Here is a 72,089-nt window from a genome sequence, read left to right as displayed (position 1 = left end):
ATCCTTGAGGTGATATGTTTGTGATGTGATACATTTCATAAAAGCATGTAATTAATGAACTGTTTACTGTTCCTTCTCACTGGGCTGTAGTAGCTCATCCCACTCCCTTAACCCCAGTTTTGCAGGGTCTGAGATAGCTATGGGAAGTCAAAGTCAACAAGAGTACAGAGAACAGTGATGCAGGAATGTATGTTTGTAATAGCATAGTGGACATGATGTAATTAAAAGATTAGTTGTCATGTAATGTATCGATATGTCCTGTCATTTACTGGATAGACTTGTGCTTTCTCTAGTGTCTTTGCCACAGTGTGATGTATGATTAATCCCTTGGTACATGCATCCTGTTTTACGTTTCTTGATGAGAAATATGTGAGTTGGGCTTAACGTATGGCTTTGATGAGATACCAATGGGATGTGTTACAGATTAAAAGGGTTTCAATCCCTTGACCCACAGCAGATAGTAGTCCCTGGTATAGGCCCTGAGGGCCATTTCAGATTGACATATCTGAGTAGCAGCAGTTAAGCCTACAGAGTTTTACAGGATTGTTGAGTCGTTTTGTATCATGTATGGGATTTATCAGGTACACAGAGAGTATAGTTGGCTGACTACGGGTCCCGGCGGCCTTAAGTCGATCTGGATCCTAGTGCCAGTGATGGTTCGGACCGTTACTGAGGGGTACCGGTTTCCGGGTCGTTACAGATTGGTATCAGAGCATAGGGCCTCTAGAGTACGATGTGCTGAGTCAGTATACTCCGGGATCAGAGTTATCTCACATCGGAAAGAGGTTAAGATGTCAGACGTGTAGATCTTCGAGTACGGTGTGTTGAGCGAAGATGCTCAAGGATCAGATTCCCACATCGGAAAGAGGTGTTGTCTTATATAGGAGGGAAAGCACAATAGGTACAATCATGTCCACTAGGATAGGATGTGGAGTCCTGTCTTGCATGATGATGTGAAATGCCATGATGAGTTGCATGTGCATTATTGATATGTTTGATATGTGTTAAGGATTCATGTGTTTTCACATGGATCATTTGATGATATTGTGTGTGATGTTGTGCTTTTCAGAGGCAGGATGAGAGGAACTCGTCGATCTGCTAGATTGACTGGAGCTCCGTCGGAGGATGAGGACATGGATGCTCATCTCCCAGTTCTGCAAAAGGCAACATCAGATAGTTTAAGCAGAGAAGGTACATCAAGGGACCCTAGAAGGGCTAGTGATGAGAGTAGAAGGGGAGTTGTGCAGAGTGGTATGTCAGGGTTTATGAGAGTCGTAGAGGAGGATGTGCAGAGCAGAGATGGTAGCTTTGGCAGGAGCAGGTTAGGAGGAGATATGGGTGAGTCTCAAGGAGGCACTCAGGCCTCGAGATTTGTTCCACCTCAGTATCCACCCTACCAGTGGGGGGCAGAGTACCCGATGAGATGTACATCAGAGTTTCCTAGTTATCCCCCATATCCCACCTTTATGCCCTATCCTTCCTTTTATCCGCCATATCCACCGCCACATCCACAGTATACCATGTTTCCACCCTTCTTTGGTTATCCAAGTTTAGCAAACCCTACCTCAGGGAATGTTGCACCTTCTCCACCACCAATAGAACTAGTAGCCCCAGTTGGCCAAATACCTAAGCCTAGTTCACCTGGAGGAGGAAGTAGGGTACAGATGACAGACTATTTGCGGTTAGATGTTCCCAAGTTTGAGACTGGTGATGACCCTTTTGAGTATCTCAGAATGGTCAAGATGATAACTGATGAGTTGGGAGCCAGTGAGCGTAGAGCCATACAGATGGCAGGGGTCACATTGAAATGTGAAAAGGCAAGGGAATGGTTCAACCAGTATGTGAACCCGAGGGTAGAAAGCTTATCCTGGGAGCAGTTTGCAACAGAGTTTGTTGAAGGGGCTTTTCCAGATAGCACAAGGAAGAGGTTCCATGATATAGTAGATATGGCACAGAAGAGAGAAGCTAGTGCCAAACTTGCAGGGACAAGTGATGTGAATCTCTCCCCTCTGCACGAGGCTGGTATAGAAAGGAAGAAGGGAGGTAGAGGCCTCAGACGATCAAAGAAGAACAAGTTCTGGAAGCAGATCAAGTCTGGTCTGGGAATAGGTGAGGGATCGAGCTCTGGTTTGACAAACTCCAAATGTCCGAGGTGCGGTAGGCCGCACAAGGGAGTCTGTTTAGTAGGGACAACAGCATGTTTCAGGTGCGGACAGGAGGGGCACATAGCACGTGAGTGTTCCACCGCGACTTTGGTAACACAGTCCCAGCAGACAGCCTCAGACAGAGTGATTCAGCCAGGAGCTTTAGCCTTGGCGTTGGGCAGAGGCAGAGGGAGCGAGATCACTCCTTCTTCCACAGGTTCCCCAGGTGAAGGTCCATCAGTACTAGCACGGATCTTCGCTTTGACGCAGCAGGAGGCTGACACATCGGACAGGGCGGTCACAGGTACTTTTCACTTCCATATGTTTTGATGTGTCTACTCTTAGAGACTCTGATGCTTTGTTTTCCTTCGTGCTTGAGGGATTAGACTGTCCTCTTTAGGTCAATAGACCCAAGTGTGATCCATCAGCGGCAGAGGTAGTCTGCCAGTTGAGTTCAGTGCTAGTTCAGTGTTAGTTGTGAGTAGGTGCCTTCCAACTGACCTAGTGGTTCTAGAGTGATTGATTGACATCATTCTAGGGGTGGATGGGCTAGCTACTCATAGTCTTGCTTGAGATAGCAGAGACAGAGTCGTCAGGCTTAGAGATCAGGGTGGCTCACAAGTGGTATGTTGAGGGGACAGTGTAGAGATGCCTGAAATGTAATATCAGCCCTCTAAGCTCGTAAACTGGTTAAGAGAGGTTATCAGAGGTTTCGTGCTTCTGTCAGAGAGTAGAGTAGTTCGTCAGATTAGGAGGGGAACCAGGTTGAGTGCCCGCAGCCATAGAAAAGTTTGAGATGTTGTTCCAAATAAGCCGTCAGGTTTACCACCTGCTAAGAGACTAGAATGGGATATAAGACTGATGTCTAAACCCAGAACCATTCTTCGTCTTCTCTGCAGGATGACACCAGTAGAGTGAGAGAGATAGAAAAAGCCAAACGAGTAAGTAACTAGAGTTAGTACGCCTAGAAAGCTGCTTGAGAGTGTTGCTATGAGACGCTAGGGCCTTGGATTTTATCCAGGTATAGGGAGAATGATCTCTCATCTCCGAGTGCAGCCCTCAAGGATAATCAATAAGTCAGAGAACAAAATAAGAAAGAGAAGAGTAAGAACAGCATAACAGGAAGTGAAAGAGAGCAGATAAAGGAAAAGAGAAGAGTAAGTAAACTAGAAGAGAACAGAAAAAGAAAAGAGGAAGAATAAGTGAGTGCTTTCAGTTTAGTCTGGGATTAGGTAGTAGTTGCGGCAGTTGAGGCAGAGAAAAGAGTCAGTCTTTTCTTCAGTAGATTCCTGAGGGAAGATTCATTAGCTTTAGCTTGGATCTTCATCCTGACTCAGTAGGAGGCTTACACATCGAACACGGTGACGTCAGATACGTGCACTTGAGGGTGTTCAGATGTGTAGGTAATCGTGGACCCTGATGTTTCTTTCCCTGTTGTCCTGAGAGCCGTAGATAGAGGGGGGTTTGATGACTTCTGGGCTTCGAGTGTTTTCTCTGGGTTAGTGGACCCGAGTATGATCCATCTGAGGCAGCGTCAGTCAGTTCAGCTTAGAGTTTGTGGTGAGTAGATGCAATCCAGCTGACCTTATGGTTCTAGAGTTGACTGGTGATGTCACTCTAGGGCGGATTGGCTAACTACTCATGGTACTACCTATGTCTGCAGAGACAAGGTAGGAGAGTTCAGAGTTCAGAGGCTAAGATGGATCAGAGGCAGTCCGTTAGAGAGACAGTATAGGGGTGCCTAGAAGTTATGTCAGCCCATTAGGCTCATCGGGTACACAGGAAAGGTTGTCAAAGGGTTCTAGCTCTTGTGCGCATGTGTAGTAGTCAGGTCAGGGAATCAGTCTCAATGCCCGTTGCTACTGAGTTCTAGATGTTTTTGCCCAGACGAGCTGTCAGGTTTACCATCTGTCAGGGAGTCAGAGTGTGGAATAGAAATAGTGTCTGGACGCGGAACTATTTCTTTCCTTCTACCCTACAGGATGGCACCTGCAGAGAGAGCATAGTCAGAGTCGTATAGAAAAGCTTGGTAGATAAAGGGTCTATCCGACCTAGTACCTCACCCTGAAATGTTCCAGTGGTGGTGTGAGAAACGAAGGATGAAACCTTGAGATTTTGTAACGACTGTAAGCAGTTGAGGCAAAATCACTACCAAGAATAGGTGTTCTCATGTCGAATTGATGATGATAGATCTGAGATTCGGACACTATGTGCTGAGAGGTAGAGAAAAGCAATTGAATAGAGCTGAGATCAGAGTTGTAGTGAAGCGTCTAAAACAGAGGTAAGGGGTAAAACTGCTCAACGACTCTGGGTGAGGCAGAGTAGATGTTAGCTGCACTCAATCAAAAGTCGTTTACCAGTTTAGCTACAAGTCCTTACTTCAGACTGATGATCGGTTGGATCAGCTGGCAGAAACCAGTTGTTTTCCAAGGTAGGTCTGATATCTGAGTGCTAGAATAGTCCAGTGTAGGTAAAAAGGAATCAAAAGAGAGAAAGCCAGGATACAAAAAAAAAAAATAAAAAAGAGAAGACGGGCAAGGATCAGAATGCGCAGCAAAAGCAAATAAATAGAGAAGTATGCCCCTTATCTATGACGTAGTGTAGACTTTATGAGAATACGGCATCGAGGCCAAGTTCTATCAGACGAGTTCGGTTAAAATAGAGAGACAGGTAAAGCTAGAGGCAAGGACAGAAGAGTATGAAGACAGCGAAGAAGAGTCAAAGAGAAAGCAACGTTAACAATCAGTATAAAGTGTGAACACAGATTAAGCAGTTACAGGCCAACAGAGTTAAGAAGTATAGAGAACCCAAGAGGGTTTCCGTCAGTAGTCTCTGTGTCTCTTTGCAGAGGAAGGTGTTAAGTTTTCTTTACTTGCTTATTTGCATGTGTGTTTCTTGTGTGACCATTCGAGGACGAATGTTCTTAAAGGGGGGAAGAATGTAATACCCGGCAGATTCAGACATCGGAATTTCTACCGTCCGGTGGAATGCGAGGATGTCAGAGGTTGCTGAAAGGGTAAGAGAAAGGTTTTCAAAAATATTGTCAAGTATTTTAAAGGTTTAGAGTGAAAATGATTGAGTTTTGAAGAGAAAAGGCCAAGGAGGTAGAATGCAGGTTCGGCCCCCGAAAGTTAAAGTTCGGCCGCCGAAAGTCCCCTAGTTTCGGCCCCCGAAGGCAATGTTTGGCCGCCGAACGTTGCATGGTTTTGCATGCAGGTTTGGCCGCCGAACTTGAGGCGGTTGCTCATCTATAAGGGCACCGAGTGGCAGAAAAAGGGGGAGACTTCTTCTCTCCTTCTGGCCTAGGTAAGTTCTTGATCTCCTTGAAGTGTTTTCATGGTTTTTTCTTCACCTCTTTCAAGGTTTTAATGAGTTTTCCCCTTGTTTTGAAAAGTGGTGAGCTTTAAACAAGGTTTTGGAGTTTGATGCTTTTGAAGCTTGGTTTCTCCATATCTTTGAGTTGGCATCATACCAGCCTTTGTTCTTCAAAGGTAAGTGTTGATCCATGGTTTTTATGATGGTTAGTTTTGTAAAGGGAAAAGGGAGCTAGGCATGAGTTTGCATGAGATGGGCATAATAGGGTGTATGACTCCTTTATGTTTGATGTGTGCCTTGTGAGCTTGTTTTGTTGGAGTTTAAGTTGTTTTAAGCTCCTTTATGCTTGTTCAAGTGTTTATGCATGTTTTAGAGGGGTTAAATGCATGTATTGAGGGCTGAGCAGAAGATGGAGGGACTGGCAGGCGTCCTTGTGCACGACACTGCGTTCTGGATGAACTCAGGTTCGGCCACCGAAAGTCCAAGTTAGGCCGCCGAACATGCCTGACTTTCGTCTCTGGAGGAGACATTCGGCCGCCGAAGGTGCTGCCGAAGGTGCCCTGTCCAGCCTTCCTTTGCTTGTTTTGCATGCATGTTTTGAGGTGTTTTAGAGGGGTTTTGGGAAGTTGTCTAAAAGCTGTTTATCTGTTGACTAGAGTATGTTTGGTACCTCATTTCAGTCCTCCCTTGTAGGATTGGATCTGAGAAAACGAGGTGTTTAGCAGTCTTCAGAGTTAGAGTTGGTCCAGAGCTAATTAGCCCAGAGTTAGCCAAGCAGAGGCTACAGGTGAGTGGAACTAATCTATATATTTTCAATTCAGAAATGACACGCTTCTAGCATGTTCCATGCATCATAAAATGCCATGTTTTATATTAGGTTGTATTGCATTCGTTTCACGAATTTGATGCATTGCATAAGATGATATTTGTATGGATGAATGTTGGAGGATCCTTAGCCCTTGATAGAGCACAGAGTACAGATACAGAGTTATGGCATGAGGGAGCCATACCAGGTCGCTCCTGGATAGTCCAGGTCGCTCCTGGTACTATGAGATAGATAGTTAGACCTGACTCGGATAGAGAAGTCCAGGTGAGGCCTAATCGCCCCTGGCACAGTTGGCCTTGTGATAAAGTCAGGAAAGAGAAGTCCAGGTGAGGCCTAATCGCCCCTGGCAAGTTGGACATATTGTTATATGTATACAGTAAAGGGCTATTGGTGACAAGTTCATCCTTGAGGTGATATGTTTGTGATGTGATACATTTCATCAAAGCATGTAATTAATGAACTGTTTACTGTTCCTTCTCACTGGGCTGTAGTAGCTCATCCCACTCCCTTAACCCCAGTTTTGCAGGGTCTGAGATAGCTATGGGAAGTCAAAGTCAACAAGAGTACAGAGAACAGTGATGCAGGAATGTATGTTTGTAATAGCATAGTGGACATGATGTAATTAAAAGATTAGTTGTCATGTAATGTATCGATATGTCCTGTCATTTACTGGATAGACTTGTGCTTTCTCTAGTGTCTTTGCCATAGTGTGATGTATGATTAATCCCTTGGTACATGCATCCTGTTTTACGTTTCTTGATGAGAAATGTGTGAGTTGGGCTTAACGTATGGCTTTGATGAGATACCAATGGGATGTGTTACAGATTAAAAGGGTTTCAATCCCTTGACCCACAGCAGATAGTAGTCCCTGGTATAGGCCCTGAGGGCCATTTCAGATTGACATATCTGAGTAGCAGCAGTTAAGCCTACAGAGTTTTACAGGATTGTTGAGTCGTTTTGTATCATGTATGGGATTTATCAGGTACACAGAGAGTATAGTTGGCTGACTACGGGTCCCGGCGGCCTTAAGCCGATCTGGATCCTAGTGCCAGTGATGGTTCGGACCGTTACTGAGGGGTACCGGTTTCCGGGTCGTTACAATTACCCACCATATCCCATGTATCCACCCTCCCCTATCCATACAAGTGCAGCACACCCAGAGCCAAATGAACCACCACAACCAGAACCAGTAGCCCCTATTGTTGAAAGACAGCAACCTAGCTCATCTGGAGGTAAGGTGCACATGACAGAGTACTTGAAATTGGATGCTCCTAAATACAACACGGGAGATGATCCATTTGAATACCTCAGATCAGTTAGGATGATAACTAGTGAGTTAGGAGCAGATGATAGTAGAGCCATTGAGATGGCAGGGTTTACACTCAAATGCAAGAAAGCCAGAGAATGGTTCAAGAACTATATAGAGCCCAGGATTGACAGTATGTCGTGGGGAGAGTTCGCCAATGAATTTGCAGGGTGGGCTTTTCCTGACAGTTTTAGGGAGATGAAGGTAATAGAGTTCGAACAGTTGAGACAGACAGACGAAATGAGTGTTGATGACTTCACAGATAAGTTCCTTGATTTGCTTCAGTATGTAGGTCAAGCCTATGATACTGATCAGAAGAAGGCAAGGAGATATAATATGCGACTTCATCCCAGGTATTCTTCCTTGATTCTTCCAGCAGAAAAGGAGAGTTTCCACTCTATAGTGGACGCAGCCAGGAAAATGGAAGCTAGTGCCAATATTCAGAGACAGTCAAAGGCGCAGGCTTCGGGTTCTAAGGCCCCCAGTTCAACAACCTCAGGCAGCAAGAGATGGGATAGAGCAAAAGGGTTAAAGAATAAGTTCTGGAATAAAGCTAAGTCTAGTCTGGGACTAGGTAGTGGCTCAAGCTCTGGCACAGCTTATCCCGTATGCAGAAGATGTGGAAGACCACATGGAGGAGCTTGTCGGTTGGGATCTACAGCTTGTTTTAGATGTAGACAGGAAGGGCATATTGCTCGGGATTGTCCTCAGGTGACTTTTGTGGCACCATCCCAGCAGATGAGTTCAGGCAGTGTGGTACAGCCAGTAGGTCAGCCAGTAGCTCTAGTCATGTCCCAGAGCAGTGGCAGAGGTAGAGGGAGAGGGGCATCCTCTACTTCAGCAGCAGGTTCCCGAGGTGGAAATCCGGTAGCCCCAGCACGGATTTTCACTGTGACACAGGAGGAGGCTAACATGTCGAACACAGTGGTGTCAGGTAATCTCATCATTGGGTGTTCAAATGTGTATGCTTTGATGGACCCCGGTGCTTCTCATTCCTTTATTGCTTCGAGAGCCATAGAGAGATTGGGTTTGATCATTTCTGAGTTAGAGTATCCTCTCTGGGTCAGTGGACCCAAATGTGACCCATCAGTGGCAGTGTCAGTCTGTCGTTTCAGTCCAGTGTTCATAGAGGGTAGATGCCTTCCAGCTGACCTTGTGGTTCTAGATTTGACGGATTTTGATGTCATTCTAGGGATGGATTGGCTATCAGCATATAGTGCTACTTTGGACTGTAGAGACAATGTAGTTAGTCTCAGAGATCAGGATGGGTCAGAGTGTGTCTTTAGAAGCGACAGGAGAGGTACACCCAGAGGTATGATTTCAGCCCTTCAGGCTCGTCGTTTGCTTAGGAGGGGTTGTCAGGGGTTTCTCGCTCATGTGAGAGAGCTAGACAGTCAGGTTAGGGAACCAGCCACAGTACCAGTAGTCCGAGAGTTTCTAGATATGTTCCCAGACGACCTTCAAGGACTACCACCTGGTAGGGAGATAGAGTTTGAAATTGAATTGCTGCCTGGTACCAGACCTATCTCTATTCCTCCCTACAGGATGGCGCCAGTAGAGTTAAAGGACTTAAAAGAGCAGTTACAGGACTTGGTAGATAAGGGTTTCATCTGCCCTAGTACCTCACCTTGGGGTGCTCCAATGCTCTTTGTCAGAAAGAAGGATGGATCCCTCAGACTTTGTATCGACTACAGACAGTTGAACAAGGTCACTACCAAGAATCGATATCCTCTACCTAGGATTGATGATCTATTCGACCAGCTAGCTGGAGCGGGTTGTTTCTCTAAAATAGATCTGAGATCCGGGTATCATCAGTTGAGAGTCAGAGAGGCAGATGTGCCAAAGACAGCTTTCAGGACCAGATATGGGCATTATGAGTTCTTAGTGATGCCGTTCGGGTTGACTAATGCCCCTGCAGTATTCATGGATCTCATGAACAGAGTGTTCAGTGAGTTTCTGGATCACTTTGTTATTGTTTTTATCGATGATATCTTAGTGTATTCCAGAGATGCAGAGGAGCATGCCCAGCATCTGAGGATAGTTCTGCAGACACTGAGAGAGCATGGTTTGTATGCCAAGTTCTCTAAGTGTGAGTTTTGGTTAAGGAGCATTTCCTTTTTGGGTCATGTAGTATCAGCGGAATGGATTGAGGTAGACCCCAAGAAGATAGAGGCTGTAGCGAACTGGCCCAGACCCACTACAGTAACTGAGATTAAAAGCTTTCTGGGACTGGCAGGGTACTACAGGAGGTTCGTTTAGGACTTCTCAAAGATAGCGGCTCCTATGACCAAACTGACTCAGAAGAACCAGAAGTTTATCTGGTCAGACCAGTGTGAAGAGAGCTTTGAGGAGCTCAAGAGGAGATTGACATCAGCACCAGTGCTAGCTCTGCCTGTTAGTAACGAGGATTTCACAGTGTTCTGTGATGCATCTCGAGTGGGATTGGGTTGTGTTTTGATGCAGAGTGATAGGGTGATTGCTTATGCTTCTAGACAGTTGAAGAAGCACGAGTTGAATTACCCCACCCATGACCTTGAGATGGCAGCAATTATTTTTGCACTCAAGATGTGGCGGCATTACCTCTATAGGGTTAAATACGAGATCTTCACTGATCACAAGAGTTTACAGTACATCTTGAGTCAGAGAGAGGTGAATTTGAGGCAGAGAAGATGGGTAGAATTGCTCAGTGATTACGATTGTAAGATCCAGTATCATCCGGGTAAGGCTGTAACGACCCGAAAATCGATACCCCCCTGTAACCGCCCGAACCGCTACCGGCGCTAGGATCCAGATCGGCTTAAGGCCGCCGGGACCCACAGCGAGCCAAACATACCTCCTATCACCTGGTCAAATCCCATACATGATCAAAACTTTAACATAAAAACTGAAACATCTGATGTATATACCGAGCTTGACCTGTATGCAACATAACTGAAAACATAAAGAACCCCCTACTAGAGCCCTCATGAAAACTCTAGCTGGGTCAACATGACATACATCAAGCTGGGATCACATCCAAAGAACTAGAACCTAACCTGTGCATGCATCAAACCACAAACATAAAACCTCCACTAGAGTTCTCATCAAGCTCTAGCGTGGTAAACAACACATGCCACCAGTTTAGTTCCAACACAACTCAACATCCAACATAACATACATCATGTATTAGAAAGGGACTAACCAAGTCTTAGGGCCAAGCACAGTTCTAATCCATAAACATAACTCCACTTAACTTTACATTACATTCTCTTACAAATCATTATATCAATTTATAATACATGTCCACACTAAAAGTACTAAAGCTGTTACATAAGCAAAACCTTAACTCCTATTACAAGACTTTTACCCTTGACGTCTTCCTGGCCTACCTCTGACCTGCAAAATTGGGGTTAGGGGAGAGGGGTGAGCTAAAAAAACCCAGTGAGTAGAAACAAAGAAAACAGTTCATTAATTACATGTTTTCATGAAATGCGTCACATCACAAACATTCCACATAACAGACGGACATGACCACCAAAACTCCCTCTGCATAGTGCCTGGCCCATGAAGGGACTTACCCAGGTCTTTCATACATAACATGGGCTATTGGGGTCGCCTTGGTCAATCCACATCAATAATAATTAATGCAATGCGTCATATTCGTGTAACTAGTGCAATCAACCTATTACATATAAACATGATGCATGAACATGCTTTAGGCATTTGATTTCATAAAATAAAAGATTAAGTTTAGTTCTACTCACCTCTGGTAGACGCTGGACTGACTCTGCAACTGCTAACACTGATGGCCTCCTCGATCCCTCGGGTCCGATCCTACACAGGTGGACTCGAATGAGGTGCCAACACACTCTACATAACTCATAAACAACTCCCCAAAAACCCTCTAAAACATCACTTAAACATGCATAGAAAACAACCTTGAAAAGGCTGGACAGGGCACTTTCGGCGGCACCTTCGGCGGCCGAACCCTCTCTCCAGAGACGAAACTCGGGCACCTTCGGCGGCACCTTCGGCGGCCGAAAGTCCCACTCCAGAGACGAAATTTAGGCACTTTCGGCAGCCGAATCCTTCCTTCGGCGGCCGAAAGTCTGCTTTCAAGCCAAAACTCAACTTTCGGGGGCAAGGTTAGGCAGCCAAACCATGCATCCAAAGGTAGGTTCGGCGGCCGTAACCACCTTCGGCGGCCGAACCTGAGTTCTTCCCAGAAGGGCAGAACTCAGCTTCTCATGCATTCAAGCCTCCCAAACCTTCCAAACACCCCAACACTAGCTCCCAACTTAACCAAAACATGCATAAACCTTAAACTATGCACTAAGGAGCTTAAAACAAGCTTAAACTCCAACAAAGAACATCATAAAGCATACATCAATAGCTTATGACCCACATAAGCCAAAACCATCAAAACTACTCAAAACCTCACTTGCTCTCTCCCAATCATGCATACACTCTCCCACATGCAAAAAGGAGCATAAACTAACATAAACTCCTCAACACAACCATCACATAACATACATTGGGCATAAAATCCACATAAACCCTAACATGCATATCTACCCATACTCAACCACCAAAACATCTTTAAACTTACTTAAAACTTCTTTAAAACGCAAGGAAAGCAAGGATCTACACTTACCTCTTGAAGATCGAGGGTTGCGTGATCTCTAACTCGGAGGTGTGGAGGATCCAAGCTCCAAAAGCCTCCAAGCTCCCAAAACTCCTATTTAAGCTTCAAAACTTCAAAACAAGGGTAGAACTCATGAAAACTTGAGGGATGGGTAGAGAAAGCATGAAAACGACCAAAGGAGAGCATAAACTCACCTGAGCTCGAGAATGGGGAGAAAACTCGCCCATTTCTGATCTGAGGGCCCTTTATAGGTGGCCTGGTCGAAGACCTTCGGCAGCCTAACGTGCCCCCCAAACTCATGCATGTTCGGCGGCCGAACTTGAGGTTCGGCGGCCGAACCTTGGCTCGTTCAAACAAGACTTTCGGAGGCCAAAGGCGCTCCCGAAGCCTTTCCATGTTCGGCGGCCGAACTTCACTTTCGGCGGCCGAACCTGGCAAATGCCTCCTTGGTCTTTTCTTATCAAAACTCTATTCTTTTTTATTTAAAACCATAAAATCAGCAAAAACATTTTAGAAAACACATTTTACCTCTCTAGAAGCCTCTGGCATCTTCAGAATTCCAGATTCCAACGGAGATTCCGCCGGAAGGTAGGGATTCCGATGCCGGAATCTAGCCGGGTATTACATTCTTCCCCCCTTTAAGAACATTCGTCTCCGAATGTTCCACAAACAAACAGGCATAGCATAAAACATAGCATCAATCATACATAAACAAGCAAGCAAACCAGCAAGCAAAACCTAACAATCTCTCTCCTGAAAGAGAGACACAGACACTGCTGGAGTATAAACTCCCAGGTTTCCTAGGCCTTCACTACCAACCAGTGGTGATTTCCAAAAACTTTCCACCATCGGGATTTCCTTGTTCCTCAACTTCTTGACTTATGTGTCCATGATTCGCACTAGCTACTCAACATAGGTGAGATCCCTTGAGATCTCGACCTCTGGTTCCTTAAGAACCTCACTTGGATCTGACACGAGCTTCCATAACACAGGAACCCGGAAATCCGAACGGACTTTCTCCATAGGAAATCACCCTTACCAAAAGAAACACCTTAGCAGTACCCAACCTCCTCCTAAGACTAAACACGCTTCCACTATGCACTCTGATCCTTTCTCTTCTCTCTTCCTCTTTACTAACTGGCTTCTTCTCACTGCTAACCCAAAACTAACTCTAACCCTCACAGGTAGTACCCGGATTTCAGATATATCTTGAAAAACAAACAGCTCCTACTAGTTGTCCCAATAGATCATCCATCCTGCATGGGAAATACCTGTTCTTGGTAGTGACCTTGGTCAACTGCTTACAGTTGTTACAAAGGCTCAAGGATCCATCCTTCGTTTTCCACAACAACACTAGAACACTCCAGGGTGAGGTACTAGGTCGGATAAAACCCTTGTCTACCAAGACTCGCCACTACTCTGACTACTACCTCTCTCTACAACTGGTACTGAGGCTGGTTCCCCGACCCGACTACTAAACTCTCAACAAGAACTTGAATCCTCTGACAACCTCTCCTGTGTACCCTACGAACCTGACAGGCTGACATCAAACCTCTAGGCATCCCTACTGTGTTCCCTCGGAAGAAAACCTCTGACCCATCCTGTCCTCTGAACTTGACTACCTTGTCTCTACAGACCAAGATAGCGCCTCGAGCAGAAAAACCCAGTCCAACCCTAAGCTGACGTCCAGACAGTCAAGTCTAGGACCTCAAAGTCGGGTGGAAGGCATCTACCCTCAACTGTCACAGAACTGAACCGGCAGACTGACTCTACCACAGATGGATCACACGTGAGTCCACTGACCCAAAGAGAACACTCTAGCCCAGAAGCTATTAACTCGACCTCTTGACGGCTCCTAGAGCAACTAAAGAAAGAGAAATATCAGGGTTCACAACAACATACACATCAGAACATTCAAAAGTGAGCGTACCTGGCACCACTGTGTTCGATGTGTCTGCCTCCTGCTGAGCTTGGGTGAAGATCCGAGCTGAAGCTGATGGACCTTCTCCACGGGAACCTTCAGAAGAATAGGCTGACCCTCTTCCACTGCCTCGACCACTAACCTGAACCATGGCTGAAGCTGCTGGCTGAGCTGCTCTACCTGAAGCTGCTTGCTCGGACGGAGCCAACCTGGGCGCAGTGGGACACTCACGTACCATGTGCCCCTCCTGTCCGCACCTGAAATACGCTATAGTCCCCACCCGACAGACTCCTTTGTGTGGTATTCCACACCTCGGACATCTTGAACTGCCTGAGCCAGAGCTTGAGCCACCAAAACCCAGACTAGCCTACAAATTCTTCCAGAACTTCTTCTTCGACCTTCTGAGGCCTCTGCCCCACTTCTTAGTGGTGTTTCCCCACCTTTTATCTCTTGTAGCAGCTGTACTCAGAGTGGAGGGATCAATTCCTCCTGAACCTGAGATTCTGGAATCCTGAGTCTGAGCATCCTCCTAAGAATCTCCCATACCTTCTTCTGGTACTCTGACTCCCAAACTGACATCCCTTCTCTGAACCCCAACTCTACTTCCCTCACACTAGCTGATATCCTTCTTGGAGCCATTCCTTCTCTGCTTACATCAAAAGACCTTTCAGGGTCCCTTGATGTTCCCCATCTGCTGACTCCCCACAACTGCGCTCTTGGCAGAGCAGGGGGAAAGGTGTCCATACCTTCCCTCTCAGATGGAACTCCAGTCGATTCCACAGATCGACGAGTGCCTCGCATTCTGGCTCCTCTGAAGAACAACACACAAGCATACAAACAATCATTAGCAACATACGGTTCATGTGGAAACACATGAACCTGCAACATACATAGCATAACATACATAACATTAATGCACATGCATAAAATCATGGCATTTCACATCATCATCATCATACAAGACAGGACTCCACCTCCTATCCTAGTGGACATGATTCTGCCTATTGTGCTTGCCCTTCTATTACCTATAAACCAACCTCTTTCCGATGTGGAATATCTCAGCACACCGTACTTATGAGGCCCTATGCTCTGATACCACTCTGTAACGACCCGAAAATCGATACCCCCCTGTAACCGCCCGAACCGCTACAGGCGCTAGGATCCAGATCAGCTTAAGGCCGCCGGGACCCGTAGCGAGCCAAACATACCTCCTATCACCTGGTCAAATCCCATACATGATCAAAACTTTAACATAAAAACTGAAACATCTGATGTATATACCGAGCTTGACCTGTATGCAATATAACTGAAAACATAAAGAACCCCCTACTAGAGCCCTCATGAAAACTCTAGCTGGGTCAACATGACATACATCAAGCTGGGATCACATCCAAAGAACTAGAACCTAACCTGTGCATGCATCAAACCACAAACATAAAACCTCCACTAGAGTTCTCATCAAGCTCTAGCGTGGTAAACAACACATGCCACCAGTTTAGTTCCAACACAACTCAACATCCAACATAACATACATCATGTATTAGAAAGGGACTAACCAAGTCTTAGGGCCAAGTACAGTTCTAATCCATAAACATAACTCCACTTAACTTTACATTACATTCTCTTACAAATCATTATATCAATTTATAATACATGTCCACACTAAAAGTGCTAAAGCTGTTACATAAGCAAAACCTTAACTCCTATTACAAGACTTTTACCCTTGACGTCTTCCTGGCCTACCTCTGACCTGCAAAACTGGGGTTAGGGGAGAGGGGTGAGCTAAAAAAACCCAGTGAGTAGAAACAAAGAAAACAGTTCATTAATTACATGTTTTCATGAAATGCGTCACATCACAAACATTCCATATAACAGACGGACATGACCACCAAAACTCCCTCTGCATAGTGCCTGGCCCATGAAGGGACTTACCCAGGTCTTTCATACATAACATGGGCTATTGGGGTCGCCTTGGTCAATCCACATCAACAATAATTAATGCAATGCGTCATATTCGTGTAACTAGTGCAATCAACCTATTACATATAAACATGATGCATGAACATGCTTTAGGCATTTGATTTCATAAAATAAAAGATTAAGTTTAGTTCTACTCACCTCTGGCAGACGCTGGACTGACTCTGCAACTGCTAACACTGATGGCCTCCTCGATCCCTCGGGTCCGATCCTACACAGGTGGACTCGAATGAGGTGCCAACACACTCTACATAACTCATAAACAACTCCCCAAAAACCCTCTAAAACATCACTTAAACATGCATAGAAAACAACCTTGAAAAGGCTGAACAAGGCACTTTCGGCGGCACCTTCGGCGGCCGAACCCTCTCTCCAGAGACGAAACTCGGGCACCTTCGGCGGCACCTTCGGCGCCCAAAAGTCCCACTCCAGAGACGAAATTTAGGCACTTTTGGCGGCCGAATCCTTCCTTCGGCAGCCGAATCCTTCCTTCGGCTGCCGAAAGTCTGCTTTCAAGCCAAAACTCAACTTTCGGGGGCAAGGTTAGGCGGCCAAACCATGCATCCAAAGGCAGGTTCGGCGGCCGAAACCACCTTCGGCGGCCGAACCTGAGTTCTTCCCAGAAGGGCAGAACTCAGCTTCTCATGCATTCAAGCCTCCCAAACCTTCCAAACACCCCAACACTAGCTCCCAACTTAACCAAAACATGCATAAACCTTAAACTATGCACTAAGGAGCTTAAAACAAGCTTAAACTCCAACAAAGAACATCATAAAGCATACATCAATAGCTTATGACCCACATAAGCCAAAACCATCAAAACTACTCAAAACCTCACTTGCTCTCTCCCAATCATGCATACACTCTCCCACATGCAAAAAGGAGCATAAACTAACATAAACTCCTCAACACAACCATCACATAACATACATTGGGCATAAAATCCACATAAACCCTAACATGCATATCTACCCATACTCAACCATCAAAACATCTTTAAACTTACTTAAAACTTCTTTAAAACGCAAGGAAAGCAAGGATCTACACTTACCTCTTGAAGATCGAGGGTTGCGTGATCTCTAACTCGGAGGTGTGGAGGATCCAAGCTCCAAAAGCCTCCAAGCTCCCAAAACTCCTATTTAAGCTTCAAAACTTCAAAACAAGGGTAGAACTCATGAAAACTTGAGGGATGGGTAGAGAAAGCATGAAAACGACCAAAGGAGAGCATAAACTCATCTGAGCTCGAGAATGGGGAGAAAACTCGCCCATTTCTGATCTGAGGGCCCTTTATAGGTGGCCTGGTCGAAGACCTTCGGCAGCCTAACGTGCCCCCCAAACTCATGCATGTTCGGCGGCCGAACTTGAGGTTCGATGGCCGAACCTTGGCTCGTTCAAACAAGACTTTCGGAGGCCAAAGGCGCTCCCGAAGCCTTTCCATGTTCGGCGGCCGAACTTCACTTTCGGCGGCCGAACCTGGCAAATGCCTCCTTGGTCTTTTCTTTTCAAAACTCTATTCTTTTTTATTTAAAACCATAAAATCAGCAAAAACATTTTAGAAAACACATTTTACCCCTCTAGAAGCCTCTGGCATCTTCAGAATTCCAGATTCCAACGGAGATTCCGCCGGAAGGTAGGGATTCCGATGCCGGAATCTAGCCGGGTATTACATTCTTCCCCCCTTTAAGAACATTCGTCTCCGAATGTTCCACAAACAAACAGGCATAGCATAAAACATAGCATCAATCATACATAAACAAGCAAGCAAACCAGCAAGCAAAACCTAACAATCTCTCTCCTGAAAGAGAGACACAGGCACTGCTGGAGTATAAACTCTCGGGTTTCCTAGGCCATCACTACCAACCAGTGGTGATTTCCAAAAACTTTCCACCATCGGGATTTCCTTGTTCCTCAACTTCTTGACTTATGTGTCCATGATCCGCACTAGCTACTCAACATAGGTGAGATCCCTTGAGATCTCGACCTCTGGTTCCTTAAGAACCTCACTTGGATCTGACACGAGCTTCCATAACACAGGAACTCGAAAATCCGAACGGACTTTCTCCATAGGAAATCACCCTTACCAAAAGAAACACCTTAGCAGTACCCAACCTCCTCCTAAGACTAAACACGCTTCCATTACGCACTCTGATCCTTTCTCTTCTCTCTTCCTCTTTACTAACTGGCTTCTTCTCACTGCTAACCCAAAACTAACTCTAACCCTCACAGGTAGTACCCGGATTTCAGATATATCTTGAAAAACAAACAGCTCCTACTAGTTGTCCCAATAGATCATCCATCCTGCATGGGAAATACCTGTTCTTGGTAGTGACCTTGGTCAACTGCTTACAGTTGTTACAAAGGCTCAAGGATCCATCCTTCGTTTTCCACAACAACACTAGAACACTCCAGGGTGAGGTACTAGGTCGGATAAAACCCTTGTCTACCAAGACTCGCCACTACTCTGACTACTACCTCTCTCTACAACTGGTACTGAGGCTGGTTCCCCGACCCGACTACTAAACTCTCAACAAGAACTTGAATCCTCTGACAACCTCTCCTGTGTACCCTACGAACCTGACAGGCTGACATCAAACCTCTAGGCTTCCCTACTGTGTTCCCTCGGAAGAAAACCTCTGACCCATCCTGTCCTCTGAACTTGACTACCTTGTCTCTACAGACCAAGATAGCGCCTCGAGCAGAAAAACCCAGTCCAACCCTAAGCTGACGTCCAGACAGTCAAGTGTAGGACCTCAAAGTCGGGTGGAAGGCATCTACCCTCAACTGTCACAAAACTGAACCGGCAGACTGACTCTGCCACAGATGGATCACACGTGAGTCCACTGACCCAAAGAGAACACTCTAGCCCAGAAGCTATTAACTCGACCTCCCGACGGCTCCTAGAGCAACTAAAGAAAGAGAAATATCAGGGTTCACAACAACATACACATCAGAACATTCAAAAGTGAGCGTACCTGGCACCACTGTGTTCGATGTGTCTGCCTCCTGCTGAGCTTGGGTGAAGATCCGAGCTGAAGCTGATGGACCTTCTCCACGGGAACCTTCAGAAGAAAAGGCTGACCCTCTTCCTCTGCCTCGACCACTAACTTGAACCATGGCTGAAGCTGCTGGCTGAGCTGCTCTACCTGAAGCTGCTTGCTGGGACGGAGCCAACCTGGGCGCAGTGGGACACTCACGTACCATGTGCCCCTCCTGTCCGCACCTGAAATACGCTGTAGTCCCCACCCGACAGACTCCTTTGTGTGGCCTTCCACACCTCGGACATCTTAAACTGCCTGAGCCAGAGCTTGAGCCACCAAAACCCAGACTAGCCTTCAAATTCTTCCAGAACTTCTTCTTCGACCTTCTGAGGCCTCTGCCCCACTTCTTAGTGGTGTTTCCCCACCTTTTATCTCTTGTAGCAGCTGTACTCAGAGTGGAGGGATCAATTCCTCCTGAACCTGAGATTCTGGAATCCTGAGTCTGAGCATCCTCCTAAGAATCTCCCATACCTTCTTCTGGTACTCTGACTCCCAAACTGACATCCCTTCTCTGAACCTCCAACTCTACTTCCCTCACACTAGCTGACATCCTTCTTGGAGCCATTCCTTCTCTGCTTACATCAAAAGACCTTTCAGGGTCCCTTGATGTTCCCCATCTGCTGACTCCCCACGACTGCGCTCTTGGCAGAGCAGGGGGAAAGGTGTCCATACCTTCCCTCTCAGATGGAACTCCAGTCGATTCCACAGATCGACGAGTGCCTCGCATTCTGGCTCCTCTGAAGAACAACACACAAGCATACAAACAATCATTAGCAACATACGGTTCATGTGGAAACACATGAACCTGCAACAAACATAGCATAACATACATAACATTAATGCACATGCATAAAATCATGGCATTTCACATCATCATCATCATACAAGACAGGACTCCACCTCCTATCCTAGTGGACATGATTCTGCCTATTGTGCTTGCCCTTCTATTACCTATAAACCAACCTCTTTCCGATGTGGAATATCTCAGCACACCGTACTTATGAGGCCCTATGCTCTGATACCACTCTGTAACGACCCAGAAATCGATACCCCCCTGTAACCGCCCGAACCGCTACCGGCGCTAGGATCCAGATCGGCTTAAGGCCGCCGGGACCCGTAGCGAGCCAAACATACCTCCTATCACCTGGTCAAATCCCATACATGATCAAAACTTTAACATAAAAACTGAAACATCTGATGTATATACCGAGCTTGACCTGTATGCAACATAACTGAAAACGTAAAGAACCCCCTACTAGAGCCCTCATCAAAACTCTAGCTGGGTCAACATGACATACATCAAGCTGGGATCACATCCAAAGAACTAGAACCTAACCTGTGCATGCATCAAACCACAAACATAAAACCTCCACTAGAGTTCTCATCAAGCTCTAGCGTGGTAAACAACACATGCCACCAGTTTAGTTCCAACACAACTCAACATCCAACATAACATACATCATGTATTACATTCTCTTACAAATCATTATATCAATTTATAATACATGTCCACACTAAAAGTACTAAAGCTGTTACATAAGCAAAACCTTAACTCCTATTACAAGACTTTTACCCTTGACGTCTTCCTGGCCTACCTCTGACTTGCAAAACTGGGGTTAGGGGAGAGGGGTGAGCTAAAAAAACCCAGTGAGTAGAAACAAAGAAAACAGTTCATTAATTACATGTTTTCATTAAATGCGTCACATCATAAACATTCCACATAACAGACGGACATGACCACCAAAACTCCCTCTGCATAGTGCCTGGCCCATGAAGGGACTTACCCAGGTCTTTCATACATAACATGGGCTATTGGGGTCGCCTTGGTCCATCCATATCAACAATAATTAATGCAATGTGTCATATTCGTGTAACTAGTGCAATCAACCTATTACATATAAACATGATGCATGAACATGCTTTAGGCATTTGATTTCATAAAATAAAAGATTAAGTTTAGTTCTACTCACCTCTGGCAGACGCTGGACTGACTCTGCAACTGCTAACACTGATGGCCTCCTCGATCCCTCGGGTCCGATCCTACACAGGTGGACTCGAATGAGGTGCCAACACACTCTACATAACTCATAAACAACTCCCCAAAAACCCTCTAAAACATCACTTAAACATGCATAGAAAACAACCTTGAAAAGGCTGGACAGGGCACTTTCGGCGGCACCTTCGGCGGCCGAACCCTCTCTCCAGAGACGAAACTCGGGCACCTTCGGCGGCACCTTCGGCGGCCGAAAGTCCCACTCCAGAGACGAAAGTCAGGCACTTTCGGCGGCCGAATCCTTCCTTCGGCGGCCGAAAGTCTGCTTTCAAGCCAAAACTCAACTTTCGAGGGCAAGGTTAGGCGGCCAAACCATGCATCCAAAGGCAGGTTCGGCGGTCGAAACCACCTTCGGCAGCCGAACCTGAGTTCTTCCCAGAAGGGCAGAACTCAGCTTCTCATGCATTCAAGCCTCCCAAACCTTCCAAATACCCCAACACTAGCTCCTAACTTAACCAAAACATGCATAAACCTTAAACTATGCACCAAGGAGCTTAAAACAAGCTTAAACTCCAACAAAGAACATCATAAAGCATACATCAATAGCTTATGACCCACATAAGCCAAAACCATCAAAACTACTCAAAACCTCACTTGCTCTCTCCCAATCATGCATACACTCTCCCACATGCAAAAAGGAGCATAAACTAACATAAACTCCTCAACACAACCATCACATAACATACATTGGGCATAAAATCCACATAAACCCTAACATGCATATCTACCCATACTCAACGCAAGGAAAGCAAGGATCTACACTTACCTCTTGAAGATCGAGGGTTGCGTGATCTCTAACTCGGAGGTGTGGAGGATCCAAGCTCCAAAAGCCTCCAAGCTCCCAAAACTCCTATTTAAGCTTCAAGACTTCAAAACAAGGGTAGAACTCATGAAAACTTGAGGGATGGGTAGAGAAAGAATGAAAATGACCAAAGGAGAGCATAAACTCACCTGAGCTCGAGAATGGGGAGAAAACTCGTCCATTTCTGATCTGAGGGCCCTTTATAGGTGGCCTGGTCGAAGACCTTCGGCAGCCTAACGTGCCCCCCAAACTCATGCATGTTCGGCGGCCGAACTTGAGGTTCGGCGGCCGAACCTTGGCTCGTTCAAACAAGACTTTCGGAGGCCAAAGGCGCTCCCGAAGCCTTTCCATGTTCGGCAGCCGAACTTCACTTTCGGCGGCCGAACCTGGCAAATGCCTCCTTGGTCTTTTCTTTTCAAAACTCTATTCTTTTTCATTTAAAACCATAAAATTAGCAAAAACATTTTAGAAAACACATTTTACCCCTCTAGAAGCCTCTGGCATCTTCAGAATTCCAGATTCCAACGGAGATTCCGCCGGAAGGTAGGGATTCCGATGCCGGAATCTAGCCAGGTATTACAAAGGCGAATGTGGTGGCAGACGCCCTAAGCCGGAAGTCACTAGGCAGTTTATCCCATATAGCAGCAGAGCGGAGACCAGTTGTGATGGAGCTTTATAAGCTCATTGAAGAAGGGTTACAGCTCGAGTTGTCTGGTACGGGTGCATTGATAGCACAGATGAGAGTGACACCTGTGTTTCTGGAGCAGATAGCTCAGAAACAGCACGAGGACCCAGAGTTGATGAAACTTATCAGGACTGTTCAGTCAGGCAATAGTGCAGAGTTCAGATTTGACAGCAAAGGGATCCTCCGTTATGGGAGTCGACTTTGTGTACCAGATAGTAGCAGTGTGAAGAAAGACATTATGAGGGAAGCTCATAATGCGAGGTATAGTGTACACCCAGGAGCCACCAAGATGTATCAGGATCTGAAGAGGGTCTATTGGTGGCCAGCCATGAAGAAAGACGTGGCGCAGTTTGTGACAGCCTGTGAGGTTTGTCAAAGAGTGAAACTAGAGCATCAGAAACCAGCTGGAATACTTAACCCACTGCCGATTCCAGAGTGGAAATGGGAAAACATAGCTATGGATTTTATAGTGGGCTTACCAGCAGCGTCCAACAAGATAGACTCTATATGGGTGATTGTGGACAGACTCACGAAATCTGCTCATTTCATTCCAGTAAGGAGTAACTATTCTATGGATAAGTTGGCACAGGTATATCTGGCTGAGATAGTGAGATTACATGGAGTTCTAGTGTCTATAGTCTCAGACAAAGGACCACAGTTCACCTCTAGATTTTGGCGAAGTCTGCAGAGTGCGATGGGCACGAGGTTAGATTTTAGCACTGCTTTCCACCCACAGACTGATGGACAGTCAGAGAGGACCATCCAGACCATAGAGGATATGCTCCGAATGTGTGTGTTAGACTTTGGCGGTTCTTGGAGGCAGCATCTACCTCTGGTGGAGTTTGCCTACAATAACAACCATCATGCTAGCATAGGGATGGCTCCTTATAAAGCATTATATGGGAGGAAGTGCAGATCCCCTGTTTGCTGGGAAGAGGTAGGAGAGAAGGCTCTTGCAGGGCCAGAGTTGGTAGAGATTACCAGTAGAACAGTGCCTGTGATCAGAGAGAGGATCAGAACAGCTCAGAGTAGACAGAAAAGCTATGCAGACGTTCGCAGAAAACTGTTAGAATTCCAGGAAGGTAATTGGGTATTGCTAAAGGTGTCTCCAATGAAAGGAGTGGTTCGTTTTGGAAAGAAGGGTAAGCTAGCTCCACGGTACATTGGACCCTTTGAGATTTTGCAGAGGATCGAAAATGTGTCGTATAAGCTGGATTTACCTCTTTCTATGGAGCGAATTCACCTGGTATTTCATGTTTCTATGCTACGGCAGTTTGTGTCAGATCCGAGTCAGGTTCTGAGTGAGCCTGATGTGGAGAGTCTTGGGGATCTCACGTATATAGAGTAGCCAGTGCGGATTCTGGACACGCAGATCAGACAGCTAAGGAACAAGGAGATTCCAATGGTATAAGTCCTGTGGAACCACCATAATCTAGAAGAATGCACCTGGGAGACGCAGGAGTCTATGCTCCAGCAGTATCCCTATCTGTTTTGAGGTTAATTTTCCTCCTTTTATGTATTTACTTGTTTGTTTTCGGACCATTCAGGGACAAATGTTCTTAAGGGGGGGAGAATGTAATACCCGGCTGGAGTCCGGCATCAGAATTCTACTTTCCGGTGGATTCCAGGATGCCGAAGGTCTCTAGAAGGGTTAGATTTATTTTTTTCTATCATGTTTTGATATGTTCATAAGTTTTAAACCATAAGAAACTGAGTTTTTGAGTGAAATGAACCAAGGCAGAAAAGCCAGGTTCGGCCGCCGAAGTTGAGGTTCGGCCGCCGAACTTGCATGGCTTTCGGTTTCACGATAGGCCGCCGAAGGTGGTCTGGCCAGCCACCTATAAAAGGCCCTCAGTCGGTTGAAACGATAAGATCACCGTTTCTGTTACCTTCTGAGGTTTTGAGTTAGAAACTTGAGATTTTGAAGTTTGGAGAGTTTGAAGGAGAGTTGCTCCAAAACTCCACGTTAGGATCGTTCATCTTCTTGGTTTCAAGAGACCAGAGGAACCAGAGAGAGCAGCAGTGAGTACTGCTCCAGAGTTTTCAGAGCCTGCAGAGTCAGTCCAGCGAGCCAGAGGTGAGTGGAACTAAACTGAAAGTTTGTAATTGAGAAATAAACTACTTTTAGCATAATTCATGCATCATGAGTATACAGTAGGTTGTTTGCATTAGAATTCACGAATATGCTGCATTGCATAGTTATTTGTTGATGTGGGTGAATGTTGAATGATCCAATAGTCTCTGAGAGAAGTCCAGGAGCCTTTGACTACGCCCTGGCAAATATAAAGAAGTCCAGGAGCCTTTGACTACGCCCTGGCAGGTATAGTAAAGTCCAGGAGCCTTTGACTACGCCCTGGCAATGGTAAGTACAGAGGTGTTATATACACATATACATATATGACAGGAAGACCAGGTGCTCGATTCTACGCCCTGGCACGGCAGAGTTACCGGGACTATGTGGTGATAGGTTTACCCTTGATGTGGATTGTCTGTGATATGGTGCATTCCATGAGATCATGTTTTAATGATATATTTTACTGTTCTACTCACTGGGCTATAGAGCTCATCCCACTCCCTTAACCTCAGTCTTGCAGGTTCAGTGTCCAGTATATAGAGGAGATCAGCAGAGAACAGAAAGAGTAAAGAGATTTGTAATAGCTTAGAGTGGACATGTAATATAATATGAAAGAGATGTAAAGTTAGAATTGTGCTTGACTTAGTACTGTTTGTGTTGTAAATCTTTTGTTATGTACATGATGTGTATATGTATATGTTTTACAGAGTATGTGATAAACCAGACTTAACAGGTATGAATTAACCCATCTAGAGCAAGCTCTAGTCAGGGGTACAGAGTACAGAGTACAGAGATAGTGCATGCACAGGTTAAGCCTTGGCACAGAGAAAAGAGTTTTTATTTTCACATAAAATGTATGATCATGTATGAGATTTACAGGTACACAGAGGGTATAGCAGGCTTGCTACGGGTTTTGGCGGCCTTAAGCCGACCTGAATCCTAGCGCCAGTGACGGTCCATTTTGGGGTCGTTACACAAGCACACCTCTATCATCCATAAGCCTCATTACATTACATGTCTAAACTGTACTTTTACATAACATCAAATACATTTATCATGTCCACACTATCTATTACAGAGACAAGACTTCATTACTCTTGCTGACCTCCTGGTCTACCCTGTACCTGCAAGCCTGGGGGTTAAGGGAGAGGGGTGAGCTACTAGAGCCCAGTGAGCAGAATAATAAAACATTTAAAACATATGATAACATGGAATGCATCACATCACAGCTAATCACATCAAGGATGAACTTGTCACCAATAGCCCTCTACATAGTCCAACTGTGCCAGAACGTAGAATGGGTCCTGGTCTTTCCCTTACATAACATAGCATAACATAACAGTCCAACTGTGCCAGAACGTAGAATGGGTCCTGGTCTTCCTCTTACATAGTGCCAGCGAACGTAGAATGGGTCCCACTGGTCTTACATTCCATACCGTACATATCACATCATCACATCATAGATCGAGGGCTATGGATCATCCAACGTTCATCCACATCAATCAACAATAAAGTATGCAATGCAACATATTCGTGAATTCTAATGCAAACAACCTAGTACATCTCATGGCATTCATGATGTGTGAATCATGCTAAAATGTCCATTATTTGCTTTAAAACGTAATGAGTTATTCCACTCACCTCTGGATAGCTCTGACCAGATACTGGGGCAACTGACTCACTGCTGGGGTCCTCGGTTCCTTGGGTCCAAACCTACACAGGTGGACTCAAATGAGGGACCAAACATACATGAACATAACTCTAAACTACTCCCCAAAAATCCCCTAGAACATCATGAAATAATCATAGAAAAACATGCAAAGAAAGGCTGGACAGGGCACTTTCGGCGGCAGGTTCGGCGGTCGAAAGTCCCTCCAGAGCCAAAAGTCAGGCAGGTTCGGCGGCACCTTCGGCGGCCGAAACTCCCAGACAGAGGCGAAACTCATGCATGTTCGGCGGCACTTTCGGCGGCCGAAAGTGCCCTCCAGAGACGAAAGTCTCTTTTCGGGGGCAGGCTTCGGCAGCCGAAAGGCTGGCCTCCCAGGCAGGTTCGGAGGCCGAAAGTCCTTCGGCTGCCGAACCTGGTTTCTGCCAAAGGGCAGAAACTTGGTTCCTCATGCACATTTGCCTCCCAAAACCATCCAAACATGCATTTCTCCTAATCTACAACATACATACTCAAGCATACAAGCTCCTAGGGGCATCAAACTATCTTAAACCCCATCTACAACATATCAAGCATCCACATTGTCCAAAAACATAACATGAACCTATAAACCTAACCATAAGCTAAACATGCATTCTACCCCATAGATCTACTTAAAACTTACTTAAAACCTGCCATAAGCTCAAGATCGGCCCTTACCTCTTGAAGATCGAGAGGTGAACGACCCTAGCTCGGAAAATGGGAGAGAGATAGTTCCTTGAACCTCCAAGCTCCAAAACTTGCTCAAAAGCTCAAAATCTTCAAAACAAGAGTAAAACTAATGAAAATCGAGAAAGATTTGAAGGAAAGAACTCAAAACCGGCGAGGGACGGTGGAGAGCTCACCTTGGCCGAAAATGGGGAGAAAAGCTCGCCCGTTTTCGGCTAAGGGACCCCTTTATAGGTGGCTGGCCAGGCCACGTTCGGGAGCCGAAAGTGCCTCCGCATGCATGCCATGTTCGGCGGCCGAACATAAGGTTCGGCGGCCAAACCTGGTTTCCCTCACTTATGCTTTCGGGGGCCTAAGGCACACCCGCAACGCATGCATGTTCGGCGGCCGAACTTGAGATTCGGCGGCCGAACCTGAGTTTTCCTCCAAGGTTGTTTTCATGTAAAAACTCATTTTCTTTTTACTTGAAATCCTGAAATACATTAAAACATTTTATGAAAACATGTTTCTACCCTACTAGAGGCTTTCGACATCCGAGATTCCACCAGACGGTAGGAATTCCGATACCGGAGTCTAGCCGGGTATTACAATCAACCTATTGCATATTCATGTTATTCATGATGTATGAAACATGTTTAAAACAGATATCATTTCTCATATTTAAAAATATTAAGTTTAGTTCCACTCACCTCTGGCTGGTGCTCTACTGACTCTGAATCAGCTAACTCACTGCTGGTCACCTCTGACTCTCAGGTCCGATCCTATACAGGTGGACATCAAATGAGGGACCAAACTAACTCAAGAGCAACTCTATAGAACTCCCCATAAACCCCTTAAAACATCCTAGAACAATCACATAAAGCATGCAAAAGAAGGCTGGACAGAACACTTTCGGCGGCAGGTTCGGCGGCCGAATGTCCTCTCCAGAGCCGAAACTCAAGTACCTTCAGCGGCCGAATCTCTACTTTCGGCTGCCGAACCCTTTCGGGGGCAAGGTTCGGGGGCTGAAACACACTCCAGAGATGAAAGTCTCTAACCTTCGGCGGCACCTTCGGCGGCCGAATTCCCCTTCCAGAGCCGAACCTCAAAACTCTCGGGGGTGAGCTGTGGCAGCCGAAGCCACCTCCTCATGGGTTCGGCGGCCGAATGTACCTTCGGCTGCCGAACCTGAGTTCATCCAGAACTCAGCTTCAAGCATCAATAAGCCTCCCAACTCTCTCATACCCCCCAAATCATGCATTCAACCTCTCAAACCATGCATATACTCATGTACATGCTCAAAGGGGTCCAAAACTAACTTACAACCCCAACAAAAACATCACACAACAACACATATACAAGCTTTAAACATCAAAACACCAAAATCATGCTTTTTACCCTAAACATGCAACTCTACCCAAAATCTCCATAAAGCCTTTATAAATCATCAAAAGAAGCTCAAGATCTTCACTTACCTCTTGAAATCAAGAAGATGAACGATCTGAACTTGAAAATATGGAACAACTCTCCTTCAAACTCATCAAACCTCAAAACTTCTCTTTTTAGCTTAAAACCTTCAAAACAACAACAAACTCTTCAAAACTTTGCAAATTTTGATTAAAAACCATGAAGATGACTCATGGAGGATGTGGCTTCACCTCAGTTCGTGAAAAGGAGTAAAACTTATCCATTTCACCGACTGAAGGCGTTTATATAGGGAGCTGACCGCTTCAGCTTCAGCGGCCAAAACGCATTCAAAACCATGCAACGTTCGGCGGCTGAACCTGAGCTTTCGGAAGCCGAATCTAAGGCACTTTCGGCGGCCGAACTTCACTTCGGCGGCCGAACCTGGCCAAATCCTCCTTGGTCCTTTCTTTTCAAAACTCAATCCTATTCCACTCTAAACCTTTAAAATACTTGAAAACATTTGAGAAAATCTTTCTCTTACCCTTCTAAAGACCTCTGACATCCTCGAATTCACCGGACGGTAAGAATTCTGATGTCTAATCTAGCCGGGTATTACAGGTCATTTTTCGAGGTCGGTCACCCACCTCACTGAGGACTTCAATTGCCTATTCTTCTTTTAAAAGATATAATAGAGACACACATAATGATAGAATAGTATTTCTTGTGTCATTCATGTTTTTTTCATAGTACAAATGTTTACATTACATTACATGTATTTTAAGGACAGTACCTCTTCAGATGCTGGATATTCCAAGCATGGGGTTCCGGGTTTCCCTGTAGGTCTTCAATCCGATATACTCCAGGCTTGACAACTTTGGTTATTCTGAATGGGCCTTCCCAGATCGGTGCTAGTTTTCCCACTACCGCTCTTTTTCCCATGGCTTCCAATTTTCTCAATACTAGATCTCCCACCTTCATGCTTCTTTCCCTAACCTTCTGATTATAGTAGCGAGCTACTTTTTGTTGATAAGCAGTTGTGTGGACTTGGGCCTCTTCTCTGATCTCCTCTAGGGCATCCAAATTACTTCTCAGCTTTTCATCATTGGTGTCCTCATTTTTGAACTGCACCCGGTGGGAAGGGATTTGTAGCTCGATGGGGACCATGGCCTCGGTACCAAATGCTAGTGCAAACGGTATTTCCTTTATTGGCATCCCATAGGATGCTATTGAGTTTGGCTGCCCAATTCTTCTTTGCTCCATCCATTCGCTTTTTTAACCCTTGAAGGATAGCTAGGTTCGTGACCTCTGTCTGACTGTTGGTTTGAGGGTGGGTGATAAGCGGTTGTCGAAGCCGTCAAAAATAAACCTATTAAACGATCAACAAATAAATTTGCAGATAGTGGCAATAGGGTCGAACCACAGGGAATTGACACTAAAGATCTTCCTAATAAAGACCAAGATAAGTAAATAACAAATAATTAAAAGAGGGGGGTTTGATTTGATGAATTAATATTAAACAGCAAAAGAAAGCAATAATTTAAATAGATGAGAATTTCAATGGAAAAAGGATTCTAGTTGAAGTATGAGTCTATTTCAGTTTGTTCAGAATTGATCATTGATTATTTAGGACTCCTATTTTATTTCAATAAATTGATTTTGGTTATGGAAGACGCTTCTCACAACCAAATTCCTCCTTAGTTCTAGTTTGATTAGGAAACGTTCGCTAATCAAACACTAATTAACAAGTTGCCAAGGAACGTCCTTGGGGCATTGTAGCATTGAACAACGGTTGACTGCATTAAGACTTAGAGAAACCCAATTCTATCCTTGCCAACCGCGTGGTCAAGTTTAGATTATGCAACTTGATTAAATGTGTATTTGAACAACCTAAGCAATTACGGACCTAAATCATTCAAACAATATTACTTAAGCAATTTAAAAGCAATGGGCCCTTATTGATTCTAAAAGCTAAGTAATAATTATGGAAAGATCAAATTGCATAAATATTGAAAGCAAATAAGAGTTTTAACAATGGAGTTTTAAATCTCCCAATTCATCACAAACTGAATTTCCTCAAGTTCAACTAGAAAAGAAAGGAAATTAGCCACTCATGGTGGACTAAATAAACAAAAGATGAAAAGAAAGGAAAAGGAAAGAAGCTGCAGGGTTTCTGGCGAGGGAAGAAGATGCTGAGTAGCTGATCAGAAGATGCCCCCTGCTGGTTTGGAGACTGCCCCTTTTATAGTTGAAGAATTCCATCCTTCTAGGGTTTTGAAATCCCTTTTTAATTTGGCTTGTGATTCCTCTTTTGATGTTGAATTTAATTGCAACTGGAATTCCTTAGGTGAGAAACTCTTTCGTGGCTCTTGGAATTGTGTTGGTAGTGATTGAGTTGGATTTGGGCTTCTGAAAATTCGGAATTCAGTTTCCTGCTGTTTTCCCGCCTCTGCTGTCAATTTCTGCTGTCAAAGTGATTTGGGCAAATCACTTGCTCGATCTGCCCCAATCGCTCTCTGGGATTCAGTCCAGTTTCTATCTCTGTCTCTGCGAGTGATTTGGCCAGTTTCTGCGAGTGATTTGGGCAAATCACTGACCCAATCACTTTTCTATCATTTTCTGCACTTTTTCTCCAATTTTACAATTTCTCCCTTTTCTGCAAAAACAAGATAAAAATCATAGATTAAGCTGAAAAATGTGTAAATAAGCAATAATAAAGATAATAAAAATGTGGCTAATTTGTGCTTGATCAAATACCCCACACCTAACATTTTGTTTGTCCTCAAGCAACAAATAACTTAGTCAATCAAGTTCTTTTTTCCTTTGAGCCTAAGTACCACTTAATCAGCCCCCCTAGACTCCTATGCTGAAGTATCACAGTATAGGGTACATGCACCAAGGTCATCCTCTTCTTCCTTTGTTTCCTTTCACCTACTATGGTCAAGAGAAAGGTTTTTGACTCAATCATGCTTATTCTTTTATGTTAGGTTTAATGCAACCCCTAGGAGTGACTTGCCACCTTTTCTTCTCTCTTTCTCCTTTTTATTTTATTTTATTTTTATTTTTATTTTCAGCAGCACTTATTCTTATCCTTGCCTGAAAAAGTCACTAACCTTTTTACGCGATTGTGTACATGGGTGATACACCCCCGGTTACTCAGTTAGTCACTTGTTCAAGTGGCTACTAGCTCTGTTCATAGCTTGTTTGGCCATTGGAACAGGTTTATGATTTGTGCTTTGTGCTGGTTTTTCTTTTTCTTTTCTTTTCATGACAGTTTGGGCAAATCAGCTCATAGGGAGTTGCACTAACTTTTTGTTTGCATGTATTTGTATTTTTATTTCCCTTGACCTTGGCAAATTTAAGGATTCAATTCAAGAGAAAAACTCCCTAAGTGAAGGTAACATATTGTGAATGATTCAATTTAGGCTTAAAGGGGTGGCAAATCAATGGGGTCATGAGATAAGGAAGCTCTTTTAACCTTGTTATCTATGTTGAGTAGAGCAAAAGCTAAGACAAAATTCTGTGTGTGTGTGCAGGAGAGAAAATGTGTGCCAAGAAAGAAAAAAAATGCGTGGTGTATGTCATGGGGCAAAAAGATGCAAAAAGAAATAAAAAGACACAAGTAGAAAGCAAAAGATGATGTAATCAATGCAAATCAATGCAAAAACTAACCTAGCAATACCCCCACACCTATGACAAACATTGTCCTCAATGTGTAAGCATATATATAAAAAAATTAAGAAGGAAAGGGAAAAGGACTTCCTGGCCTGTGGGTGATTTGGCCAGTGATTTGGGCAAATCACTGGTCAAATCACTGTCTGTCACGGTGTTGGGGCAGAAAGTGTTGAACCAGCAGCTGCAACATGCTTTCCATATGCTGCATCCTGTCTTGAGCCTCCACCGAATGGTCTTGAGGTGCCTTTTATGTCCTCCAAGGTCCACCCAATTGCTTTCTTGTGCTTCATCAACACATCAAGGAGCTTTTCCTCTTCTTCTTGGCTGAGCTGGTTAGAAATAATTACTGGAAGTTGATAGAGCATATTTTAGTCCATATTTTCATGATCTTATTGATGTTTATTTACACCTGTTCTACCTAATTTTGTGGTTTTAATCATGTTTTGCAAATATTAGGTGTGAAGAAACAAGTTGAAGAAAATGCTCTTAAAAGTGCCAAAGAATGCCCAAAAACAGCCACTTTCGGAAGCACCTTCGGAAGCACTTTCGGAAGCCAAAACTCAACCACTTTCGAGGGCACCTTCGGAAGCACTTTCGGACGCCGAAAGTCACCCACTTTCGGGGGCACTTTCGGCGGCCTAAAGTCCAGTCCAGAGGCGAAAGTCACCCACCTTCGGGGGCACCTTCGGCCGCCGAACATTGGCTCCAGAGACGAAAGTCCTGCCCCCGAAACTTAACTTAGGCGGCAGAACTTGCCCCCGAACATGCTCTTCCCTATTTAATGAGCCAAATCTTGAAGATCACATGTTTCCTACATAGTGCTATGCTCATTCAAAATTCAAATCAAGGCTCCACCTTCCTCTTTAGTGCATAAATCTTCTTGGACACACCTTGGATGTCAATCAAAAGACCAAAAAGGGCTTGCAACTCCACACATGCACAAAGAAAACTCAAGGGCACTATGGGGCAATCACTCAAAGATACATGGACACTAAAAAGGAAAAAGGCAGCCTCTCAAGATCTATTTAAAGGCCTTAAGAAGACCAAGAATCACAATCTTCCATCAAGGGATTGATCAAGGCTCTCCAAAGGCTCCTCCATCTTAGTTCTTCATCTTTTGCTTTCTTTTCTTTTATTTTCTGTTTGGTTCAGCCATGAGTGGCTGAAACCCTTTTTCTAGTTGAAGTTTGGTTGAAACTAAGGTTGTTTATAAGGTTGTGAGATCTGAACAGAAACTTTTGTCTTTGATTTTATTCAATATTCATGCAATTGTGCTTTGATTATAAGATTGCTCTGTTGTTTTGATCAAATTGGCCACTTGACTCTTAATTGCAAAGTTAATTGATTGTTGGATTAGGATATTTGTTAGTCCGTAATTGCTGAAAATATTCTGTCCATAGAACACTTGGTGTAAAAACCAAGAAATTGCATGATCTAACATCATCTCATGCGTTTGAGTAGTTAGGGTATGGATCTTTCTTGTTCTTCATGCAATTGGCAATTGTTTTGATGCCTATGGCCCAAGGACGTTCCTTGGCAATTTGTTGATTAGTAATTGGTTAGAGGATGTTCCCTAATCAATTTGTTCATAAGGAAAGACATGGTGGTGAGAAGCGTCTTCCACCCCCATAACCAACCTATTGAGTTAATCAAGATAACCATGTTTCAATGATCAACCCAAACAACCAAAGTGGATCCATATCTTCGACTAGACCTTTCTCTTATTGATTTCCTCTCTTATTTTAGATTACTTGCTGTTTCAATTACTTTCATTAGTTGTTAATCAAATCATCTCAAAACCCCCCTTTTTACTTTCCTTGCACTTTACTTTTGTTCTATTTGCAATCACTTGCTTTCACTTGTGCTTTCAATTGGTTTGATTGGTCTTGATTAAGATAAATAAATAGGAAATCAATTCTCTGTGGATACGATCCTTCACCACTGTCTACAGTTGTATTTGTAGGTAACCAAGAAGGTTATTTTTGACCGGCTTCGACAACCGCTCCTGTCAAAAATTGGCACCGTTGCTGGGGAATTGATTTCACTTGTTTGTTTATTTTCTTTCATGACCAGATCTGATTCATGGATAAAGCTCGACGACTTCAGCAATCTCAACCATATGGAGGATTCTATGAACAGCCAATACATGATCCCCACCATGGCTCATACAATCCATATTGGGGAGACCCTCAGAATTATGGCTATGCAAGAGACCAACCAGTTCATGCATATGGAGGATTCTATGAACAGCCAAGACATGATCCCTACCATGACACATACAATCCATATTGGGGAGACCAACCGAACTATGGCTATGCTGAGGCTAACAACTACCAAGATTATCAAGGATATCAAGCCCAACCAGAACCTTCAAATCCAGCTCAACACTTTGAAAAGATGATGTAAACAATGATGGAAACAATGGTAAGTTCCATGCAAAGCCTGCGACAGGACATAGGACAATTGGCCACCTCAATGGAATCACTCGTGTTAAGAAGAAAGCAAGAACTTCAAGATGTGGAGGATGAAGATGAAAGTTGGCAAATTCAAGAACAAGCTGCTGAAGAGACACAACCAGAATACTGTTTGCTCAAACAAACTGATCAAACAGAGACTGTTGATAATTTAGATATCATTAATTGTTTGAGTGAAAATGTTTTTTATCAAGATGATATACTAAATGATGATCTTTGCAGGGAAGAGACTCAGAAAGAGCCAGAATTGAAAGAAACTGACTGTTGCAACCAACAGGTAGACTGCAGCCAAGCGCAGGCAGAAGACATTCGGCCGCCAAACTCCACCATCTTTCGGCCGTCGAACCCTACTGCCCTTCAAACACCAGATTCTATTGCACCACCTCAGGAACATATTGCGCAAGACGTCCTTCGGACGCCGAACCCAAGCGATCTTCAGACGCCGAATCTATCGCCACAGTCCACTCCGCAAACTGAAGACCTTCGGCCGCCGAACTCAGACACTTTTCGGCTGCCGAACCTTGTTCCACAGATTCCAACACAGATCAGTCTTCCACTTCAGTTAGGTCCTATGCAAAAGGAGGATACTGAACCCAATTACACAATTCATTCAATGCAAATAGCCCATGCTCACAAGGAACAAATGGCGTTCCAAGAGCCAAAACCAAAGGAGCATGCAGATCAATGTCTTCCCAAACCCCCGGATAAGGTAGAGTTTGTTTTGCCAGATTTTAGTACTAAATTGCAGCTACATATGGAGAAACATGAATTGAAATTCAAAGTTCTGCCCAATCATCTCCAAAGTACAAACATAAAAGCTAGAGGCACACCTCATCTAAAAGAGGAGAAGCTAATCATGTTACTTCATGAGTACATGGAGAAAATAGGATGGTTCATGACCAAATCAAAAGGAGCGCTACACTTTTTGCTCAATGCAATTGGGACTCTTTTCCCTTCCCCAATTACTTGAGCCTTGATCAAGAGGATCGCACCATGCACACCACACCCAGGGAAGTACTCAGTTTCCTTTGTTCTTTTATGTTTCTTATACATTGAGGACAATGCATGATTTAAGTGTGGGGGTGCATATATCTGAATTTTTACTTTTAAGTTTATTTTTGCTTTGATTCTTAGTTTGATTGCATTAGGAAAATTTTTCATTTTTGTTATTTTTATGCTTTCAATAAAACACACACAACCACAACCTTCTTCATCTTTTTGTTTTGCTCTACTCAAACCGATGAACTATGTTGAATGAGTTTTTCTTTCCAAGACCCCATTGATGTGAAAACTCTTTAAACTTATGTTGAATCAATTGTAGTGAGTTGTATTCATGTTTGAGAATTGCCTTTTGAATTGAATCTTTGAGTTTCCCATGGTGAAAAATGTATTGATGACCCTCAATTGATTGAGAATAAATTAAAATTGTGTGAATGAACTTAATGTGACTTGATTTAGCAATTGGTGTTGATTTGCCCAAATCATTGAGAGAAAGAAAATTCAGCAAAGGCAAAGACCTCAAAAGCACAATTCAAAAATTGTTCTAATGGTCAAAAGACTATGAACAAGGCTAGTAGCCACTTGGATAGGTGACCAACTGAAAATCTAAACCTTCAAATCAAAAATAGGTTGGTGACCTTTCCAAGCAAAATCTAAAGTGCAAAAGCCTGAATAAAGTAATTCAAGGTAAGGGCAAGTCAATCCAAAAGCTAGAAAAAGTCTTAACAAACTAATGTGCATGTCTCTCTTGAGGAAAACAAATCCTAGCCATGGTAAGCAAAGGGAAACAAGGAAAAGAGGTAAGTAATCTTCATGCATATATTCTTCACTGCAATGCTTCAAAATAGGTGTCTAGAGTATGAGCTTAAGTGGAAATAAGGATCTAGAGCAAAGAATACTTATTTGACTATGTTTGTTTGCTTGAGGACAAGCAAAAGCTTAAGTGTGGGGGTATTTGATAGAGCATATTTTAGTCCATATTTTCATGATCTTATTGATGTTTATTTACACCTGTTCTACCTAATTTTGTGGTTTTAATCATGTTTTGCAAATATTAGGTGTGAAGAAACAAGTTGAAGAAAATGCTCTTAAAAGTGCCAAAGAATGCCCAAAAACAGCCACTTTCGGAAGCACCTTCGGAAGCACTTTCGGAAGCCAAAACTCAACCACTTTCGGGGGCACCTTCGGAAGCACTTTCGGAAGCCGAAAGTCACCCACTTTCGGGGGCACTTTCGGCGGCCTAATGTCCAGTCCAGAGGCGAAAGTCACCCACCTTCGGGGGCACCTTCGGCCGCCGAACATTGGCTCCAGAGACGAAAGTCCTGCCCCCGAAACTTAACTTAGGCAGCCGAACTTGCCCCCGAACATGCTCTTCCCTATTTAATGAGCCAAATCTTGAAGATCACATGTTTCCTACATAGTGCTATGCTCATTCAAAATTCAAATCAAGGCTCCACCTTCCTCTTTAGTGCATAAATCTTCTTGGACACACCTTGGATGTCAATCAAAAGACCAAAAAGGGCTTGCAACACCACACATGCACAAAGAAAATAAAAGGGCACTATGGGGCAATCACTCAAAGATACATGGACACTAAAAAGGAAAAAGGCAGCCTCTCAAGATCTATTTAAAGGCCTCAAGAAGACCAAGAATCACAATCTTCCATCAAGGGATTGATCAAGGCTCTCCAAAGGCTCCTCCACCTTAGTTCTTCATCTTTTGCTTTCTTTTCTTTTATTTTCTGTTTGGTTCAGCCATGAGTGGCTGAAACCCTTTTTCTAGTTGAAGTTTGGTTGAAACTAAGGTTGTTTATAAGGTTGTGAGATCTGAACAGAAACTTTTGTCTTTGATTTTATTCAATATTCATGCAATTGTGCTTTGATTATAAGATTGCTTTGTTGTTTTGATCAAATTGGCCACTTGACTCTTAATTGCAAAGTTAATTGATTGTTGGATTAGGATATTTATTAGTCCGTAATTGCTGGAAATATTCTGTCCATAGAACACTTGGTGTAAAAACCAAGAAATTGCATGATCTAACATCATCTCATGCGTTTGAGTAGTTAGGGTTTGGATCTTTCTTGTTCTTCATGCAATTGGCAATTGTTTTGATGCCTATGGCTCAAGGACGTTCCTTGGCAATTTGTTGATTAGTAATTGGTTAGAGGACGTTCCCTAATCAATTTGTTCATAAGGAAACACATGGCGGTGAGAATCGTCTTCCACCCCCATAACCAACCTATTGAGTTAATCAAGATAACCATGTTTCAATGATCAACCCAAACAACCAGAGTGGATCCATATCTTCAACTAGACCTTTCTCTTATTGATTTCCTCTCTTATTTTAGATTACTTGCTGTTTCAATTACTTTCATTAGTTCTTAATCAAATCATCTCAAAACCCCCCTTTTTACTTTCCTTGCACTTTACTTTTGTTCTATTTGCAATCACTTGCTTTCACTTGTGCTTTCAATTGGTTTGATTGGTCTTGATTAAGATAAATAAATAGGTAATCAATTCTCTGTGGATACGATCCTTCACCACTGTCTACAGTTGTATTTGTAGGTAACCAAGAAGGTTATTTTTGACCGGCTTCGACAACCGCTCCTGTCAAAAATTGGCGCCGTTGCCGGGAAATTGATTTCACTTGTTTGTTTATTTTCTTTCATGACCAGATCTGATTCATGGATAAAGCTCGACGACTTCAGCAATCTCAACCATATGGAGGATTCTATGAACAGCCAAGACATGATCCCCACCATGGCTTATACAATCCATATTGGGGAGACCCTCAGAATTATGGCTATGCAAGAGACCAACCAGTTCATGCATATGGAGGATTCTATGAACAGCCAAGACATGATCCCTACCATGACACATACAATCCATATTGGGGAGACCAACCGAACTATGGCTATGTTGAGGCTAACAACTACCAAGATTATCAAGGATATCAAGCCCAACCAGAACCTTCAAATCCAGCTCAACACTTTGAAAAGATGATGGAAACAATGATGGAAACAATGGTAAGTTCCATGCAAAGCCTGCGACAGGACATAGGACAATTGGCCACCTCAATGGAAGCACTCGTGTTAAGAAGAAAGCAAGAACTTCAAGATGTGGAGGATGAAGATGAAAGTTGGCAAATTCAAGAACAAGCTGCTGAAGAGACACAACCAGAATACTGTTTGCTCAAACAAACTGATCAAACAGAGCCTGTTGATAATTTAGATATCATTAATTGTTAGAGTGAAAATGTTTTTTATCAAGATGATATACTAAATGATGATCTTTGCAGGGAAGAGACTCAGAAAGAGCCAGAATTGAAAGAAACTGACTGTTGCATCCAACAGGTAGACTGCAGCCAAGCGCAGACAGAAGACATTCGGCCGCCAAACTCCACCATCTTTCAGCCGCCGAACCCTACTGCCCTTCAAACACCAGATTCTATTGCACCACCTCAAGAACATATTGCGCAAGACGTCCTTCGGCCGCCGAACCCAAGCGATCTTCAGACGCCGAATCTATCGCCGCAGTCCACTCCGCAAACTGAAGACCTTCGGCCGCCGAACTCAGACACTTTTCGGCTGCCGAACCTTGTTCCACAGATTCCAACACAGATCAGTATTCCACTTCAGTTAGGTCCTATGCAAAAGGAGGATACTGAACCCAATTACACAATTCATCCAATGCAAACAGCCCATGCTCACAAGGAACAAATGGCGTTCCAAGAGCCAAAACCAAAGGAGCATGCAGATCAATGTCTTCCCAAACCCCCGGATAAGGTAGAGTTTGTTTTGCCAGATTTTAGTACTAAATTGCAGCTACATATGGAGAAACATGAATTGAAATTCAAAGTTCTGCCCAATCATCTCCAAAGTACAAACATAAAGGCTAGAGGCACACCTCATCTAAAAGAGGAGAAGCTAATCATGTTACTTCATGAGTACATGGAGAAAATAGGATGGTTTATGACCAAATCAAAAGGAGCGCTACACTTTTTGCTCAATGCAATTGGGACTCTTTTCCCTTCCCCAATTACTTGAGCCTTGATCAAGAGGATCGCACCATGCACACCACACCCAGGGAAGTACTCAGTTTCCTTTGTTCTTTTATGTTTCTTATACATTGAGGACAATGCATGATTTAAGTGTGGGGGTGCATATATCTGAATTTTTACTTTTAAGTTTATTTTTGCTTTGATTCTTAGTTTGCTTGCATTAGGAAAATTTTTCATTTTTGTTATTTTTATGCTTTCAATAAAACACACACAACCACAACCTTCTTCATCTTTTTATTTTGCTCTACTCAAACCGATGAACTATGTTGAATGAGTTTTTCTTTCCAAGACCCCATTGATGTGAAAACTCTTTAAACTTATGTTGAATCAATTGCAGTGAGTTGTATTCATGTTTGAGAATTGCCTTTTGAATTGAATCTTTGAGTTTCCCATGGTGAAAAATGTATTGATGACCCTCAATTGATTGAGAATAAATTAAAATTGTGTGAATGAACTTAATGTGACTTGATTTAGCAATTGGTGTTGATTTGCCCAAATCATTGAGAGAAAGAAAATTCAGCAAAGGCAAAGACCTCAAAAGCACAATTCAAAAATTGTTCTAATTGTCAAAAGACTATGAACAAGGCTAGTAGCCACTTGGATAGGTGACCAACTGAAAATCTAAACCTTCAAATCAAAAATAGGTTGGTGACCTTTCCAAGCAAAATCTAAAGTGCAAAAGCCTGAATAAAGTACTTCAAGGTAAGGGCAAGTCAATCCAAAAGCTAGAAAAGGTCTTAACAAACTAATGTGCATGTCTCTCTTGAGGAAAACAAATCCTAGCCATGGTAAGCAAAGGGAAACAAGGAAAAGAGGTAAGTAATCTTCATGCATATATTCTTCACTGCAATGCTTCAAAATAGGTGTCTAGAGTATGAGCTTAAGTGGAAATAAGGATCTAGAGCAAAGAATACTTATTTGACTATGTTTGTTTGCTTGAGGACAAGCAAAAGCTTAAGTGTGGGGGTATTTGATAGAGCATATTTTAGTCCATATTTTCATGATCTTATTGATGTTTATTTACACCTGTTCTACCTAATTTTGTGGTTTTAATCATGTTTTGCAAATATTAGGTGTGAAGAAACAAGTTGAAGAAAATGCTCTTAAAAGTGCCAAAGAATGCCCAAAAACAGCCACTTTCGGAAGCACCTTCGGAAGCACTTTCGGAAGCCAAAACTCAACCACTTTCGGGGGCACTTTCGGAAGCCGAAAGTCACCCACTTTCGGGGGCACTTTCGGCGGCCTAATGTCCAGTCCAGAGGCGAAAGTCACCCACCTTCGGGGGCACCTTCGGCCGCCGAACATTGGCTCCAGAGACGAAAGTCCTGCCCCCGAAACTTAACTTAGGCAGCCGAACTTGCCCCCGAACATGCTCTTCCCTATTTAATGAGCCAAATCTTGAAGATCACATGTTTCCTACATAGTGCTATGCTCATTCAAAATTCAAGTCAAGGCTCCACCTTCCTCTTTAGTGCATAAATCTTCTTGGACACACCTTGGATGTCAATCAAAAGACCAAAAAGGGCTTGCAACTCCACACATGCACAAAAAAAACAAAAGGGCACTATGGGGCAATCACTCAAAGATACATTGACACTAAAAAGGAAAAAGGCAGCCTCTCAAGATCTATTTAAAGGCCTCAAGAAGACCAAGAATCACAATCTTCCATCAAGGGATTGATCAAGGCTCTCCAAAGGCTCCTCCACCTTAGTTCTTCATCTTTTGCTTTCTTTTCTTTTATTTTCTGTTTGGTTCAGCCATGAGTGGCTGAAACCCTTTTTCTAGTTGAAGTTTGGTTGAAACTAAGGTTATTTATAAGGTTGTGAGATCTGAACAGAAACTTTTGTCTTTGATTTTATTCAATATTCATGCAATTGTGCTTTGATTATAAGATTGCTTTGTTGCTTTGATCAAATTGGCCACTTGACTCTTAATTGCAAAGTTAATTGATTGTTGGATTAGGATATTTGTTTGTCCGTAATTGCTGGAAATATTCTGTCCATAGAACACTTGGTGTAAAAACCAAGAAATTGCATGATCTAACATCATCTCATGCGTTTGAGTAGTTAGGGTTTGGATCTTTCTTGTTCTTCATGCAATTGGCAATTATTTTGATGCCTATGGCCCAAGGACGTTCCTTGGCAATTTGTTGATTAGTAATTGGTTAAAGGACGTTCCCTAATCAATTTGTTCATAAGGAAAGACATGGTGGTGAGAAGCGTCTTCCACCCCCATAACCAACCTATTGAGTTAATCAAGATAACCATGTTTCAATGATCAACCCAAACAACCAAAGTGGATCCATATCTTCAACTAGACCTTTCTCTTATTGATTTCCTCTCTTATTTTAGATTACTTGCTATTTCAATTACTTTCATTAGTTGTTAATCAAATCATCTCAAAACCCCCCTTTTTACTTGCACTTTACTTTTGTTCTATTTGCAATCACTTGCTTTCACTTGTGCTTTCAATTGGTTTGATTGGTCTTGATTAAGATAAATAAATAGGTAATCAATTCTCTGTGGATACGATCCTTCACCACTGTCTACAGTTGTATTTGTAGGTAACCAATAAGGTTATTTTTGACCGGCTTCAACAACCGCTCCTGTCAGAAGTGTATTTCCAGCTCCCAAGTAGGCATGTTTGAGGTATTCTGGTAAGGGCTTCAGATCTGGTGCATTTTCTGTCTGTTGGTTTGCTTGCTGTCTGCTTGCTGATGGGGGCAGATTTGGTGTTGATTTGGGCAAATCATCTGGTGATCTGGGCAAATCACTATCTGTCAAGTCTGTCTGCTCCAGTGACTTGGGCGAGACGGGGTCTGTTTGCTTAGGTGATTTGGGCAAATCACTCGCAGAAACTGCCCAAATCACTGTCTGGTCTGTGTCTTTTTCGGTGCTGGTGCTGGTGCTGTCTATTTTTTCAGATCTGCATAAATCAGCATTAAGTGAGTTATCTAGATCAAAATCAAAGATTTCTTGACTTAAATCATCAATAACATCAAGGCCATAAACAGGAGAAACATCATTGGGGAATTTCATGGTATCATAAACATTAAATTTGATAATCTCCCCTTCAAACTCCATGATTAATGTGCCATCATGCACATCAATTTTTGTTCTAGTCGTGCTCAAGAATGGTCTTCCAAGTAGGATGTCAGAGGTGATGTTGCCCTTATCCTCCTCCATGTCAATCACATAAAAATCTGCTAGGAAGACTAGTTGGTCAACTTGTACCAACACATCTTCTAGGACTCCCTTGGGGTAAATAACCGATCGGTCGGCCAATTGGATTACTATGCTGGTGCCTTTGAGTGTACCTGCATTCAACAAGTTAAAGATGGAAAGGGGCATGACATTTATTGAAGCTCCAAGGTCACACATGGCCTTCTTTATTCCCACATTGCCTATTTTACATGAAACCGCGAACATGCCTCTATCCTTGCATTTGGTTGGAAGTTTCCTTTGGATGACAGCTGAAACACACTCCCCCATACTTACCTTTTCACGTTTAGCAAGTTTCCTTCGGTTGGTGCATAGTTCTTTGAGAAACTTGGCATACCTTGGAATTTGCTTTACAGCATCAAGTAGGGGTATGTTGATTTCTACCTTGCGAAGTGTCTCAAGTATCTCTTTTTCCTCTTTTTCTTTCTGAGATCTTGCAAATCTCTTTGGGAAGGGAGGAGGTACCTTGAATTTCTCTGCTGGTTGCTGTTTCTGCCTTTGACTGGATTCTGCCTGGTCTGTTGATTTGGGCAGATCACTTTCTGCCTTCTCTGGTGATTTGGGCAGATCACTTTCTGCCTTCTCTGGTGATTTGGACAGATCACTGCCCTGATCACTTTCTGGCAGAATTTCTTCCATGGCCTGTTTTTGTGATTTTTCAGCCTTGCTGTCTTGTAGCTCTTTTCCACTCCTCAATGTGATGGCACTAGCATTTTGCCTTGGATTTATCTCGGTTTGGGAGGGTAACTTCCCTTGAGACTCATATTTGCTCATTGAAGTGGCCATTTGGCTCACTTGCTTCTCAAGATTTTGCACAGTATTTGCTAAATTCTTCACAATCTCTTCAAGAGGTGCATTGGAGTTCTGAGGTGCAGCTTGAGGTTGATTCCTTTGCTGGTAGCTTGGATACTGATTTCCCCTTGCATAACTGAAATTTGGATGGTCCCTCCAACCTGGATTATATGTATTTGCATAGGGATCATACCTCCTTTGCCCATTGAAACCTCCAACAGCATTGACTTGCTGGTCCTCCTCTTGAAGAGAAGGACATAGATCAGTTGGGTGGTTGTTGGCACATATTCCACATGGCTTGGGCTGCTGAATCTGCTGGACTTGTTGGGTTTGACCCACAACAAGGCTACGGACAGCATTGGTGAGTTCAAAAATTTGGGATGCTAAAATGGATGTACTCACCTCATTTACCCTTCTTGGTGGCTGATCTTGATCTCCAAATTGCTGAGAAGCTGCAGCCATGGTGGAAATTAAGTCCCTCATCTCTCGTGGTGATTTTTTTTCAATTGATCTCCCACAGGCTGCGTCAATAAATTTTCTTTATGAGGGTAGCAAACCTCCATAGAAGTACTGAATGAGAGATTGGTCAGAAATATCATGTTGAGGGCAGCTCGTGCACAGCCTTTTGAACCTCTCCCAGTATTCATACAAGTCTTCAGAGTGCTTTTGCCTTATGCCACTTATTTCTCGACGGATGCCTATGGCTTTTGAGGTTGGGAAGAATTTTCTCAAGAATGCTCTCACCATATCAGTCCATGATGTGATGGATCCGGGTGGTAAGTAGAATAGCCATTCTTTGGCATAGTCGTCAAGGGAAAAAGGGAAGGCTCTAAGTTTGATATCCTCTTCGGGAATACCTTGGGGTCTCATGGTTGAGCACACAACGTGGAATGCCTTCAAATGCTTGTGAGGATCTTCATTTTCTAGGCCTCTGAATTTAGAAAGGAGATGGATCAGACCTGTCTTAAGCTCAAAAGGTGCTGTCAATGGGGGATATGCAATGCATAAGGGTGCTAGGTCTCCTACTGGTTCAGCTAGCTCTCCGAGAGTTCTTTCCCGTGGCTGAGGTGCTTGGATGGGCACGTTTCCAGCTTGTATTTCAGCTTCTACATGTGCAGTAGGTGGTTCTGCCATTGCTGGATTTTCTGCCATAACCAGAAATTCAGTTTCTGGTGCAAATTCGATAGTAGCAGGTGCAGTGATGGAGGTCTCAGCTGGTGCAGAAATTTCTGCAGCAATAGCTAGTCTGTAAGATGGAGTTGTTGATGAAGATGGTCTTGAGGCTTGGTTCCTCAAATTTGCTTGCTTCCTCAAGCTCTTGGCAGTTTTTTCAATCTTCGGATCGTAAAGAAGAGTGTCTTTACGGCCAGACCTAGTCATAAAGGGAAAAACATATGTTTGAATCAAGTCCCCGGCAACGGCGCCAATTTTTGATAAGCGGTTGTCGAAGCCGTCAAAAATAAACCTATTAAACGATCAACAAATAAATTTGAAGATAGTGGCAATAGGGTCGAACCACTGGGAATTGACACTAAAGGTCTTCCTAATAAAGACCAAGATAAGTAAATAACAAACTGTAACGACCCCAAAATGGACCGTCACCGGCGCTAGGATTCAGGTCGGCTTAAGGCCGCCAGAACCGGTAGCAAGCCTGCTATACTCTCTGTGTACCTGTAAACCTCATACATGATCATACATTTTCTGTGAAAATAAAACTCTTTTCTGAACCAAGGCTTAACCTGTGCATGCACTATCTCTGTACTCTGTACTCATGTACTCTGTACTCTGTATCCCTGACTAGAGCTTGCTCTAGATGGGTTAACTCATACCTGTTAAGCCTGGTTTTCACATACAGGAAAACATATATACATATACAGATCATGTACAAAACATACAACACTAGGTCAAGCAACAACTTGTAATACCCGGCTAGAATCCGGCACCGGAATTCCTATTATCTGGCGGAATCCGGGGTGTTGGGATTCTATCTAAGGGTAGGAGTTGTGTGTTATTAAGGGTTATGATGTGTTTAAATGTTTTAAAGGTTAAGGGAAGTGAGTTTTGAGTTGAAATGACCTAAGGCAGTTGAGCCAAGTTCGGCCGCCGAAAGTAAGTTCGGCCGCCGAAAGTGTTTGGCTTCCGAAGGGAAGTTCGGCCCCCGAACTTTGCATGGTCTTGCATGTGATTGGGCAGCCGACGATGAGTTGGCTGGTGAGCTGAGTCATGGTTTTTGACAAGTGTTGGCCTCAGATTCTTGCCATGAAATGGCCACGTCTCTATGACTCACCTGTACATGTTTTGGGTGATCATACAGAAGCTTGAGGTGCTTGCAAAAGTGTTGAGAGTTGAGAGAAACTAAAGTTACGTTTTTGAGAGAGTTTGAGAGTGTGAGAAGAGGTGATTCGTTTTCCCTTGTTCAGAGTGTTTAGCTTCTTGCTACAGGAGGTAAGTGATGCACTTGAACATGTATATATGTTTCTGAGTTTATGGGGATAAAGGAAGGAGATGCATGCTTAGGGTATTAATGATAGTTTTGATGAGTTATGCATGGCTACATGTTTATGTGTTATGTTTGATTTATTGTTTGGGGTTATTAGCTAGTTTTGGACCCCTGTGATCATATACATGAGTATATGTATGTTGAGGAGGTGAAGTTTGCATGGTTTGAGAAGTTGAAGGGAAGGAGGAGATGGTTTGCCATTGAAACTGAGTTCTGGATGAACTCAGGTTCGGCAGCCGAAGGTTCATTCGGCCGCCGAACCTCTTGCATGGTGGCTTAGGCTGCCACAGCTTGCCCCCGAGTGTTTTGCATGTTCGGCTCTGTTTGGGGGATTCGGCCGCCAAAGGTGCCGCCGAAGGTGAGAGACTTTCGTCTCTGGAGTGCCTTGTGGCCTCCGAAACTTGCCCCCGAAAGGGTTCGGCCGCCGAACATAGAGATTCGGCCGCCGAAGGTGCTTGAGTTTCGTCTCTGGAGAGGACATTCGGCCGCCGAACCTGCCGCCGAAAGTGTCCTGTCCAGCTTTTCTTTTGCATGCTTTGCATAGCTAGTTAAGTGAGTTTCAGGGGATTCTTGGGAAGTTTAAGAGAGTTATTGCTACGTTTGTTTGGTCCCTCATTTGAGTCCATCTGTATAGGTACAGACCAGAGGAACCAAAGAGAGCAGCAGTGAGTACTGCTCCAGAGTTTCAGAGCCTGCAGAGTCAGTCAGTCCAGTTAGCCAGAGGTGAGTGGAACTAAACTTATGACTTTTTAATTGAATCACAAACTGCTTTTAGCATGTCTCATGCATCATGTTTATGCCATAGGTTGATTGCATTAGTATGCACGAATATGTTGCATTGCATTGTTATTTGATGATGTGAGTAAATGCTGAATGATCCAATAGTCACAGACAGGAAGACCAGGAGCCTTTGACTACGCCCTGGCACGTATAGCAAAGACCAGGAGCCTTTGACTACGCCCTGGCAGGTATATAGCAAAGTCCAGGAGCCTTTGACTACGCCCTGGCAATGGTAAGTTCACAGGTGTTATATACACATATACATATATGACAGGAAGACCAGGTGCTCGATTCTACGCCCTGGCACAGAGTTACTGGGACTATGTGGTGACAGGTTTACTCTTGATGTGGCTTGTCTGTGATATGACGCATTCCATGAGATCATATTTTACTGAGATGTTTTACTGTTCTACTCACTGGGCTACAGAGCTCATCCCACTCCCTTAACCCCAGTTTTGCAGGTTCAGTGTACAGTGTACAGGGACAGTCCAGCAGAGTACAGGAAAAGAGAAGAAATCTGTAATAGCTTAGAGTGGACATGTACTATTAAAGAGATGTAATAGTTGTTGCTTGACCTAGTGACCTAGTGATGTACATGATCTGTATATGTATGTATGTTTTCCTGTATGTGAAAACCAGGCTTAACAGGTATGAGTTAGCCCATCTAGAGCAAGCTCTAGTCAGGGATACAGAGTACAGAGTACATGAGTACAGAGTACAGAGATAGTGCATGCACAGGTTAAGCCTTGGTTCAGAAAAGAGTTTTATTTTCACATAAAATGTATGATCATGTATGAGGTTTACAGGTACACAGAGAGTATAGCAGGCTTGCTACGGGTTCTGGCGGCCTTAAGCCGACCTGAATCCTAGCGCCGGTGACGGTCCTTTTTGGGGTCGTTACAGATTGGTATCAGAGCCCTAGGTTCACATGATCGGACCTATAGAGACAGTGTTGGGCTCAGACAGGGTAGAAGTGGTCAAGCACAATAGGAAATCATGTCCACTAGGATAGGGTCGTGAGTCCTATCTGCTATGATATGCCATGAGTGTTGCATGTGTATGATTGATATGTGATGATTATGTGCTAAATGGTATGTTATATGTTGTGTTTCCAGAGTAAAGATGCGAGGAACTCGTCGATCAGCTCGATTGACTGGAGTCCCACCAGAAAGTGAGAGACCAGCTGCTCGTCCTCCTGCATTGCCAAGGGCAAGGTCTCAGAGATCTAGCAGGGAAGGTACGTCAATAGACCCTAGAAGGTCTGTAGACGAGAGCAGAAGAGGAACAGTTAGGGGAGGAAGATCAGAGGAAAGGAGGGAAGCTATGGAGATTGATCAGTCTAGAGATGACAGCATGGGTATAGGCAGTTTTGAGGAAGGTATGGGAGAATCACAGGGTGGTGCTCAGGCCTCAGGTTTTGGCTATCCATCCTTGTTTCAGGAGCAAGAGTATCCGATGGAGGGGATGTCGGAGTACTCTCGATTTGACCCATATCCTACATACAGGCCATATATGCCATATCCTCACTATTACCCATCATATCCTATGTATCCCTCTTCCCCTATACATCCAAGTGCAGCACACCTAGAGCCAAATGAACCAAATGAGCCAGTACCACCACCAGAACCAGTAGCCCCTGTTGTTGACAGGCATGAACCTAGCTCATCTGGAGGTAAAGTTCAAATGACGGAGTACTTGAAATTGGATGCTCCGAAATACAATACGGGAGATGATCCATTTGATTACCTCAGAGCAGTTAGGATGATCACCAGTGAATTGGGAGCAGATGATAGGAGAGCCATTGAGATGGCAGGTTTCACATTAAAGTGCAGGAAGGCCAGAGAATGGTTTAAGAATTATGTGGAGCCTAGAATGGACAGTATGTCATGGGGAGAGTTCGCCAATGAGTTTGCAGGGTGGGCTTTTCCTGACAGTTCAAGGGAGATGAAAGTAATTGAATTTGAACAGTTGCGACAGACAGATGAGATGAGTGTTGATGAATTTACAGATAAGTTCCTGGATCTGCTTCAGTATGTGGGTCAGGCCTATGATACTGATCAGAAGAAAGCAAGGAGATATACCATGAGACTTCATCCCAGGTATTCTTCTTTGATCCTTCCAGCAGAAAAGGAGAGTTTTCACTCTATTATAGATGCAGCCAGGAAGATGGAAGCTAGTGCCAATATTCAGAAACAGGTACAGGCTTCGGGTTCTAAAGCCCCCACACCAAGCAGTAAAAGATGGGACAGAGCAAAAGGAACAAAGAGTAAGTTCTGGAATAGAGTCAAGTCAGGTCTGGGAATAGGTAGTGGCTCAAGCTCTGGCACAGCTCCAGTCTGCAGACGATGCGGAAAACCACATGGAGGAGTTTGTCGGTTGGGATCTACAGCTTGTTTTCGATGTGGACAGGAAGGGCATATTGCTCGGGATTGTCCGCAGATGACTTTTGCACCATCCCAGCAGATGAGTTCAGGTAGTGTGGTACAGCCAGTTGTACGGCCAGTAGCTCCAGTCATGCCTCAGAGTAGTGGCAGAGGTAGAGGGAGAGGGGTAGCCTCTACTTCAGCAGCAGGTTCCCGAGGTGGAAATCCGGTAGCCCCAGCACGGATTTTCACAGTGACACAGGAGGAGGCTAACACGTCGAACACAGTGGTGTCAGGTAATCTCATCATTGGGTGTTCAGATGTGTATGCTTTGATGGACCCCGGTGCTTCTCATTCCTTTATTGCTTCGAGAGCCATAGAGCGATTGGGTTTGATCAGTTCTGAGTTAGAGTATCCTCTCTGGGTCAGTGGACCTAGATGTGACCCATCAGTGGCAGTGTCAGTCTGTCGTTTCAGTCCAGTGTTCATAGAGGATAGATGCCTTCCAGCTGACCTTGTGGTTCTAGACTTGACAGATTTTGATGTCATTCTAGGGATGGATTGGCTATCTGCATATAGTGCTACGTTGGACTGTCGAGAGAAGCTAGTGAGTCTCAAAGACCAGGATGGGTCAGAGTGTGTCTTCAGAGGAGACAGGAGAGGTACACCCAGAGGTATGATTTCAGCCCTTCAGGCTCGTCGTTTGCTTAGGAGGGGTTGTCAGGGGTTTCTAGCTCATGTGAGAGAGCTAGACAGTCAGGTGAGGGAACCAGCCACAGTACCAGTAGTCCGAGAGTTTCTCGATGTGTTCCCAGACGATTTGCCAGGACTACCACCTGATAGGGAGATAGGGTTTGAAATTGAATTACTGCCAGGTACTAGACCTATCTCTATTCCTCCCTACAGGATGGCGCCAGCTGAGTTAACAGAGTTGAAAGAACAGTTGCAGGACTTGGTAGATAAGGGTTTCATCCGCCCTAGTACCTCACCTTGGGGTGCTCCAGTGCTCTTTGTCAGAAAGAAGGATGGATCCTTTAGACTTTGTATCGACTACAGACAGTTGAACAAGGTCACTATCAAGAATAGATATCCCTTACCTCGGATTGATGATCTATTTGACCAGCTAGCTGGAGCAGGTTGTTTCTCGAAAATAGATCTGAGATCTGGGTATCATCAGTTGAGAGTCAGAGAGGCCGATGTGCCTAAGACAGCTTTTAGGACCAGATATGGGCATTATGAGTTCTTAGTGATGCCGTTCGGGTTGACTAACGCCCCTGCAGCATTTATGGATCTCATGAACAGAGTATTCAGTGAGTTTCTGGATCACTTTGTCATTGTGTTTATCGATGATATTTTAGTGTATTCCAGAGATGCAGAGGAGCATGCCCAGCATCTGAGGATAGTACTGCAGACACTGAGAGAGCATGGTTTGTATGCCAAGTTCTCGAAATGTGAGTTTTGGTTAAGGAGCATTGCCTTCTTGGGACATGTGGTATCAGCAGAGGGTATTGAGGTAGACCCCAAGAAGATAAAGGCTGTAGCTAACTGGCCCAGACCCACGACAGTGACTGAGATTAAAAGCTTTTTGGGACTGGCAGGTTACTACAGGAGGTTCGTTCCGAACTTCTCAAAGATAGCAGCTCCTATGACCAAATTGACTCAAAAGAACCAGAAGTTTATCTGGTCAGACCAGTGTGAAGAGAGCTTTGAGGAGCTCAAAAGGAGATTGACAACAACACCAGTGTTAGCTCTGCCGGTCAGTAATGAGGACTTCACAGTGTTCTGTGATGCATCTCGAGTGGGATTGGGTTGTGTTTTGATGCAGAGTGATAAAGTAATAGCGTATGCTTCTAGACAGTTGAAGAAGCACGAGTTGAATTACCCTACCCATGATCTAGAGATGGCAGCAGTTATCTTTGCACTTAAGATGTGGCGGCATTACCTCTACGGAGTTAAATGCGAGATCTTCACTGATCATAAGAGTTTACAGTACATCTTAAGTCAGAGAGAGCTGAATTTGAGGCAGAGGAGATGGGTAGAATTGCTCAGTGATTATGATTGTAAGATCCAGTATCATCCGGGTAAGGCGAATGTTGTCGCAGACGCCCTAAGCCGGAAGTCACTAGGCAGTTTATCCCATATAGTAGCAGAGCGGAGACCAGTTGTGATGGAGCTTTATAAGCTCTTTGACGAGGGATTACAGCTCGAATTGTCTGGTACAGGTGCGTTGATAGCACAGATGCGAGTGACACCAGTGTTTTTGGAGCAGATAGCTCAGAGACAGCATGAGGACCCTGAGTTGATGAAAATTGCCAGGACTGTTCAGTCAGGCAATAATGCAGAGTTCAGATTTGACAGCAAAGGGATCCTTCGCTATGGAAGTCGACTTTGTGTACCAGATAGGGGCAGTGTGAAGGAAGACATTATGAGGGAAGCTCATAATGCGAGGTATAGTGTTCACCCAGGAGCTACCAAGATGTATCAGGATCTGAAAAGGGTCTATTGGTGGCCAGCCATGAAGAAAGAAGTGGCGCAGTTCGTGACAGCCTGTGAGGTTTGTCAGAGGGTGAAATTAGAGCATCAGAAACCAGCAGGAATGCTTAACCCATTACCGATTCCAGAGTGGAAATGGGAGAACATAGCCATGGATTTTGTAGTGGGTTTACCAGTAGCGTCCAGCAGGATAGACTCGATATGGGTGATTGTGGACAGACTCACGAAATCTGCTCATTTTCTTCCAGTACGGAGTAACTATTCTGTGGATAAGTTGGCACAGGTCTATCTGGATGAGATAGTGAGATTACATGGAGTCCCAGTGTCTATAGTTTCAGACAGAGGACCTCAGTTTACTTCTCGCTTTTGGCGGAGTCTGCAAAGTGCAATGGGCACGAGATTAGAGTTTAGTACTGCTTTCCACCCACAGACTGATGGACAGTCAGAAAGGACCATCCAGACCATAGAGGATATGCTTCGCCTTTGTGTGTTAGACTTTGGCGGTTCTTGGAGGCAGCATCTACCTTTGGTGGAGTTTGCCTATAATAACAGTCATCATGCTAGCATTGGGATGGCTCCTTATGAAGCATTATATGGAAGGAAGTGCAGATCACCTGTTTGCTGGGAAGAGGTAGGAGAAAAGGCTCTTGCAGGGCCAGAGTTAGTCGACATTACCAGCAGAATGGTGCCCATGATCAGAGAGAGAATCAGAACAGCTCAGAGTAGACAGAAAAGTTATGCAGACGTTCGCAGGAAACAGTTAGAGTTTCAAGAGGGTAATTGGGTATTGCTGAAAGTGTCTCCAATGAAAGGAGTGGTTCGTTTTGGGAAGAAGGGTAAATTGGCTCCACGGTACATTGGACCCTTTGAGGTATTGCAGAGGATCGGAAATGTGTCGTATAAGCTGGATTTACCTGCTTCTATGGAGAGGATTCACCCGGTATTTCATGTTTCTATGCTACGACAGTTTGTGTCAGATCCGAATCAGGTTCTGAGTGAGCCTGAGGTGGAGATTCATACAGATCTCACCTATTTAGAGCAGCCAGTGCGGATTCTGGACACGCAGATCAGACAGCTAAGGAACAAGGAGATTCCAATGGTGAAAGTTTTATGGAACCACCATAATCTAGAAGAGTGCACATGGGAGACGCGGGAGTCTATGCTCCAGCAGTATCCATATCTATTTTGAGGTTAGTTTCCTCCTGGTGTTTGTCTTTTTATTTTGTGTGTTAGGAACATCCGAGGACGAATGTTCTTAAGGAGGGGAGAATGTAATACCCGGCTAGAATCCGGCACCGGAATTCCTATTATCTGGCGGAATCCGGGGTGTTGGGATTCTATCTAAGGGTAGGAGTTGTGTGTTATTAAGGGTTATGATGTGTTTAAATGTTTTAAAGGTTAAGGGAAGTGAGTTTTGAGTTGAAATGACCTAAGGCAGTTGAGCCAAGTTCGGCCGCCGAAAGTAAGTTCGGCCGCCGAAAGTGTTTGGCTTCCGAAGGGAAGTTCGGCCCCCGAACTTTGCATGGTCTTGCATGTGATTGGGCAGCCGACGATGAGTTGGCTGGTGAGCTGAGTCATGGTTTTTGACAAGTGTTGGCCTCAGATTCTTGCCATGAAATGGCCACGTCTCTATGACTCACCTGTACATGTTTTGGGTGATCATACAGAAGCTTGAGGTGCTTGCAAAAGTGTTGAGAGTTGAGAGAAACTAAAGTTACGTTTTTGAGAGAGTTTGAGAGTGTGAGAAGAGGTGATTCGTTTTCCCTTGTTCAGAGTGTTTAGCTTCTTGCTACAGGAGGTAAGTGATGCACTTGAACATGTATATATGTTTCTGAGTTTATGGGGATAAAGGAAGGAGATGCATGCTTAGGGTATTAATGATAGTTTTGATGAGTTATGCATGGCTACATGTTTATGTGTTATGTTTGATTTATTGTTTGGGGTTATTAGCTAGTTTTGGACCCCTGTGATCATATACATGAGTATATGTATGTTGAGGAGGTGAAGTTTGCATGGTTTGAGAAGTTGAAGGGAAGGAGGAGATGGTTTGCCATTGAAACTGAGTTCTGGATGAACTCAGGTTCGGCAGCCGAAGGTTCATTCGGCCGCCGAACCTCTTGCATGGTGGCTTAGGCTGCCACAGCTTGCCCCCGAGTGTTTTGCATGTTCGGCTCTGTTTGGGGGATTCGGCCGCCAAAGGTGCCGCCGAAGGTGAGAGACTTTCGTCTCTGGAGTGCCTTGTGGCCTCCGAAACTTGCCCCCGAAAGGGTTCGGCCGCCGAACATAGAGATTCGGCCGCCGAAGGTGCTTGAGTTTCGTCTCTGGAGAGGACATTCGGCCGCCGAACCTGCCGCCGAAAGTGTCCTGTCCAGCTTTTCTTTTGCATGCTTTGCATAGCTAGTTAAGTGAGTTTCAGGGGATTCTTGGGAAGTTTAAGAGAGTTATTGCTACGTTTGTTTGGTCCCTCATTTGAGTCCATCTGTATAGGTACAGACCAGAGGAACCAAAGAGAGCAGCAGTGAGTACTGCTCCAGAGTTTCAGAGCCTGCAGAGTCAGTCAGTCCAGTTAGCCAGAGGTGAGTGGAACTAAACTTATGACTTTTTAATTGAATCACAAACTGCTTTTAGCATGTCTCATGCATCATGTTTATGCCATAGGTTGATTGCATTAGTATGCACGAATATGTTGCATTGCATTGTTATTTGATGATGTGAGTAAATGCTGAATGATCCAATAGTCACAGACAGGAAGACCAGGAGCCTTTGACTACGCCCTGGCACGTATAGCAAAGACCAGGAGCCTTTGACTACGCCCTGGCAGGTATATAGCAAAGTCCAGGAGCCTTTGACTACGCCCTGGCAATGGTAAGTTCACAGGTGTTATATACACATATACATATATGACAGGAAGACCAGGTGCTCGATTCTACGCCCTGGCACAGAGTTACTGGGACTATGTGGTGACAGGTTTACTCTTGATGTGGCTTGTCTGTGATATGACGCATTCCATGAGATCATATTTTACTGAGATGTTTTACTGTTCTACTCACTGGGCTACAGAGCTCATCCCACTCCCTTAACCCCAGTTTTGCAGGTTCAGTGTACAGTGTACAGGGACAGTCCAGCAGAGTACAGGAAAAGAGAAGAAATCTGTAATAGCTTAGAGTGGACATGTACTATTAAAGAGATGTAATAGTTGTTGCTTGACCTAGTGACCTAGTGATGTACATGATCTGTATATGTATGTATGTTTTCCTGTATGTGAAAACCAGGCTTAACAGGTATGAGTTAGCCCATCTAGAGCAAGCTCTAGTCAGGGATACAGAGTACAGAGTACATGAGTACAGAGTACAGAGATAGTGCATGCACAGGTTAAGCCTTGGTTCAGAAAAGAGTTTTATTTTCACATAAAATGTATGATCATGTATGAGGTTTACAGGTACACAGAGAGTATAGCAGGCTTGCTACGGGTTCTGGCGGCCTTAAGCCGACCTGAATCCTAGCGCCGGTGACGGTCCTTTTTGGGGTCGTTACAGATTGCCTTTTTATGTAACAGCCCGGCCCCGTACGACCGGCCCTGTTACCGCTCACAGCCCGTTACACCTCCTGGGGGCGGCCACTGTGAGCAGCTCTTAACATCCCTTCACCCTCACGGGTTCCAGGCAGGATTTGTCCCTCGGGGGAGCCAATACGGCCCGCCCTAGCCCGAGTGGATTTGGCCCAAATTTCCCTTTGGAAATTAGGTCGCCTCCCCCACTGCTCGAACCCTTGACCTCCCACTTTAAGGGAATAGTCTGGTGAGAGTGAGTACCAATTGCGCCTTTTTATGTAACAGCCCGGCCCCGTACGACCGGCCCTGTTACCGCTCACAGCCCGTTACACCTCCTGGGGGCGGCCACTGTGAGCAGCTCTTAACATCCCTTCACCCTCACGGGTTCCAGGCAGGATTTGTCCCTCGGGGGAGCCATTACGGCCCGCCCTAGCCCGAGTGGATTTGGCCCAAATTTCCCTTTGGAAATTAGGTCGCCTCCCCCACTGCTCGAACCCTTGACCTCCCACTTTAAGGGAATAGTCTGGTGAGAGTGAGTACCAATTCTTCTACTAGAAGAATTGGTACTCACTCTCACCAGACTATTCCCTTAAAGTGGGAGGTCAAGGGTTCGAGCAGTGGGGGAGGCGACCTAATTTCCAAAGGGAAATTTGGGCCAAATCCACTCGGGCTAGGGCGGGCCGTAATGGCTCCCCCGAGGGACAAATCCTGCCTGGAACCCGTGAGGGTGAAGGGATGTTAAGAGCTGCTCACAGTGGCCGCCCCCAGGAGGTGTAACGGGCTGTGAGCGGTAACAGGGCCGGTCGTACGGGGCCGGGCTGTTACACAACTATTACATCTCTTTAATATTACATGTCCATTCTAAGCTATTACAGATCTCTTTACTTTTCCTGTACTCTGCTGGACTGTCCCTGTACACTGTACACTGAACCTGCAAAACTGGGGTTAAGGGAGTGGGATGAGCTCTATAGCCCAGTGAGTAGAACAGTAAAACATCTCAGTAAAATATGATCTTATGGAATGCACCATATCACAGACAAGCCACATCAAGAGTAAACCTGTCACCACATAGTCCCAGTAACTCTGTGCCAGGGCGTAGAATCGAGCACCTGGTCTTCCTGTCATATATGTATATGTGTATATAACACCTGTGAACTTACCATTGCCAGGGCGTAGTCAAAGGCTCCTGGACTTTACTATATACCTGCCAGGGCGTAGTCAAAGGCTCCTGGTCTTCTCTATACCTGCCAGGGCGTAGTCAAAGGCTCCTGGACTTCCTGTCTGAGACTATTGGATCATTCAGCATTCACTCACATCACCAAATAACGATGCAATGCAACATATTCGTGAATACTAATGCACTCAACCTATGGCATAAACATGATGCATGAGATATGCTAAAAACAGTTTGTGGTTCACTTAAAAGTCATAAGTTTAGTTCCACTCACCTCTGGCTCTGGACTGACTGACTCTGCAGGTTCTGAACCTCTGGAGCAGTACTCACTGCTGCTCTCTCTGGTTTCTCTGGTCTGTATAAACACATAAAGACGTAACTGAGGGACCAAACTACCTTAAAATCACTCTAGTGAACTACCCAAGAATCCCCTTACGCTCACTCTAAAACTCATGCAAAGCATGCAAAAGAAAGCTGGACAGGTCACTTTCGGCGGCAGGTTCGGCGGCCGAATGTCCTCTCCAGAGACGAAACGCAAACACCTTCGGCGGCACCTTCGGCGGCCGAATCCCCCTAACAGAGCCGAACATGCAAAAACACTCGGGGGCAAGCTGTGGCAACCAAGCCACCATGCAGGAGGTTCGGCGGCCGAATGAACCTTCGGCTGCCGAACCTGAGTTCATCCAGAACTCAGTTTCAACGGCAAACCATCTCCTTCTTTCCTTCAACTTCTCAAACCATGCAAACTTCACCTCCTCAACATACATATACTCATGTATATGATCACAGGGGTCCAAGACTAGCTAATAACCCCAAACAACAAAACAAACATAACACATAACCATGTATATATGCATAACTCATCAAAACCAGTACTTCTCACTTAAACATGCATCTCTCTCCCTTAACTTCCATAAAACCTTCAGAAAACACATAAATAAGTTCAAGAGCATTACTTACCTCCTGTAACAAGAAGCTGAATACTCTGAACAAAGGAAAATGAACCAACTTCTTTTCCCACGCTCAAAATCTCAAAAACTTAGTTTTAGCTTCAAAACCTTCAAACACTTAGCAACCCAATAGATATTCTGTATGAGCTGCTGAAACCACTTGCAGATGAGTCATAGAAGACGTGGCTAATTCATGGCAAGAATCTGAGGCCAACATCTGTCAAAAGCCATGACTCAGCTGGCTGGCCAACTCATCGTCGGCTGCCCAATCACATGCAAGACCATGCAACATTCGGGGGCCAAACTTGAAAGCCGAACATGGAGCACTTTCGGCGGCCGAACTTATCTTCGGCGGCCGAACTTGGCTCCTCTGCCTTAATGCATTTCAACTCCAAACTAAAGAACTGTAAAACCAGAAAACACCTCATACCACTGAGAAAACATAACTCCTACCCTTAGATAGAGTCCCAACACCCCGAATTCCACCAGATAACAGGAACTCCGGTGCCGGATTCTAGCCGGGTATTACATTCTCCCCTCCTTAAGAACATTCGTCCTCGGATGTTCCTAAAACAAACAACAAACATAAATAAAGGAGGAAACGAACCTCAAAACAGATGTGGATACTGCTGGAGCATAGACTCCCGCGTCTCCCACGTGCACTCTTCTAGGTTATGGTGGTTCCACAATACTTTCACCATCGGAATCTCCTTGTTCCTTAGCTGTCTGATCTGCGTATCCAGAATCCGCACTGGCTGCTCTATATAGGTGAGATCTGTATGAATCTCCACCTCAGGCTCACTTAGAACCTGATTCGGATCTGACACAAACTGTCGTAGCATAGAAACATGAAATACCGGGTGAATTCTCTCCATAGAAGCAGGTAAATCCAGCTTATACGACACATTTCCGATCCTCTGCAACACCTCAAAGGGTCCAATGTACCGTGGAGCCAATTTACCTTTCTTTCCAAAACGAACCACTCCTTTCATTGGAGACACTTTCAGCAATACCCAATTACCCTCCTGAAACTCTAACTGCTTTCTGCGAACGTCTGCATAACTTTTCTGTCTACTCTGAGCCGTTCTGATTCTCTCTCTGATCATGGGCACCATTCTACTGGTAATGTCTACTAACTCTGGCCCTGCAAGAGCCTTCTCTCCTACCTCTTCCCAGCAAACAGGGGATCTGCACTTCCGCCCATACAAAGCTTCATAAGGCGCCATCCCAATGCTAGCATGATGACTATTATTGTAGGCAAACTCCACCAAAGGTAGATGCTGCCTCCAAGAACCGCCAAAGTCTAACACACATAGTCGAAGCATATCCTCTATGGTCTGGATGGTCCTTTCTGACTGTCCATCAGTCTGTGGGTGGAAAGCAGTACTAAACTCTAATCTCGTGCCCATCGCACTCTGCAGACTTCGCCAAAAGCGGGAGGTAAACTGAGGTCCTCTGTCTGAAACTATAGACACTGGCACGCCATGTAATCTCACTATCTCATCCAGATAGACCTGTGCCAACTTATCCACAGAATAGTTACTCCGTACTGGAAGAAAATGAGCAGATTTCGTGAGTCTGTCCACAATCACCCATATCGAGTCTATCCTGTTGGACGCTACTGGTAAACCCACTACAAAATCCATGGCTATGTTCTCCCATTTCCACTCTGGAATCGGTAATGGGTGAAGCATTCCGGCTGGTTTCTGATGCTCTAATTTCACCCTCTGACAAACTTCACAGGTTGTCACAAACTGCGCCACTTCTTTCTTCATGGCTGGCCACCAATAGACCCTTTTCAGATCCTGATACATCTTGGTGGCTCCTGGGTGAACACTATACCTCGCATTATGAGCTTCCCTCATAATGTCTTCCTTCACACTGCCCCTATCTGGTACACAAAGTCGACTCCCATAGCGAAGGATCCCTTTGCTGTCAAATCTGAACTCTACACTATTGCCTGACTGAACAGTCCTGGCAATCTTCATCAACTCAGGGTCCTCATGCTGTCTCTGAGCTATCTGCTCCAGAAACACAGGTGTCACTCTCATCTGTGCTATCAACGCACCTGTACCAGACAACTCTAGCTGTAAGCCCTCGTCAAAGAGTTTATAAAGCTCCATCACAACTGGTCTCCGCTCTGCTGCTATATGGGATAAACTGCCTAGTGACTTCCGGCTTAGGGCGTCTGCGACAACATTCGCCTTACCCGGATGATACTGGATTTTACAATCATAATCACTGAGCAATTCGACCCACCTTCTCTGCCGCAAATTCAGCTCTCTCTGACTTAAGATGTACTGTAAACTCTTGTGATCGGTGAAGATCTCGCATTTAACCCCGTAGAGGTAATGCCTCCACATCTTAAGTGCAAAGATAACTGCTGCCATCTCAAGGTCATGGGTGGGGTAATTCAACTCGTGCTTCTTTAACTGTCTGGAAGCATAAGCAATCACCCTATCCTGCTGCATCAGAACACAACCCAATCCCACTCGAGACGCATCACAGAACACTGTGAAATCCTTGTCATTAACAGGCAGAGCTAGCACTGGTGCTGTAGTCAATCTCCTCTTGAGCTCCTCAAAGCTCTCTTCACACTGGTCTGACCAGATAGAACTCAGTTTCAACGGCAAACCATCTCCTTCTTTCCTTCAAGTTCTCAAACCATGCAAACTTCACCTCCTCAACTGTAACAGCCCGGAAACCGGTACCCTCTTTGTAACGGTCCGACCCGTTCGGCACTAGGATCCAGATCGGCTTAAGGCCGCCGGGACCCGTAGTAAGCCTGCTATGAACTCTGTGTACCTGTTAAAATCCCATACATGATCCGACTGGACTATTACTTTTTAAAACTTGTCTTTAAAACTACCAGACTTAACCTTTAAAATACTGTACCATAGGTCCAATCATATGAACCAAAATGCTCAGATATACTAATCTGAACTAGCCCTCTGGCTATTTATAATACACCAGTGATGCTCTACCAAGTAACCTCCATACCCTATGCGCTCTGCAGCATAGAACCCACTCTGTAAGGGTCAGCATATCATAAGTTAACTTGGCTACCATAGAGTCACAGGAATCAAACCTGGTCTTCTCTAGTGGTCTACTCTGTGGATCACAGGAATCAAACCTGGTCTTTCCTATTGCACTGGTCTTGGGTCAAAGGAAGTAATCCCTGTCTTCCCTCACAGTTATAATTCACTGGGTTTTCGAAACACATCATTTATTAAGTCTGGTTTGACTCATTTCTCATTAAGAAAACACAGGATACATGCATAGACAAGGGATAAAACATACTATAGGCAAAGCACATACTAAACCACAAGCACACTATCTGACTGTTTATTACATCTGTAACACATATCTCTTTATTTTACATCATGTCCACACGAACTATACATAAGCATACTGAAGCCATAACTCTGATGCTTCTACCCTTCCCAGCTACTCTGAACCTGCAAAACTGGGATTAAGGGAAAGGGATGAGCTTCTAAAGCCCAGTGAGTAGAAACACTGAAAACAGTTCATTCATACGCACTATATATGAAAATGCATCACAACACAAACATCTCAATATATCTTGGATTAGACATGACCCCAAAACTCCCTCGACGGGCTATTGAAGTCGCCTTGGTCCAATCCCCACTAAGGTAGACATGACCCCAAAAATACCCTCTGTCAACACTGGCCCCCCCAAAGGAGCTACACAGGGCATTCCAACAAGTAATTGCCCAACTGACCTGACACAATGACAGGAGCCGAAGCTTAGGCTATTGGAGTCGCCTGGGTCCACCTAATCTCTGATCACATAATATGCAATGCTTCACATTCGTGATTCTAATGCAATCACCCTAGTACATATCATAGCATTCATGATGCATGAACTATGCTAAAGCATTATGTTTCTTTAATAAAAGATTAAGTTTAGTTCTACTCACCTCTGCTCCTCTGGCAGATACTGTACTGACTCTGTAACTTCTATCTCTGATGACCTCCTCGAACTCTCGGGTCCAAACCTATACAAATGGACTCGAATGAGGTGTCAAACATACTCTTATACAATCCCCTATAATCCCTTTAAAAGCTCATAAAACAATCACATAAAGTATGCATAGGAAAAACTAGGCAGGACACCTTCGGCGGCACCTTCGGCGGCCGAATGTGCTGGACAGATCCGAAAGTCCATTCTTTCGGAGGCAACCTTAGGCAGCCGAAACTGCCTTCACAAGGGGTTCGGCGGCCGAATCCTCCCTTCGGCGGCCGAACCTGAGTTCATCCAGAACTCAGTTTCATGCACAACCATCTCCTGCCAAGTACCAACCCTACACAATCCTACATACACAACTCCTCAACTTGCATATACTCTGGTATATGCTCAAAGGGGTCCAAAACTACCTATTAACCCCAACAAAACAGCAACTATAACACATAATCATGCTTACACCATTAAAACATCAAAAACTCAACTTTAAAACCTAAACATGCCACTCTACCCTTAACCACTTTAAAAGCTATTAGAAATCATTAAAACAAGTATAAAGACTTCCCTTACCTCCTGCAATCAGAAGCTGGACAACCTAAACACCAAACTATGCACCAACACCTCTTTCCCTTCACCAAAACCCCACAACTCTCTTCTTTTGTTTCAAAACGTTCTAAACACTTTACCACCCTCAAACCTGTGCATGAGTGATTAAAAGTGTATAGATGAGTCATGGGAGACGTGGCATAACCCTCTAGCCATGATCTGGAGGCAACAGCTGGCCAAACCACGGACCGAGGCGCATGCACAGCTTAGCCGACCACCCCAGCTTCGGCTGCCGAAACTGCATGCAAAACCATGCAACTTTCGGAGGCCGAACATAAACTTCGGGGGCCGAACATTGGGCACTTTCGGCGGCCGAACTTAACATTCGGGGGCCGAACATGACAGAAACTCCTTTGGCCATTTCTCCCGAAAACTCAACTATTTCCTAATCAAACCGTGAAAATACTTTAAAACATTTTAGAAAACCTTCACTCTACCCTCAGGAAACCTCTGACATCCTTGAATCCCACCGGACGGTAAGAATTCCGATGCCGGATTTAGCCGGGTATTACATCAACATACATATACTCATGTATATGATCACAGGGGTCCAAGACTAGCTAATAACCCCAAACAACAAAACAAACATAACACATAACCATGTATATATGCATAACTCATCAAAACCAGTACTTCTCACTTAAACATGCATCTCTCTCCCTTAACTTCCATAAAACCTTCAGAAAACACATAAATAAGTTCAAGAGCATTACTTACCTCCTGTAACAAGAAGCTGAATACTCTGAACAAAGGAAAATGAACCAACTTCTTTTCCCACGCTCAAAATCTCAAAAACTTAGTTTTAGCTTCAAAACCTTCAAACACTTAGCAACCCAATAGATATTCTGTATGAGCTGCTGAAACCACTTGCAGATGAGTCATAGAAGACGTGGCTAATTCATGGCAAGAATCTGAGGCCAACATCTGTCAAAAGCCATGACTCAGCTGGCTGGCCAACTCATCGTCGGCTGCCCAATCACATGCAAGACCATGCAACATTCGGGGGCCAAACTTGAAAGCCGAACATGGAGCACTTTCGGCGGCCGAACTTATCTTCGGCGGCCGAACTTGGCTCCTCTGCCTTAATGCATTTCAACTCCAAACTAAAGAACTGTAAAACCAGAAAACACCTCATACCACTGAGAAAACATAACTCCTACCCTTAGATAGAGTCCCAACACCCCGAATTCCACCAGATAACAGGAACTCCGGTGCCGGATTCTAGCCGGGTATTACACAAACAATTAAAAGAGGGGGGTTTGATTTGATGAATTAATATTAAACAGCAAAAGAAAGCAATAATTTAAATAGATGAGAATTTCAATGGAAAAAGGATTCTAGTTGAAGTATGAGTCTATTTCAGTTTGTTCAGAATTGATCATTGATTATTTAGGACTCCTATTTTATTTCAATAAATTGGTTTTGGTTATGGAAGACGCTTCTCACAATCAAATTCCTCCTTAGTTCTAGTTTGATTAGGAAACGTTCACTAATCAAACACTAATCAACAAGTTGCCAAGGAACGTCCTTGGGGCATTGTAGCATCGAACAACGGTTGACTGCATTAAGACTTAGAGAAACCCAATTCTATCCTTGCCAACCGCGTGGTCAAGTTTAGATTATGCAACTTGATTAAATGTGCATTTGAACAACCTAAGCAATTACGGACCTAAATCATTCAAACAATATTACTTAAGCAATTTAAAAGCAATGGGCCCTTATTGATTCTAAAAGCTAAGTAAGAATTATGGAAAGATCAAATTGCATAAATATTGAAAGCAAATAAGAGTTTTAACAATGGAGTTTTAAATCTCCCAATTCATCACAAACTGAATTTCCTCAAGTTCAACTAGAAAAGAAAGGAAATTAGCCACTCATGGTGGACTAAATAAACAAAAGATGAAAAGAAAGGAAAAGGAAAGAAGCTGCAGGGTTTCTGGCGAGGGAAGAAGATGTTGAGTAGCTGATCAGAAGATGCCCCCTGCTGGTTTGGAGACTGCCCCTTTTATAGCTGAAGAATTCCATCCTTCTAGGGTTTTGAAATCCCTTTTTAATTTGGCTTGTGATAGAGCATATTTTAGTCCATATTTTCATGATCTTATTGATGTTTATTTGCACCTATTCTACCTAATTTTGTGGTTTTAATCATGTTTTGCAAATATTAGGTGTGAAGGAACAATTGGAAGAAAATGCTCTTAAAAGTGCCAAAGAATGCCCAAAAACAGCCATTTTCGGAAGCACCTTCGGAAGCACTTTCGGAAGCCAAAACTCAACCACTTTCGGGGGCACCTTCGGAAGCACTTTCGGAAGCCGAAAGTCACCCACTTTCGGGGGCACTTTCGGAGGCCTAAAGTCCAGTCCAGAGGCGAAAGTCACCCACCTTAGGGGGCACCTTCGGCCGCCGAACCTTGGCTCCAGAGACGAAAGTCCTGCCCCCGAAACTTAACTTAGGCGGCCGAACTTGCCCCCGAACATGCTCTTCCCTATTTAATGAGCCAAATCTTGAAGATCACATGTTTCCTACATAGTGCCATGCTCATTCAAAATTCAAATCAAGGCTCCACCTTCCTCTTTAGTGCATGAATCTTCTTGGACACACCTTAAACCCTTCTAGGCCTTTCAACAATATTCCAGCGCCATTGCCTTCAGCGCTGAATGCCCCATCTACAAATAATCTCCAGTTGAATTCCCGCGAGGGCTGTTCTTTACTCTCTCCTCCTGCCACACCTGATGATTCTTTACAGAGCTTTATCTGCCCTTCATTGAAGGAACATTTTGCTATGAAATCAGCAAGGGCTTGAGCTTTGATGGCTATCCGAGGTTGGTATTCAAGGCAATACGGGCCAATTTCAACAGACCATGCGAGCATCCGACCTGATGTCTCTGGTTTGCAAAGTATTTTCTTCAAGGGCCGATTTGTCATCACCACTCCCTGATGGCTCTCCAGGTAGACTCTAAACTTCATCACTGCCAACAGCAGGGCGAATGCTAACTTTTCTATGTTCAGGTATCTGACCTCGGCATCTTTGAGCACTTTGCTAACATAGAAGACTGGCTTCTGCTTTCCTCCTTCTTCCCTTACTAGCACAACACTTATGGCTTGTTTTGAGGCTGCTAAGTAGATCAAAAGTTCTTCCCCAGCTAATGGACTACTGAGCACATGTGGTGAGCTGAGGTATTGCTTGAGGCTCTTGAAGGCTTATTGGAAATCTTCCATCCACTCGAAATTTGGAACTTTTCTTAGCTTCCTAAAGAATGGTAGGCACCTTTTTGTAGACTTTGACATGAAACAGTTAAGTGTTACCACCCTTCCTATGAGTATCTGCATATCTCTCACGCAGGTCGGTTCTGGCATCTTCAGTATGGCTTTTACCTTCTCTGGATTCGGTTCAATGCCCTTTCCACCATGTAGCCTAGGAATTTTTCTCCTCTGATGAAGAAAGCACACTTCGTCGGGTTCAATCTCATTTTGTACTGCTCCAATACCCCAAATACTTCTTTCAAATTTGCCAAGTGCTACTGGAAGGTCTGGCTTTTCACCACCATGTCATCTATATACACTTCCACATTCCTCCCTATTTGACCTTTAAAGATCTTATTCATCAGCCTTTGATATGTCGCCCCTGTATTTTTTAGCCTTTGGCATGGCCCTGTAACAATAAGTCCCGTCTTCAGGTATGAACGAGGTCTTCTTCTCATCCGACCTGTCCATTGAAATTTGATGATAACTAGACATTGCATCAATGGACGACATATAATCAAAGTCGGCTGTGGAATCGACCATTTTATTAATATCGGGAAGGGGATAAAAATTTTTTGGACAGGCTTGATTCAGGTTGGTAAATTCTATACACATTTTGTACTTGCCATTGGCTTTTTTTACTAACATAGGTTTTGCTAACCATTGTGGGTACATGACTCCCTCGTGGGTACATGAATCCTACCTCCTCTAATTTTTGCACTTCTTCCCTCGTGGCTTGTTGTTTCTCCTTCCCGAATACCCTTTTTTTTTTGCTTTATTAGCTTCATTTCAGGGAGGACATTGAGCTTGTAAGTCATCACTTCAGGGTCAATTCCCGGCAGGTCAGAGGGCTTCCAGGCGAAGCTCGAGGCATGTCCTCAGATCAGGGCCATCGCCGCCGCTTTCTGTTCTTCGCTCAGGCTCGCGTTGAGACTGAAGACCTTGTCTGACTCTTCTTCTGATAGTGGGAAGGTCTCCAGTTCTCCAACGGGCTCCGTCCTGGCTTCCTTCTTTTCATCCCGGACCTCCATGACCTCCGAGTTTATCCCCTCAGCTGCTGCGCTCAGTTCTGCCACTGTGGCCAGATACAATGCTCTTGCTTTCTCTTGTCATCCCCGGACTACTCCCACCCTTGCCTCAGCTGGAAACTTCATGGTTAGGTATCTGATGCTGGTCACCACTTCAAATTCGTACAGCACAGGCCTTCCTAGGATTGCATTGTAGCTTAATGGGAGCCTCACCACCAAGAATACTGCGTAGTGAGTTCAAGACAGGGGCGATTCTTCGAAAGTCAGGGCTACCTTCACTTTTCCCTCTACGGCCACCGGGGTCCCACCAATCCCCTTCACCGGGGCTTGATCCCTTACTACCTGCTCCTTTGGTATCCCCATCTGTTGAAAAACCCTTGGGGCAGCAAGTTCACTTTGATCCCATTGTCGACCAGGTTTTTGCGAACACGGTAGTTGTGAATGACGGCTTTGATGATAAAAGCATTATCATGGGGCATCTGAATCCCATGAGCATCTTCAGGGGAGAAGGAGATGGTTACTAAGGAGTGTTCTACTACATGCAGGACTTCGTTATTGCTCCCTTCCCCACTCCGGCTTCTCTTCCTCCCTCTCCTGCTCATCTGACCTCCATTCCCCTCGATAATCATATTGATGGTTCCGCTGGAGCCGTCATTCACGGGCTCTGCCCTCTGTCTACGGGGCCTCTCTACTGTGGGGTTCCACTGGGGCCTCTCCCCGTCTGGATTCTTTACAAAGTTTTGGAGATGCCCCCTTTTGATCAACCTCTCGATCTCACTGATCAGTTGGTAGCAGCTATTGGTGTCATGGCCGTGGGTGCGATGATACTGGAAGTACTTGTCGGGATCCCTCCTGCTTGCATAGGCTTAGGCCATTAAAGGAAATTCTTATCTTGAATTTCTATGAGCACTTCGGCTTTGGATGCGTTGAGGGGGGTTATTGCTGTAACGATCCGAAAACCGGACCGCTACCGGTGCTAGGATCCAGATCGACTTAAGGTCGCCGGGACCCGTTGCAAGCCTATTATACATCCTGTCATACCTGATAAATCCCATACATGATCATACATTATCATAAAACTTTAAACTTTTCATTTACCAAGCTTGACCTGTGCATGCACTATATCTGTAAACATAATACCCCTTACTAGAGCCCTCATCAAATGCTTTAGTGGGTCAACATAACATATATCAAGCTTGGTTCAACAATTCTCATCATAAAACATTTCATTTAAAAGATCATGTACAAAGGGATTACCATTACCATTAGGGTCAAGCACAATACTAAACCATAAAACATTTCTCTACATTACTTTACAATATCGTTTTACATTTACATTACATGTCCACTAAAACTCTATTACATAGACTATACCATAACCTTGCTGACTTTCCCATAGCTACCTGTGCTCCTGCAAACCTGGGGATTAGGGGAGAGGGGTGAGCTTCAACAGCCTAGTGAGCAGAACAATAAAAACATTTAAATATCACATGCCATCATGAAATGCATCACATCACAAACAAATCACATCAAGGATGGACTTGTCACCAATGACCCTCTACATAATCCAATGTGCCCGGCCCTCGACGGAGCTCCGCAGGACTTCTCCCTTAAACATAACATAACATATCCATAATGCCAAGGGCGTAGAATGGGCCTCGACCTGGACTTTATCTTACTCTGTGCCAAGGGCGTAGAATAGGCCTCGACCTGGACTTTATCTTACTCTGTGCCAGGGGCATAGAATGGGCCTCGACCTGGACTTCTATACCATATCATATCATACCATATCATATCAAGGGTCAATGGATCATCCAACATCCACCCACATCAACATCATATTATGCAATGCGTCATATTCGTGAATTCTAATGCAATATAACCTATTACATACATGGCATTCATGATGCATGAACATGCTTGAAAGTTTATTTGCTTTTAAATAAAAAGAGTTGTGTTCCACTCACCTCTCGCTGACACTTTACTGACTCTGTAGCAGCTAGCTCACTGCTGACCTCCTCAGTCTCTCAGGTCTTGTAATACCCAGCTAGACTCCGGTATCGGAATTCCTACCGTCCGGTGGAATCTCGGATGTCGGAAACCTCTAGAAGGGTAAAACCATGTTTTCATAAAATGTTTTAATGTATTTTATGGTTTTAAGTAAAAAGAAAATGAGTTTTTGCATGAAAATAGCTTTGGAGGAAAACCCAGGTTCGGCCGTCGAACATGCATGCATTTCGGGAGTGCCTTAGGCCCCCGAAGGCATAAGTGAGGGAAGTCCAGTGTAACGATCCGAAAATCGGACCGTTACCGGCGCTAGGATCCGGGTCGACTTAAGGCCGCCGGGACCCGTAGCAAGCCTGACATAAAACCTGTGAACCTGTATAATCCCATACATGATCAACAACATGCATAAAAAAAATTAAAACTTTTCTTTACATATTCATCAACCAAACTCAACCTGTGCATAACATTAACATAACATTGATCCCTCTGTGGGATCTCATCTGTGCCCTCAAGGGGTAACATAACCTGTGTTGAGCTGGTTTACATAAACATCATCAAAATCTCTAAGATCATGTATAAAGAGGGATACAACATTCTATGGTCAAGCACACACTAACTTCCATAAAACTCATTACATAACTATACTGTACTTATACATTACAATTTTTTTTTTTGATCATCTCCATTACTAGCTATTACAAAGGCATGACTTCTTTACTCTATCCGGACTCCCGCACTATACTGTACCTGCAAGCCTGGGGGTAAAGGGAGAGGGGTGAGCTAAAAGCCCAGTGAGTAGAGCTAGTAAAACACATTAACACTATGCTCAAATGGAATGCATCATAACACATACAATTCACATAAGGGTTGGGTGAACTCGTCACCAATTAGTCCAAGTTAACTCTGTGCCAGGCCTGTAGAATGGGGTCCTGGTCTTTCCTGTCAGAACATACATTACTTACCATTTTCCAGGGCCTCCTCTGAGCTCCTGGTCTTCGAGTCCCATAACCGTGCCTTACTCTGTGCCAGGCCTGTAGACTGGGGCCTGGTCTTTCTTACTCTGTGCCAGGCCTGTAGCATGGGGCCTGGTCTTCCTGTCTTGGACTAACTGGGTCATCCGACATTCACCCACAACAACAATAACTTATGCAATGCGGCATATTCGTGAAAACTAATGCAATCATCCTATTGCATAATCATGATGCATGAAACATGATAAAGCATTTAATTTAAAAGATTAAGTTTTAGTTCCACTCACCTCTGGCTGACTCTGACAATACCGAAGCAGCTGAACTCACTGCTGGGGTCCTCGGTTCCTCGGGTCCGAACCTACACAGGTGGACTCAAATGAGGGACCAAACATACTTGAACATAACTCTAAAGTATTCCCCAAAAACCCCCTAAAACATCCTGAAAATATGACATAGAGATATGCATGAAATGGCTGAACAGGGCACTTTCGGCGGCACCTTCGGCGGCCGAAAGTCCTGGACAGAGACGAAACTCAGGTAGGTTCGGCGGCACCTTCGGCGGCCGAAAGTCCCAGACAGAGATGAAAGTCTCTTTTCGGGGGCAACTTCGGCAGCCGAAAGGCCTGCCTCCCTAGCCATGTTCGGCGGCCGAAAGTACCTTCGGCTGCCGAACCTGGTTTCTGCCAAAGGGCAGAAACTTGGCTCCCTTAGCACATTTCGCCTCCAAACCTTCCAAACATGCATATTTCTCAACCAAAGCATGCATACCAGTTCCTAGGGGTCTCAAACATACATATACCCCATCTACAACACTTCAACATACTCAAGCAAGCCACATTGTTCAAAACATCAACATTAATCCATAACTCAACATATAACCTAACATGCATTTCTACCCATAGATCTTGCATGAAACTTAGTTAAAACACATAAGGAGCTTAAGATCGGCTCTTACCTCTTGAAGATCGAGAGGGAGACGACCTAAACTTGGAGATCCACGAAAATGAGCTCCTGAGTTCCCAAAGCTCCAAAACTTGTTTCAAAAGCTTAAATCTTCCAAACCAAGTGAAAACAAGTAAAAATCTTTGAAAGATTTAGAGGAAGAACATCAAAAATGGGTGAGGGACGGCGGAAAGCTCACCTTGGCCGAAATGGGGAGAAAAAGCTCGCCCATTTTCGGCTAAGGGACCCTTTTATAGGTGGCTGGCCAGGCCACGTTCGGCGGCCGAACTTGACTTTCGGCGGCCGAACCTTTACTTCCCTAATTCATGCTTTCGGGGGCCTAACGTGCCTCCAAAACGCATGCATGTTCGGCGGCCGAACTTGGCTTTCGGCGGCCGAACCTGGGTTTTCCTCCAAAGATTCTTCATGCAAAAACTCATATAAAATCATACTTAAAATCATTAAAAACATGAAAACATTTCATAAAAACATGATTCTACCCTTCTAGAGGTCTCCGACATCCGTGATTCCACCGGGCGGTAGGAATTCCGATACCGGAGTCTAGCCGGGTATTACATTCTTCCCCCCTTAAGAACATTTGTCCCCGAATGTTCCTCACTAGCACACATAGCATGGCAAAGAACATAACACACATACTAGGCACATAAACACATAGGGATCTAACCTTAAAAGAGATGAGGGTACTGCTGGAGCATAGACTCTCGTGTCTCCCAAGTGCATTCCTCTAGATTGTGGTGGTTCCACAGGACTTTCACCATTGGGATTTCCTTGTTCCTTAGCTTTCTGATCTGGGTGTCTAAGATCCGTATTGGCTGCTCAACATAGGTGAGATCCTCTTGGACCTCCACATCAGGCTCACTAAGAACCTTGCCAGGATCTGACACGAACTTTCTCAACATAGAAACATGGAAAACCGGATGGATTCTCTCCATTGAAGCAGGCAAATCTAGCTTGTACGATACATTCCCAATCTTTTGCAAGACTTCAAAGGGTCCGATGTACCGCGGAGCCAGCTTACCCTTCTTCCCAAAGCGAACCACTCCTTTCATTGGAGACACCTTAAGCAATACCAGATCCCCCTCCTGGAACTCTACTAGCCTTCTGCGGATGTCTGCATAACTCTTCTGTCTGCTTGCAGCTGTCTTGATTCTTTCTCTGATTAAGGGTACCACCCTGCTGGTGATCTCTACTAGTTCAGGCCCTGCCAAGGCCTTTTCTCCAACTTCCTCCCAGCAAACAGGTGACCTGCACTTCCTTCCATATAAAGCTTCATATGGAGCCATCCCAATGCTAGCATGATGGCTGTTATTGTAGGCAAACTCCACCAAAGGTAGATGTTGCCTCCAAGAACCGCCAAAGTCCAGCACACACATTCTTAGCATATCTTCTATGGTTTGGATGGTCCTCTCTGACTGTCCGTCTGTCTGTGGATGGAAGGCAGTGCTAAAATCCAATCTAGTACCCATGGCATTCTGCAGACTCCGCCAAAACCTGGAGGTGAACTGGGGCCCTCTATCTGACACTATAGAAACAGGAACCCCATGCAGTCTGACTATCTCATCAACGTACACCTGCGCCAACTTGTCCACAGAATAGCCACTCCTGACAGGGATGAAGTGAGCAGATTTGGTGAGTCTGTCCACAATCACCCATATGGAGTCCAATCTGTTGGACGTCGCCGGTAACCCCACTACGAAGTCCATAGCTATATTTTCCCATTTCCACTCTGGAATAG

This window comes from Manihot esculenta, chromosome 2 (assembly GCF_001659605.2).
Source record: "Manihot esculenta cultivar AM560-2 chromosome 2, M.esculenta_v8, whole genome shotgun sequence".
In the NCBI taxonomy this organism is placed as follows: Eukaryota; Viridiplantae; Streptophyta; class Magnoliopsida; order Malpighiales; family Euphorbiaceae; genus Manihot; species Manihot esculenta.
This window is presented reverse-complemented; position numbering follows the sequence as displayed.